At 37.3% G+C, this 56603-nt stretch overlaps 1 protein-coding gene and 4 pseudogenes across 1 annotated transcript; 3 read left to right on the plus strand and 2 right to left on the minus strand.

Moving 5' to 3' along the window:
• Positions 1 to 2278: 2278 nt before the first annotated feature.
• On the minus strand, positions 2279 to 4328 carry LOC109699370 (vomeronasal type-1 receptor 4-like). Its single transcript, XM_020184023.2, has 3 exons — positions 3455 to 4328; positions 3021 to 3073; positions 2279 to 2353 (listed from the first exon to the last, which is right to left on the minus strand). The coding sequence occupies exons 1-3, from the start codon at positions 4326 to 4328 to the stop codon at positions 2279 to 2281; spliced, it is 1002 nt and encodes a 333-aa protein (XP_020039612.2).
• A 27790-nt stretch (positions 4329 to 32118) lies between these two features.
• LOC109699369 (vomeronasal type-1 receptor 4-like) lies at positions 32119 to 33040 on the plus strand (annotated as a pseudogene).
• Positions 33041 to 33211: 171 nt separating this feature from the next.
• Positions 33212 to 35085, plus strand: LOC109699368 (mineralization regulator ANKH pseudogene; annotated as a pseudogene).
• Positions 35086 to 47527: 12442 nt separating this feature from the next.
• On the minus strand, positions 47528 to 49323 carry LOC109699367 (vomeronasal type-1 receptor 4-like; annotated as a pseudogene).
• Positions 49324 to 51378: 2055 nt separating this feature from the next.
• On the plus strand, positions 51379 to 52404 carry LOC109699366 (large ribosomal subunit protein eL27-like; annotated as a pseudogene).
• Positions 52405 to 56603: the final 4199 nt, after the last annotated feature.

Raw genomic sequence — 56603 nt, forward strand, 5'->3', positions numbered from 1 at the left:
AACTTTAGGAGGGAGATGTCTCTACCACACATCAAGCAGGTGCTAGGGAAGGGGCCCCTTGCACTTACTCGTTTGCATAGTGGTGAGGTGGAGAGGAGTCAGAGCAGGAGAGGTCTTAGCGACACATCCAACAAGAACAACCACAAAAAAGCCAGGCACAGTATCTCCAGAATCAATTAACACACATTACCTCCATGAAAAAGAGAACTCAAATCACTACCCACATATAAAAGAAATTGATCTAAAATGGATGGCCAACTAAAAACTTTGTATGTATAAAATGATATTTTAAACAGTGAAGGGGAACATCTCTCAGATCACATAATGGGAAAAGGGTCTGTTTTTCAAATATTTGATGTTTGGCTGAAGGGAATTGATCATCAGAGCTCACATGCTCTTCAAGTGATGCAGTGCTGAGCTACATTTCCAGCACTAGGTCAGTAATTCCTATAAGAACAAAAAACTCGAGGACTGTTAGGGGGAAAAATTCAAGATATGGGCGGGGTCACATGCTCTCTGAATAAGAATCTAATAGCATAGTAAATGAAAGCGAGAATTTCAAAACTGGACTCTGAAAATGAAAAGCAAATACACGCAAAAGAAACAATAAACAGAGTAAAAGGATAGCTGCAGAATGGAAGAAAGTCTACATCAAATCTTCATCCAACATTGGATTAACATTCACATGATATAAAGAACTCAAAGTAAAATTAAACACCAAAAGAACAAATAATGGAATTAATATTTTTCAAATGAAGAAGTACAACAGGCCAATAAACACATTTTCTCAGCATCATTAGCAGTTATACAATGAAAATTAAAACTACATTGAAATTTCTCCTTACCTCATTCACAATGGCTAGTACTAAAAAAAATAACAATTATATACTGGTGATGATACAACAGGAAGGAATTTTTATTCACTGGTGGTGGGAATGTAATTTAACTCAGGTACCATGAAAATCAGTATGGAAGTTCCTCAAAAAACATGAAAATAGAAGCTCCCAGGCATACCACTTCTAGGTATCCATCCCAAAACAATCAAGTGATCTTACTAGCAACATGCCAGCATACCCATATTTATTTATTTATTTATTATTCATTTATTCACATGTGCATACATACCTATATTTAGTGTGACACTGTTCACAATAGCCAAATTTTATGGAATCAGCCTAGGTGCCCATCAGGGAATAAATGGATAAAGAAAATGTGGGAAATCCACACCGTTGAGTTTTCCTCAGCCTTTAGGAAGAATAAAACTATGTCATTTGCTGGAAAATGGATGGAAGAACTAGAGATAACATGTTAAACAAAATAAGCCAGTCTGGCCAAAAAAAAATTTCCATGTTTTCTCTCATTTCTGAAAGGTAGGAAGAAAAAAACACAAACCAAGTTCATAAAAGTAAAAGGAGGACTACTAGGGAGGTGAGATGGAAAGAAGAAAGAGAGGGAATAGAAGGGATAAGATGGAGAAAAGGAAGAGGTGAATTTAACCAAAGTAAGGAAATGCCATGACAAAACCCCTTTGTACAATTTAATTTATGCTAAAAATAAAAAGAAAATATTAAGTTTAGAGAAGACATGTGAAATGATATTGTATTCAATAAGAACTTTTTCCTGGTGTGAAATTCACACTGTTTTTGGAAGACTGGAAATATTTGCTAAGCTAAAGTAATGTAAGCTTGTGTAAACATCTGAAGAGTGATTCAGAAGTCAACTGTTGTACATATGCCAAGAGAAACCCTACATGCAGGAATGATCATCAGTGGCACATGCCTGTAACCCTACTTACTAGAGAAGTAGATATCAGGAGAATTGAGCCTCCAGGCTAGAACTGGAAAAAACTCAAGACCCAATCTGAAAAACAGCCAAAGTAATGAAAGGCTTGGGCTGATTCCAGTGGTAGAGTGCCTGCCTAACAAGAGTAAGACCTCAAGTTCAAACCCAGAATGTGTATAAGCCAACAACAACAACAAATCCTACGTGTATCACCAAAGCATAAGGTAGAATTTACATACCAAGAGGATGGATGATGGCCCCCGACTGAACATCACTCACATGTGTATCAATGGTACATGTTATCAATGACAAAATTAATTACTGGATATCCAAACATTGGATAAATGTAAATGAATTACAAACATACGGAAGTTTTTAAGAGTCAGACACTGAGGATTGGATGCTGTGTGACTCCACATGTGTACACTAGAGTGATGCATACAGTTAAATTTTGCATTTTGCATTGTGGTCACTCTTGGGGATGGTGATGGGAGGGTCATGAGGAGGTATGGGTGAGTGCATGCAGGGTGTTCTCAGTTTGTGAAATCTCATTGAGCAGTGCACTCATGACCTGTGCATAAATTGTTTTAAACACATATTAGAAATTGAAAATTCATTGAAACAATGTAAGTAGATTTGTATACACTGATATATTGTTCAAGGAGGAGGCTAAAAAGAGTGACTCCTTTAGAAAAAAATTATAATTTCAAAGTTGAATTCTAAGTCATGCTAAATATATATCACCATTTAAAATGGGAAACTAGAAATATGAAAATCAATAACATGGAAGAAATCAATATAGAAGGAATAAGAAAATAGAACCATCATAAAGATTCATGACTGTTGGTAAATTGTTCCTAAATATGTCCATTACTACATTAACCTGAAAGGCTAACTACTTACATAAAGTCAACTGTGTAATGTAAGTTTATATATTTTTTCCAGGAAAAATAGGCAAGCTACAGAATTGAACTGAATTAATAGGATTCCAATCAATGTATTTTAACCACATAACCAACTAGAATGGAAAGATAAAGGTCAAATAAAAGAAATTTTATATTAAAGCAGATTGCCACTGTTTTAATAAGCAGTATTTTACATCTGAAATTTGCATTTCATTTTTTAAAATGTTTAATATTGCTTCATGGATAAACAACATAACTGAGATATGAAAACACACACACACACACACACACACACATATATATATATATATATATATATATATATATACATACATTATAATATAACATACAAAAGTGTATGTTAGTAGGTACGTGGGAGGACATAGGTATATGCCACCTGCTTTTAATTTGTGACTGTTTTCCCACACTAAAGAGTGTGTAGTAAATCAGGCACCGATGGCTCATGCATGTAACCCTAGCCACTCAGGAGTCAGAGATCAGGAGGATTGAAGATCAGGTTTGAAGAAAGGTTGGGCAAATAGTTCATGAGAACCTATTTCAGAAAAATCTAACACTAAATAGGGATGGCAGAGTGGCACCTGCCCAGAGCATGAGGCCCTGAGTTCAAACTCTACTACCACCAAACAAAAGTGTGTGGTGATGAATAGGTAATGGAAGTTGATACAAAAACAAATGATTTACAAGCTCCTGATGGGATTAGAAAGTTTCCCTATTCCTTATCCAATCAGAGCAAAGTCTGGATAAAATGGAGTCACCACTCATGAGCAGGAAAGGGCTCACTGTTGAGAAAAAGACATTGATTATTGCAGATGCATTTATCAGGAACCAGCTGGGATTATAACTAAGACTCACACAAAAATTAATGATACAAGAAAGCATATAAAAATAGACAAAGGTGCTCACCAGGAGAAGGATGGTTTTGGTAGCTCTGGACTCAGGGGAGGATCTGGGGGAGATGCTGGCCCTATGAACATGTTGCATTTTCTGCTTATGTCTGTACAGGATGAAAACCATGGAGCCACTGGCACAGAGCATGAGCCCCAGACAAAGGACATCACGAAATGTCAGGATTGCTGAATACAGTATGTCATGGTATTTATCATGACGAACAGAAGAACAGTATCCATAACTTTTTAGGCTGGTGCTGTTATAATTGCTTCTTTTTGCAGTCATGAACATAAGATGAAGGATGCTTATAAGGAGGGACAGGATCCAGCTCAAGAATATGAAGAATCCAATGTTTTTGGAAGCTTTAACCTTAAATTCTGCCCACATGGAGTCCCTGGGGCTGATGGTGATGGCCTGGAAGACACTCAGGAAACAGGTGCTGCAAATAGACACACCTCTGCCCACTCTGTGGGTATAGAAAAGTAGTTTGCATCCAATATCATCGGGAAAAACTTTCAGACCAAAAGCTGTCATTGTCTGGGGAATTCCTTTGCACCCAAGAGCTAAGATGTTGGCAACAGTCAAGTGCTTAAGAATCATGTCTGTGGACCTTAGCCTGAGCCCAGTGTAAGAGAGGAACAAATAATGGTAGAGAAGACAGAAATTTCCCAGAATTCCAACAAAAGTCTGTATTGTGAAGATCATTCCTATAACCACATCACTGGCTTCCATCCTATGAGTTCCTGCTCTCTGAGCCAGAGGGTCCTGCATGGAAAGATGCATGGACTGTATGTACTCAATCAACTAAACTCAAAATCATCCATTCACAGTTTAACCCCACTAGAAATATTTCCCCAATGTTCGTGTATTTCTAAGAGTATCCCAAGTATTGTATTATAATCTCAGAGATCATTTATAATAAAAAATAGCTGTGAGGAAGGCAACACATGATGGCTTCTTCATTCTTAATAATCTATCTGGCAGGCCATACTATGACTTTAATCATAATGGAGAGAACTTGTTTTGGAAGAGAAGATATATGTGTTGTCAAAATTGTAACTGTGATTAGGGGTGTTTGGGATGCAGGATGGCATGAAATGAAAGACTGCATTTTATGTTAGGATCACAAGTCCACTGACACTTATTAGAAGAATTACTCAATCATCCCATGTAATTCCCTACTCTGATGACAAAAAGAACCAGCAGTGGACAAATGAGTAAAGAAGTGAAACAAATTTAGTTCCAATTTCTGATAATACTCTTATGTGTTGATACTTGAGTTAAAACATCTGTTATCAATGAAGGAAGATTAGTGAATGATATAATGATAGCAGCCATATATGCAACCTGTCATGTGCATAGCATGAAGTCTTGGGCATTTGAAAAACTTAAGTTAGATTTGGGGATGTCACTCAACTGTATATATAACAGACTTAATATTTAATATCAGATTTAGTTTCACAGCAAAACATAAGAAAAGGTAAAGAGCTTCCTCCACTATGAAATTGCCATACCAAAGTGGTATATTTATTAGAATGAGGACAATTTTAAATAGGTGAAAACAAGATAATACTCATCTGAGAAGGAGAATTGCAAACTCTCAATTGCTATGTTAACTTGTATTTAAATATTCCTCACCAGCCTGTAAGAGACAAAGAGCCTAATCATAATCACAGACTAGTGATGAATTCAGGATTCCTACAATAATTTTCATCATTATTTGCATCATATGGTCAGAGTTGGAGAAAACTTTATACACATGTAAGCAGCATTCAGTTACAGGTTCTGCATACAATGACATGTTCCTGAGAAGGTGGAGTGGCTCAGGTGGTAAAGTGCCTGCCTAGCAATCTCGAGGTCTACTGTTAGAACCACAATACCCATACCCTAAAAAACTACATGTTCCTGTACACTTTTCCTACTGTTTAAACAGGAAAGGAGAGATCATAGGCAATCCTGCAGGAATACTGAGTAACGTAGGTTTCCTGTAACAGTGTTGAGCTCCATGAGTTTGTCTGCTTTATGTGTGGCTTTGCCATTCACCTAGATATAATCAAGAATCAGGGTTTTTTTTTTTCTGTATAATTACTTACCTAGACTCTTGGATGGGTTTTCCTGTATGGACTCTGCTTCTCACACTGCACATGAAATGACTCATTGGCTCCGTCTCTTTGCAGGAATGGCAGTCTCACTGCAACGGTATCTTTGAAAAGATCATGAGCTGCATGGTGGCAGCCAGTTCCTGAGTTATGTGTCTGTGATTCTGTGACCTCACCTCCCCTCAGACCTGCAATTATCATTTCACCTGTAGAGCTAATGGGCATGCAGGATTGGGGAATATAAACTTTTCGGAAAGTTTTTTTCCCATCTGATAATTATCAAAGAACAATGACTAGTTTCTTGTTGGTGTGTGTTATGAAATTATTGGAGAGTTTTAATAGGCTCCAACTTATCCATTATTCCTGGAGGTAAAGGGGCTTTCCAAAAGGGAGCCGTAAATACTGAGTTCTGACACAGCAGTGAGCCATGGATGTTCCACTCTGTTCCTTACTTCCCTTAGAGATTATCTAATTCCAAATGTTGTTTTTTCCTACTGATCATCTCAGTGGAAAGCACAATCATTTGACTTTGTAGAAGATAAGTGGAATTAGGCCAAATGCCTGGAAAGGCTTTGCCAAGAGGAGTAAAAAGAAAACAAGATGCTAAAGATTCACCTGGAAACCCATAGACTCATCTTCAAATATAAGTCAAATAAATTGGACTTGCTCACACAATGCAGTGCCAATTGATATTGAAATTTGTAGAAAAATATACTTTGTCAATAATTATCAGCAGTAGTACAAGGAGGGAGGCACAGAACAATATCCATAAAAAGAAACAGGAGTGTTTTAAATACAAACTGTCACAGTGAAAACAACAGGATCAGATGGTGGCAGGTAAAATTTACCATTTCTGCAACTGTCACATACATGATGCTACTTGCATTTACTCAAGAGCCTCAACTGGTGACTATGAATGGGAGAGTCCTTTCCGTTTCTTCTACTTCCTACTGTTCTTCAAAATTTAGCAAGAATTTAGATATTTCTGTGAGCCTCACTGCTTATTGAAGACTTGTGATAGAAAAAGGAAAATCTGGGGACATTGACACTGCAAAGGTGTGAAATAAAAGTGGAAGAAAGAGTACAAGGAGAAAAGGGGTTATAGGGACAAGACATTGATGCAGATCCTAGGATGGTGAGGCCAAAGAAAGCAAGAGAAGTGAGAGGATAGAGGAAGGGGAAATGCAACCTTTTGTTCACTACCTTATAGGAGAACAAATCTCTGCTCAATTCTATCAGACATTTTAATATAAACTAACAAAATGCTCATCCAGCTGTTTGATAAAATAAAAAGGGAAGGGATACCACCAAACTCATTCTGTGAAGCCAGTGCTCCACTAATGCCAAAACTGTAGAGCACAACAAACAGAGAGAAAAATTATAGAACAATTTCCTTGATAAACATACCTGAAAAATTTCTTAGTAAAATACATGCACACCTAATTCAACAAAACATTAAAAACCTCATTGGCCATGATCATGTGGGTTTCATTCCAGGGATGCTAGAAATGTTCAACATGTCCACATCAATAAGGTATTTCCACACGTAAGTAGATCAGGGATGAAACTGACATGATAAAGTGAATGGATGCACAAAAGTCCATTGTCAGAATTCAGTAACCCTTCACGAAAAAAGCTCAGAAGAAACTAGGTCTAGAATGAACATACCTCAGTGGAATAAAGGCTACATACCACAAACCTATAGGCAACGTCATACTAAATGGGTAAAAAACTGATATCATTTCCTGTAAAATGGAAAACAAGACAAGGTTAATCACTCTCCTCACCTTTATTCAATATAGTGATTAAATTCTTAGCCTGAGAATAAGGCAAATAAAATGGATACAAATAGGAAAGAAAGAAATCAAACTGTTCTATTTGCAGATAATATGATCCTATACTTAAAAGGCCCTAAATACTCAACCAGAAAATTACTAGAGCTGATAAGCCCTTTTACCATACTAGTAGGACACAAAATTAATGTCTGAAATCAGCACCTGTTCTCTACACCAACAGCAAATTTTTTAAGAAAGAAATCATGGTAATTATTCCACTTGCAATAGTCTCAAAAACAAAAACACCAAGGAGTAAACAAAATGAAGGAGTGAAACAGCTCTACAATGAAATCTAAGGAACACAGAATGAGGAAATTGAGAAGACAGTAGAAGATGGAAAGACCTTTCTTTTTCAAGGAATGGCAGAATTAATATTGTGAAAATGACATATTACTAAATGTGATCTACAAATTTAATTCAATTTCCATAAAAATTAAAATAAAATTCCTTAGAGAACTAGAAATAAGAATCTTAAAATTCATATGGAAACACAGAAGATAACAAATAGACAAAGTATTCCTGAGCAAGAGTAGCAATGCTGGAGGTATCACTATACCTGACTTCAAATTAGACTACAGAGCCACTGTAAAAGAAAACTAGAATAGAATTGGCAGAAAACATGCACGTGAACTAGAATAGAGAACCCAAAACTAAGGCCACACAACTACTACAGACTGATTTTTGGCAAAGATGCCAAAAACTTATGTTAGCAAAAAGAGAGCCTATTCAACAAATGGATAAGACAACTGGATAGTCATATGTAGAGGCCTGAAACCAGGTCCCCATACCCCACCTTATAAAAAATTTTGAAATGGATTTCATAGTTTAAGACCTGAAATTCTGAAATGACTAGATGAAACCATCAGGAAAATACTTCAAGACCTAATTATTAGGCAAAATCTTTGTGAATAGAACTCTAATAACTCATGAAATGAGAGCAAGAATTGACAAACAGGTTAGTATCAAATTTAAAAGCTGAATGCCAAAGAAAACATTATGAGTGAAAAGACAGCCTAAAGAATGGGAATTTGAAAACTTTAACACCAAAGAACAAATAATGCAATGAATTAATGGACAAATGAATTGAACAGACAGTTCTCAAAACAACTACAACTGGCCAAAAAATACATGAAAAACTGTTGGACATCTTAGCCAGAGTGGAAAGACAGATCAAAAATACTTCAGTACAACTCTTACGATGGTGGATTAGAGACATCCATCACTATCCTACAATTCCATGAATCTGAAACAAAATCATCATGCTCATGGCTTTTGGAGAGGATGTTGAGATAAGTCAAGAGAGGGCAACAGTAAACAGTAGAGACAAATCAGATGAAACTGGGATATAGTCAAGCTTGGATTTATAAGAGAAACAGTGAAATTTCCCATAGAACAATAGTACAGTAGGGAAACGGGGAGAATCCATATCCCCAGCAAGGGTACAAGCAAAAGAGAAAAGGCAAGCCTCCAAAAGACCTTCAGGTGCATGCCAGCTGGCACTCACCAAGATAAAATCCAAGATAATAGCAGCTCCACACCAAGAAGACACAAGTGAATGATCCCAATCAAATTCTTATGTCCCTCACTACCAAGATGGAGGGAAATCATTCCAGGGGATGCAATAGTCAAACTTCTTCTCTGGGAGAGTGGTAGACTCTGTTCACTTTCCCTTTCCTTTTTTCTTTTTTTAATACTTACTTCCAAATTCAGAAAACTTTTCCCCTTCACTTCCTAAGTGAACAACCATTTTAAAAACTAATGTGGAAATAGGAAACTGGGTGGGTCTTTGTGGCAGGTTGATCAATATAATCTACCTGTAGGGAAGTGCCACATGGAACCCAGATGAAGAGCAAACGTCTAAACCCCACAACAAATGCAGCAGGGGTGTGGGTGACAACCCCTGCAGTGTCCACTGAGGTTGAACTGTAATGCAGCTCTGACCTCATGTAAGAGGAGAGACACCAGCTGTCTCTCAATAGAGACTTGGATGCCAAGGCAGAGCATAGTTAGGCTAGAGAAAACAGGAGAAATTAGAGACCACCGTGACATGCCCATCTAGTGCAAACTGCATTATCTTGACTGCTTTGCACATTTCCATAGTTATGGACAGATTGGTAGACAGCCACTACTGCTCAGAATTTATTGTCCATAATAAACTAACACTTTCTCACCAGGCAGGAATCTGTTATGGGCTGACCCTCTGTTCCAAGAATCAGCAATGATGTTTATAGCTAAACACTGTCCTGATTTCAACCCATCAGGGAAGGTATGAAAGATCCAGCTTGTAAGGAGACACCATTACTTTTACTTCTTAAAGGTTCAGAGGAAAAAACAAAAGTAAACAAAAATGTTGTAACAAAGGAAACTGAAAAGTTAAGGTTGTATGGTAAAAATTCACACTCCATCCAGAAGGGACAAATATTGACTGTTTTCTTATGGCTACTGTTGTGTTGCACTATTGTACTTGTGGTTTTGTTCTTTATCTTTTAATTTTTTTTGCTTGACCATTTTACCTTCTGCTGCCATCATTTTATCCTGTACTTTCTTAACCATCATTCTACTATTTCCTATTCTTCTCCCCATATTCTTTTCCTCTCTTTTCAGTTTGCTTGCTCTCTCCTTTTCTTCATCCCTCCTTCTTTTTATTATTGAATTACTAATACTTCTGGAGGTACTCATTTTCAACTTCCCAGAATATCCTATAAATTTCCCTATTTCTTTCCTTTCTAACCTTATTGGGGATATAGTTCATATTTCTAATTGTTTTTGCACTATAGTTAAACAACAGTGTTTTTGAGTTGTTGTGACTGATATATTTTTACTTACTTGAGTTATAGTAGGGATTGTGACCCAAGTAAGAATTTTCCAATCAAAAATAAACAACAAAAAAGAAACAAATAATACAATCCATCCCAAAAAAGGTGCAAATCAAAATGAGTTAACACAAGAAATATGAAAAGGCAAGGCAATATGTTTTATCCACAAGTTTGTAACTCTCCCATAACTGAATCTAGAGATAATAAAATGGCTGAAAAGCTAGAGAAACATCTTCAAAAAGTATAGTTTTAAAACTGATCAATGACTTCAAATCAAATTGAGGGAATCTCCTGAATGAAGAAAGCAAGTGAATTCAAGATCTCCATAAGAAAATCAGGAGCAAACTAGGCACCTGTGGCTCACACCTATAATCTTAACTACTCAGGAGGCAGCGAGCAAGAAGATCACCTGGGGTGGTTCAAAGCAACCCCAGGCAAATAGTTCTTGAGACCTTTTCTTGAAATAACCCATCACAAAAAAGGGCTGGTAGAGTGGCTCAAGGTATAGGCCCTGAGTTCAACTCCAGTATTGCAAAAAAAGAAAAAAAAATCAGGATCCAAGATGGGAAGTTTAGCCAAATGTTGAGATTCTGAAAAAATGAAACAGAAATGCTGAAAATGAAAAATCCAATAAGGTAAACACCAACACTGTTGGCGTATATATGAAAACAATATGTTCTACAGGGTAAAAACAGTTTTATCTCTCAATTTATTCACTTAAACTTTAATATTTCTGTTGTTGTTGGCATCAACTGTACTGGGAAGTATTATCATTTGACTAGACCATGCAGGACAAAGAATATTCGGAATGAAGGCAATGGTGAGGAAATATTACATTCAGATAGCAAACAAAAAAGAAAATAAACAAGCATGAATACAATTTTCAGGAACTCTCAGACATGATCAAGAGACCAAACCTTAGAATCCAGGAAATAGAAGAAGGAGCTGAGATACAAGATAAATACATAAGAAAACTACTCACTAAAATTATAGAAGAGGGCTGGTAGAGTTGCTCAAGTGGTAAGAGTACCTGCCTAACAAGCAGGAAGACATGAGTTCAAACCTCACTGCCGCCAAATAAAAATAAAATAAAATAATAGAAAAAAACTTCTCAAAGGATGATATAGACATCCAAGTACAGGAGAGCTATAGAACCTGAATTAGACTGGACCAGAAAAGAATACCTCCAAATATTTTGTTGTATGTTAAGTCTAGAGAACAGAGGAGGGATTTTGAGAGAACCAAGAGAAAAAGGTCAACTTATTTACAAAGGCAAAAAATCATCAGAATTATATCAGACATCTCAACAGAAAAGCTAAAAACCAGGAAAACATAGAATGAAATGTTTCAAACCCCGAGAGTAAATAACTGCCAATCACTAATACTATATTGAACTAAGTTAGCCTTTAAAATTGAAGGAGAATTAAAGACTTTCCAAGATAAAGCAAAAACTAAAACAATTCATGGTCACAAAGCCAGAACTGCAGAGACATTTCAAGGAATCCTTCATACAAAGGAAGAGGAAAGATAGTCACACCATGAGAGTTCAGGAAAGAATAAATTTTGTGAGAGAAAAAGATGAACACATGAGAATTAGGAAAGTGTCAATTATATCCAACTCAATAAACCAACAACCTCTAATGTGTAATGAGAGTGAATAAAATGAATGATTAATAATATGATCAAACTGGAAAAACCCAACAAAATTATAGGAACCAAAAAAGTCTTTCAATAATAACCTTAAATGTAAATGGTCTTAACTCTCCAATTAAAAGACACAATGGCAAGTTTGGATTGAGACACAAGATCCAACTACTTCTTGTGTAAGAAACATGTCCCCTTGGCAAAAAAAAGAGAGAGAAAGGATGAAGAACAGTAGAGCAAGCACAGAAAACTGAAAACAAGGAGATGTCATTATATTAATGTAGAACAAATTAGACTTCAAGTCAAAATTAGTAGTACTTGATAAAGAGGTACATTAGTAATTAGTATTAGTAATGAGATAAATCATCAAGAAATATGATTGTTAATTTATTTTTTAATTTTTTATTCATTTATTCACATGTGCATACACATTTTTTGGGCCATTTCTCCTCCCTGCCCCTCTCCCTCTTCCTCCCCATCCCCCGCTTCCAGGCAGAACCTGTTCTGCCCTTATCTCTAATTTTGTTGAAGAGAACACATAAGCAATAATAAGAAAGACAAAGCATTTTTGCTAGCTGCGATAAGGATAGCTATACAGACAGATTCCTACTACACCAAAAATTTGTGTACCCAATTTTGTGAGACATAAAAGGATAGATAGATCTACAAAAGATAAGAGTGGGTTACTTCAATACACCACACATGGGTAGATATGTCGCCTAAACAATAGAACTAATGAATAAAAAAAAAATCTCAGCCTTTAACCTCCCCATACACCAAATGGACATAAAACACATCTACAGAATACCACATCCAACCAGAGTGGAACACATATTCTTCTTAATATCCCTCAGAACTTTTTCCAAAATACATCAAATTCTAGGCCAGAAAACAATTTTTAACAAATACAAGTGAATTGAAATAATTTATTATATCCATTTGGATTAAAATGGAATCAAATTAAATATCAGTATCAAGAGAAACTACACAAATACATGAAGAATGAACAATATGCTTTTGAATGATTGGTGGGTCATTTAAGGAATCAGAGAGAAAAAAGTTAAATTCCTAAAAATGAAAATATATTATACCAGAATGTATATGGTACAGCTAAGGCTGTTCTAGGGACGTTTTTAACTATGAATGCCAAAATTTTTAAAAATCAAAGCAATCTTAAATAACCTAATGATGCATCTTAAAATTTTAGAGAAATAAAGATTTAAAAAGGACATAAATAGAATCAAGGATAACAATCACATAATCATTTCAAAACATCCGGGAAATCCTTTGACAAAACCCAACTTCCATTAATTACAAAATCTCGAGGAAACTAGGACTTGAAGGAACCTATACCAACTCAATAAAGCCTACATATGACAAACCAATAGCCAATATTATTCTAAATGGAGGAAAACTGAAAGTATTTCCTCTAAAATCAGGAATGAGCAAAGGGTACATTCCATGCACTCTTTATCTATAGTGTTTGTATTCTTAGAGCAATAATGCATGAGAAATAATAAAACTGCTACAAATAGGAAAGGAAGAAGTCAAAATATTCCTATTTGCAGATGATATGAACCTACAATAAAAGACCCCAAAGTCTGTGCCAGAAAAGTTTTAGATCGCCAGTTCCCAGGTTATTGACCTTTAATTCTGTGACCTCTCCTCCCCTCACACCTGCAATTATCATTTCACCTGTAGTAGCAATGGGTGTGCAGGCTTGGGGAGTCCAAACTTTTTTGAAAGTTTTTGCCCCAGGTGACAATTGTCAAACAACATTAACAAGTTTCTTGTTAGAGTGTGTTATGAAATTATTGTAGTTTCATTGGCTCTAACTTATTCGTTATTTTTGGAGAAAACAGCCTTTCCCAGAAGGGAGCTGGAAATACTGATGTGTAACATGTGAAGGATGGGTAGTGAACCATGTATGTTCCATTGTATTTCTTACTTCCCTGAGAAATTTTCTAACTCCAAACGTTGTTGTTTCCTACTGATGATCTTAGAAAGAAGCACAGTTGTTTAAATTAGTAGAAAATAAGTGGAATGAGGCCAAATGCCTGGAAAGTCTTTGCAAAGAGACATGAGTAAAAAAAATAAGATGTTAATGGTTGACCTGGAAACCCTTTGACTCATCTGCAAAAACAAGTCAATTTATTTGGGCTTGGTTACACAATGCAGAACCAATTGATATTGAAAACTGGTAGAAAAATATACTTTGTCTATAATGTTTGGCAGTAGTAATAGGAGGGAAGCACAGAATAATAACCATAAAGGAAATAGGAGTGTTTTTAAAATGATCCCTCACAAATGTAAATATAAGGATTAGATGGTAGAGCATGAAATTTACTATTTCTGCAACTGTCACATACATTGTGGCCACTTGCATTTGCCCAAGAGCCCCTTTCATTACTTCTAATCCCTCCAAATCTTTAACATCTAGCAAGGATTTAAATACTTCTGTGATTTTCCCCACTTAGCAAAAGGCCTTCAGAAAAGTGGAAGTTTGGGAGCATTGAAACTGCAAAGGAGTGAAAGAAAAGTGGAAGAAAGAGAACATGGAGAAAAGGGGGTATAGGAACAAGACATTGGTGCAGATCCTAAGATGCTGAGGGAAAAGAGAGCAAGAGAAGAGAAAGGAAAGTGGGAGAAAAAAGGCAAAAGTTTGTGAAATATCCAAAAGGAGATAGCCTCTGCTCAATTTGACCTGACATTTAAATAAAAACTAACAGAATGTTCTCCAAACAATTCAGTAAAATAGAAAGAGAAGTAATGCTACCAAACACATTCTATGAAGTCTGTGCTACATTTACACCAAAACCAGAGGCTACAACATTAAATGAACATTATAGACCAATTTCCTTGATCAGCATACTGAAAAATTCTAACAACATACTTGCAAACATAACTCACCAACACATTAAAAAGCTCCTTGACCATGGTCAAGTGGGCTTCATGCCAGGAATGCTAAGAATGATCAGCATATGCAAATCAATAAAGGTGTGACCACACATAGAAGAATCAGGGACAAAACTCTCAAGATCATCTCAATGGATGCAGAAAAGTCTATGGACAGAATTCAACAACATCCCTATACAATCAAAACACAGAAGAAACTAAGAAATAGAAGGAACATACCTCAACGTAATAAAGGATAAATACCACAAACCTATAGCCAACATTGTGCCAAGTGAGGAAAACCTGAAATCATTTCCTATAAAGAGAGGAAGAAGACAAGGTTAACTACTCTCATCACTCTTATTCAATATAGAGCTTAAATTCTTAACCAGAGCAAGTAGAATAAGGCAAGTGAAGAAATAAAAGGGATACAAATAGAAAAGGAAGAAGTCAAATTCTCTCTATTGGTAGATAATATGATCCTATATTAAAAGTCCCTAAATGCTCAACCAGAAAATCATCAGATTTTCAACAAAGCAGTAATATTTTTTAAAAAAACAGTATGCAAAAACAGGGGCAGGGCAAAAAAGCCAATCTCTTAGTGCTGAACTGTCAGGGGGTGGCAAGGAACTGAACTCTCAGCAAGGAACTCTTAGTGATGCACCATAAAGCAACAAAGGCTTAGAACAGAGGCAGATCAACAAGCCTACCACCTAGAGGAGCTGCCAGCACACAGCAGAGATGAGGAGAGGCATAAAGGCTGAGAGAGGGAGCAGAGTAAGATACAAACCTCACAAAACAGGGCAGGAGGTGGATCCTGGAGCTGATCTCTGGAACAGAGAGCATCATTCAAAACTGAACTGTTGCACCTTGCTGAGGGAGGAACTGACCAAACACAGCTGCAACTGAAAAACAACACAGCTTCCACCTGCTGAAAACAGCTCTGACCACCATGCATGATTTGGCAGTCTTACCTCACCTCACAACTACAACTAATCTTGTGAACAGAAGGTCCAAATACCACTCACAAGCCAGTCACCTGGTGACACCACATCAGAGCTTCAGCTTGAATGCCAATACCAAGATTGAACACCTAAGGAATAACTCCAGAACTTTTATTAATTGACTGAATTTGCTGTGGTTCCTGAACCTGGTGGGGTTTCTTTCTTTTCTTTTCTTTTTCTATCTTTCTTTCTTTCTTTCTTCTTGTATTATTAACCCCATCATCACTATTCACTTATCCCTATACTTATCCTCTTCACACTCTCTCCTTCTCCTGTACTACAATCCATTGTTCTCCTTCCCAAATACACTTTCTTCTCCCTCTCATCCACTCTTTCCCCTTCTTCACCTCCCTCTTCCATCCTCCCCCAACCTGTCACCACACTACCTCTCCCTCCTACACACTCAACACCTGCTGACTAGTCTACTGTACCAACAACACACAATCCCAGCCCCCTGCAATCCCTGACATAAGCACCCTCCACTACAACAGAAATACACCCAATCACACACAAAGGTCACAAAACTCAGCAGCTCCCATATGTCTTAACCCACCCACTCCTTTTTATGCCTCCCCTTTTTTAGTGCCTCCTTTACCAATTCCCCAAAATTTATAACTAACCTAATAGCCATTAACCCCCTAACTGCAGATGTTTATGCATATTATCAAGAGGTTTTCTATAGAATTTGCTAAAAACTGATCTGGCATTGAACCTGTGCACTTGTCAGTGCTAGATTATACCTCCAGACCATGGTCATATAGAGCACATCAACCTAGCTAACAACCAACTCAGGCACAACACAATAATTAAATCAGGGAAAGAAATCAGGAAATCAAATCCAACTAGCCTACCAAAAACATAGTGGCATGCACCAAGAGGAGAGATGGGAAGAAGAAGAACAAATGAAAACCATTCTCCTCAAAAAAATAATTCAATACAGGATTCAGTGGGAAATGAAAATGGATACCCAGTTCCTGACCTCAACACAACAATGATAAATGTAACAAGGAACTCAGCAATGCCCACAAAAAAACCCTCAAAGAAGAAATATCTGAGAAATTCATGGAGAAGATATTAGACATAGTTAACCAGAATGTAAAAGATACACTCAAGAAATTTCAAGACACCAACAATAAAGAACATGAGATGACACAGAAACAAATAAAGGAACTCAGAGAGGACCACAACTAACACCAAAGTGAAACAAAGGACACTATAAAAAGAGAGATATGTGAATTAAAGTGAACAACACAAATTATAAAGGAAGAGTTGAACAAAGACATGGGAAACCTTGGAAGAAAGAATCAAACAAAAATCCTGGAAATAAAAAGTCCCTATAGTCAAACAAAAAATACAGTAGAAGGCCACTCCAGCAGACTAGAACAAGTGGAAGACAGAATTTCATGGCTTGAAGATAAAATAGAAATTAAAGAAAAGAACAGAAGAAATCTTAGTCAAACAACTCAAGAGCTGTGAAGGGACTATGCAAGAATTCAATAACTCCATCAAAAGACCAAGCCTGAGAATCATGGGCACTGAAGAAGGAGAAGAGGTGCAAACCAAAGGGATACATAACATACTCAATAAAATAATAACAGAAAATTTCCCAAATCTAAAGAAAATTTTGCTCATTCAAGTACAGGAAGCCTCTAGAACACCTCTTGTGAGCTTGTCCTATAAACCTAACTGAGGGCTACGGGAGATGCAGGAAAAGACAACAGACAGAAGACCAAACATTCACAAAACTGGGGCCAGGTAGGCTGGGCACTTGGATGGAAATACACCAGCCCCCTCCACCTCCAGTGAGTTTATTATATACAGTGGCAACATGAGGTGAAGAGTCAGTTCTCAGGTGAGGGGAACAGGAGGTACCTGTGACAGCTTCTCTCTGAACGTAAACATGAAAGGAAAAAACAGCTATACTGCATCATGCTACTTCTGCAGCTGAGGCTGTGCCAACTCAAGCATGCAATTTATTGGGTATAACTATGCTTGCTCCCTTCTGCAGTTTGGGACTGTGCCAAACTCAAACTTGCTGCTTATTCGATACACCTGTCCACTTCCCACAGACACCAAACAGACTTGACCAAAATAGAAGCTCCCCATGGCATGTGATCATTAAAACAACCAGCATAGAAAACAGGGAAAGAATACTGAAGGCTGTAAGAGATAAAAAACAAATAACGTATACTAGTAAATCCATAAAAATCACAGCAGTTTCTCAACAGAAACCTTAAAAGCAAGAAAGGCATGGTATGTGGAATTTCTGGCAGTGAGTGAAAATAACTTCAACCCCAGGATACTCTACCCAGCAAACTATCATTCAAAATTGATGGAGCAATAAAAATCTTCCACAATAAGCAGAAACTAAAACAGTATGACCACCAAGCCACCACTACAGAAGATTCTACAAGGAATTCTGCACACAGAAGATGAAAGCAAACAAAATCATGAGAGATTGGAAGCATCAAACCACAGGTGAAGAAAAGACAAGCAATCAAAGAGTTGCATTGATTCACCTGCAAATAATCAAATCCTTAAACAACAAAAACAACTAAATGGCAGAAATCACCACATACTTATCAATATTAACAATGAATGTTAATGGACTCAACTCCCCCATCAAAAGACACCATTTGACAAACTGGATTAAAAAGGAAGATCCACCAATCTGTTTTTACAAAAGACCCATCTCATTGATAGAAATAAACACTAGCTTAGGGTGAAAGGCTGGAAGATTTATTCAGTCAGTGGCCCTAAAAACAGGCCAAAGTAGCAATACTTATATCAGACAAAGTAGACTTCAAACTTACATTGGTCAAATGAGATAAAGGAACTTCATACTAATAACAGGTGCAATACATCAGAAGGAAATAATAATTATCAACCTATATGCACCCAATTTCAATGCACCCATTTCATCAAACATACACTAAAGGTCTTAAAGCACATATAGACTGCAACACGCGGTAGGGTGAGACTTTAATATCCCTCTATCACCAATAGATAGGGCATCCAAACAAAAACTCAACCAAAGAAATACTATAACTAAAGGGCAACATAAATCAAATGGATCTAATTGATGTCTACAGAATATTTCATCAGACAGCAACACAATATACATTCTTTTCAGCAACCCATGGAAATTTCTCCAAAATAGATCATATTAGCACACAAAGCAAGCCTCAGCAAATATAAGAAAATAGAAATAACCCCCTCATTATATCTGATCACAATGCATTAAAACTAGAAATCAACAAAAAAATAACAGAAGAAAACACATAAATAATTGGAGGCAGAATAATACATTGCTCAATGATCAGTGGGTCATAGTAGAAATAAGAGAGGAAATCACAAGGTTCCTGGAAGCTAATGAAAATCAAAACGCAACCTACCAGAACCTATGGGACACAGCAAAGGCAGTCCTAAGAGGAAAGTTTATAGCCATGACTGCATATAGTAAAAAAGATCTCAAACAAATGACCTAATGCTACATCTCAAACTCCTAGAAAAACAAAAGCAAGCAAAACCCAAAACAAGCAGAAGGAGATAAATAATAAAAATATGTGCCAAAATTGATGAAACAGAGACCAAAAAAATAAATAAATAAAAAGAATCAATGAAACAAAGAGCAGTTTCTTTAAAAAATAAACAAGATTGACAAGCCCCTGGAAAAGTTGACTAAAATCAGGAAGGAAAAGACCCAAATTAGCAAAATCAGAAATGAAAAAGGAGAGATAACAACAAACACCACAGAAATCCAGGCAATCATCAGAGACTACTTTGAGAACCTATATTCCACTAAATTGAAGAATCTTGAAGAAATGGACAAATTTCTAGATACTTATGATCATCCAAAACCAATAAGATATTAACCACCAAAACAGATCTATAACATGTAATGAAATTGAAGCAGCAATCAAGAGTCTCCCAAAAAAGAAAAGTCCAGGACCTGACAGATTCTCAGCTGAATTCTACCAGACCTTCAAAGAATAACTAATACCAACATTCCTTAAACTTTTCCATGAAATAGAAAGGGAACGAACACTGCCCAATTCATTCTATGAATCCAGTATTACACTCCACCCAAAACTGGACAAGGACATATCCAAAAAGGAGAACTATAGGCCAATCTCCTTAATGAACACTGATGCAAAAATCCTCAATAAAATAATGGCAAACTGAATCCAGAAACATATACTAAAGATCATTCACCATGACCAAGTCAACTTCATCCCAGGGATGGTCAATATATGCAAATCAACAAATGAAATACAGCACATTAATAGAAGCAAAGACAAAAACCACGTGATAATGTCATTAGATGCAGAAAAATCCTTTCATAAGATTCAACACCACTTCATGATAAAAGCTCTAAGAAAATAAGGGAAAAAAGGAATCTATCTCAACATTTTGAAGGCTATATGTGAGAAACCTATACCAACATGATACTTAATGGTGAAAAACTGAAACCATTACCCCTAAACTCAGGAATGAGACAAGGGTGCCCACTCCCCCCACTCCTATTCAACATAGTCATGGAATTCCTAAACAAAGCAATAAAGCAAGAAAAAGAAATAGAAGAAATACAAATAGGTAAAGAAACAGTCAAAATATCCCCATTTTCAAACAACATGATCCTATACCTCAGAGACCCAAAAAACTCCACCCAAAAACTTCTAGACACCATAAACAGCTTCAGCAATGTAGCAGGATACAAAATCAACTTACAAAAATCAGTAGCTTTTCTATACACCAACAATGAACAAATTGAGAAAGAGTATAGGAAAACAATTCCTTTTACAATAGCCTCAAAAAAAATTAAGTACCAAGGAGTAAACTTAATGAAGGATATAAATGACTTCTATAAGGAGAACTACAAACCATTGAAGAAAGATATGGAGGACACCTTCAGAAGATGGAAAGATCGCCAATGCTCATGGATTGGTAGAATCAACGTAGTAAAAATGGCTATGCTACCAAAAGCAATCTTTATGTTTAATGCAATATCTATCAAAATTCCAATGACATTCTACCTTAAAGTTCACTTAGAAACACAAAAGACCATGAATAGCCAAGGCAATATTGAGTAAAAGAGCAATGCTGGAGGTATCACAATACCCAACTTCGAACTATATTACAGAGCCATAGCAATAAAAACTGCATGATAATGGCACAAAAACACATATGAAGACCAGTGCAACAGAATAGAGGACCTATATATGAATTCATACTGCTATTCCCACCTTATTTTTGACAAGGCACCAAAAACATATGATGGAGAAAAGACAGCTTCTTCAACAAATGTTGCCGGGGAGAGTGGCTTTATCCCTGCAGAAAATTGAAATTAGATACCTGCCTGTCACCCTGTACTAGTATCAACTCAAAGTGGATGAAGGATCTTAATATCAGACCAGAAACCTTGCAGTTAGTACAGAGCAGGTAATACCCTGGAAACAATAAGTACAGGCAAGTACTTCCTCAGTAGAACTCCAGCAGCCCAGCAACTAAGAGAAAAGGATGGACAAATGGGACTACATGAAATTAAAAAGCTTCTTCACAACAAAAGGAATGATTTCTAAATTGAAGAGACCACCCACAAAGTGGGAGGAAATATTTGCTAACTATCCATCAGACAAAGGACTGATAACCAGAATACACAAAGAACTCTAAAAACAACTCCCCCAAAATCAATGAACTGATAAAGAAGTGGGCAACTAAATTAACAGAATTTTTTTAAGGAAGAAATCCCAATGGCCAAAAAACATGGAAAAATGCTCACCATCCCTGGCCATAAAGGAAATGCAAATCAAAACCACAATAAGATTCCACCTCACATCTGTTGGAATAGCTACCATCAAAACCACCACCAACAAATGCTGGCAAGGATATGGGGAAAAGGAACCCTCAAACAATGCTGGTGGGAACATAAGCTATTACAACCACTTTGGAAAATAATTAAACATAGATCTGCCATATGATCCAGCAATCCCACTCCTAGGGATATAACCAAAGGAATGCGACTCAGGTTATTACAAAGCACCTGCACATCCTTGTTTATTGCAGCACTGTTTACAATAGTCAAGCAATGGAGACAGCCAAGATGCCCCACAACCAACATATGGATCAAGAAAATGTGGTATTTATACACAATGGAATTTTACTCAGCCACAAAGAACAATGAAATTTTGTCATTCGCAAGTAAATGGATGGAATTAGAGAAATCACCTTAAGCAAAGTTAGCAAGGCTCAGAAGGCCAAAAATCGTATGTTCTCCCTCATATGTGGATTACAGACCTAAAACAAATGCAGCAATATTATTGGACATGGGTCACACACTAAGAGAACACACACAGGAGAAATAGGGAAAGGGAAAGAAACCTAAAACTTGAATGTGGTTGATGTACTCACTGTAATCTTAAACTTGCAGAGGCCATGATGGGAAGGGGACTGGAAAGTAGTGAATACATGTGGCAGAGATGAACCAATGTGGGGCTGCAATATACAAGTGCATGGAAGCAATGCTGGGAATCTCTCTGCATAGCTATCTTTATCCCGAACTAGCAAAAACACTATGTCTTTCTTATTATCTCTTCTGTTTTATCTTCAACAAAATCAGAGCAGAGGGAAGAACAGGTTTTGTCCAGAAGTGTGTGTGTGTGGGGGGGGTTACCCAAACAATGTATATACATGTGAGTAAATGTAAAAATGATACAAATAAAAGGTGAAAAAGAGAAACACTGAAATTTAGAAGTATAAGAGAAAGTGATGTTTCCTGTACAGCAATAAGTACAACAGTAGGGAAGGGGGAGAAATCCTCTTCTCCCACCATGGTTATAGTAAAAGGGAAGACCTGCATGTGTGCACCAGCTGGCACTCTAGGAAAATAAAATTCAAGACAAGATATCCAAATACCTTGGTGCAAGGAGATACAAGTGAAAGATGCCATTCAGCTTCCTAGCTCCCCTATTGGCAAAGTGAATGGGAATCACGTGGAGGTTGCAATAGTCTCCCAGGAGCAGTAGTAGAGTTCATTTGCTTTTTTTTCTTGTCCTTTCTTTTTTCTTAAAAAAAGATATATATTTGGAAATACATACATATATATTTGGAAATACATATATATTCACAAACTCAGAAGAATGTCCCCTTTCACTACCTAAGTGAATGACCACTTTAAGAACCACTGTGAGCAAAGAAAATGGGTGAGGCTTAGTCTCAGATTTACCAAGACAATCTACCTCTGTGGGAAGTGCCAGATGGAGCCCATGTGGAGAGTCAAGGACTCAAATACACAAATGATAGCAGTAGGGCTGTCAGTGAGACACCTTCAGTGGGGTCTGAGAGAAGCTGCACACAAACTCTGAACTCCTATGAGAAGAGAGAAACTATATGTCTCTGAATAGAGGCCCCAATGCTAAAAACAGAGAACTGTTAATGCTAGAAAAAACAGGAGCAATTGGAGTCATGTGCCTTCCCCAACTAACTAGTGTAAATTGAATTTCTTGACTTTTTTGCACACTTCCATTGGACTTGAGAGATCATTGTGTATGAGCCACTACTCAGGAATTTATTTCCCATGATTAACCAACATTGACTCACCAGACAGGAATAATTTGTGCTGACACTCATTGCAAGCATCTAGGACCATGTTTACAACTAAACACTCCTGAATTCAACCATCAGGGAGGCAGGAGAGGCTCAGTTGTAAGAAGACTCCACTACTCATACTTGTTTCAAGTTCAGAGAGGAAAGCAAAATCAAGCAAACAAAAAAAAACTGACTCTGAAAAAAGAAACTGAAAAGACAAGAATGAGTAGTAGAAATTGCCACTCTTTCCCTCAAGAAGTAAGAAATATTGTCTGCATTTTATGTTTTAAATTATCGCCTTTCTTGTACCTACTGTTGTGTTGGACTGATGTAGCTCTTGCTTTGTTCTTTATCTTTTTATTTTACCTCTTTTGATCATCTTGGCTTTTGTAATCATTTTGTCCTTTTCTCACTCACCATCATTCTAATATGTCCTGTATCTTAACCTTTTTGTCCTGTCTTTACTATTTTGCTTGCTGTCTCCCTTCACTGTCTCCATCCTCCTTCTTTTTACTATTAAATTATAAATATTTCTAGATTTAATGATTTTCAAATTTCTTTAGTATCCTACTTTCTTTCCTCTCTAACTTTATTGGGGTTATGATTGATGTTTCCAATTGTTTTGTATTATTTTGCTTCTTCAAGCAACTGTGTCTTAAAATTGTTGGACCTGGTGCCACTTTCTTTCCTTTGAATTATAGTAGGGATTTTGACCCAAGTAAGTGATTCCAACTAAACTAACAACTAAGACAAGACAAAGCCACCCATCCAAACAGATACACAAACCACAATGAAGAAAAACAAGAAATATGAAAAAGCAAGACAATATGTCTCCTCCAAAAGTTTATAAATCCTTAATTATTGAATCAAAAGTTACTGAAAGAGCTGAAATGCTAGGCAAAAAATTCAAAAGTATACTTTTTAAAAATGATCGATGATCTCAAATAGCATTCAAGCAATCAGCTGAATGAAGTAAGGAATTTAAGATCTGATTAAAAAAATCAGGAACAGGATGAGATGTTTAGCCAAAAATGTTGAAAATGAAAAAAAATCAATAAACTAAGTGATAATATATGATGGGAATATGTAGGTGCATGTACATGTGTGTATATTTCCATTTTATGTACAGAAACAATATGTTGTTCAGTGTAAAGACATACAGTTTACTTTACATTTTATTCACTTATTTTAATTTTTCTCTTGTTGTTGACATTTGAACCAGGCCTCAAACACTCTATGCGGACGTTGTACCACTGAGATACATACCCAGCCCCATCTGCCAATTTTTTAAAGCTAAATAAATAAAAATAAGTGTGTCTTCATGAGATTTGACACAGGAAAGTTGCCGGATTTTTTGGTTCCTTTTCCTTCAGCATCAGTATTGTAACATGCAGGAGTAGTCAGCCATTGGGCATTTTTCTGATAATATGAAGAAAATTTGTCTACAGCATAAGAGAACAAAGGCATTTGTAAAGAGAACATCAGTGACAAGTGGAGCAAGGAAGTGCAGCATCCTATGGCATAGTTTGGAGTCATATCACTTCTGCCGTTAACATCTTGGTAATGAGCAAATGAGGTCGCCATTTTGTTCAAGGTAGTTTGACTTCTATTTTTGTCTATGCAACCCAGAAATATACTGCAGGTCCTATGAATACAAAGATAGCAAAAATATTATATATAAATAAAATTTTATCATTATTTATTATATATTATTTATCTTTTTATTTATTGATAAATTTTTAATGGGGATGCACATGTCTGGATCCCTACATTGTACAACTCTGATATTTTTCATGAAGTCATTAGGAATGAATAAAGATGTCCTAATCAATGCTACTATAGTTCTAGTACTTATGAACTACTTGTATCTTTAGAGAAGTTCAATATTTTCCTTTCTATTTACAGTGGTCATTTTGTGCTTGGTCCAATTCAACAATTGTTTAATTTTTACTAGGATATATTTGTTACATGGGAGGCAGGATTCAGAGTGACAATTCCAAATAGCTTATATTATACATTGGTTAGGTCACCCTCATGTCTTTCCCCCACAATCCCCTTTTTGCCCTACCTAAAGCAGTTGCAAGATGTTTCTTGTTCTCTTTCATATAAGTATATGAAGTCCATCAACTATATATCGTTACCTTAATTTCCTCCATTCACCCACCCCCTCCCACTAGTAACCTCCCCACACACACTCTGTACCTATGAATACTCCTGTCTTTTGTTATTGATATTTAAGTTGATATCCAGAGGGGTTTCTCAACGTATCCCCACTGTGGGTATATTTTACTTTGGTCCATTCAAACCCTTCCATTACTCTCCCTTACCCCTTTACCATCCTCTCCCTGCATTTTTCAATAGCTTTCAATACAAATCTTTATATCCTCTACTGTCACAGATGTTATGTTTTATGATATTACTGATGCTCTATCACTCTCTTTTCCTTTCCCTCTTTCTCTGTAGAATAGTTCCATAATTACAAATATGTTCTACATATGAATTTGTATATGATCAGGTTTGTTTTCATGTATGTTTATCTACTGGATCTATCTTCAAATATGACAGAAAACATGCAGCCTTCGTCTTTCTGAGCCTAGCTTACTTCACTTAACATGATATCTTCCAATTGCATCCATTTACCTTCAAGCCACATGTCATTATTCCTTATGACTGAGTAAAACTCTTTTGTGTGTGTGTGTGTGTGTGTGTGTGTGTACACATATTACATTTTCTTGATCCATTCATCAATTGTAGGGCATGTGGGTTACTTCCAAAGCTATTGCTAATAGTGCTGTGATGAACATCAGTGTACAGGTGTCTCTACTGTATCCTGTCTTATGTTCTGTTGGGTAGATGCCCAGGAGTGGTATCACTGGATCATACTGCAGTTCTATCTTTAGCTTTTTGAGGAATCTCCATACTACTTTCCATGGTAGTTGTACTAATTTGCATTCCCACCAACAGTGTATAAGGGCTCCTGTTTCATTGCATCTTCATCAGCATTTATTGTTATTATCCTTGATTATGGCCATTCTAACTGGAGTGAGATGGAATCTAAGTGTTGCTTTGATTTGCAGGTTTTTATAACCAGGGAAGTCATATACTTCTTCATACATTTACTGACTATTTGTACCTGTTCCTTTGAGAATTCCCTGCTTAATTCATGTGCCCATTTCTTCATTAGGATGTTGATTCTTTGGGGGTTGAGGTTTTTTCCTTAAGTTTCCTATAGATTCTGGATATTAGTTCTTTATCAGAAGAGTAACTAGCAAAGATTTTCTCCCATTCTGTGTGCTGTCTCTTGAGTCTAGTGACTGTTTCTTTTGCTGTGCAGAAGCTCTTTAGTTTGATGCAGTCATATTTGTTCATTCTTTCTCTTAAATACTGAGTCTTTTGAGTTCTACTTAGGAAATAGTTCCCTATACCTATATGTTCCAGCATGCTTCCTACTACTTCCAGGAGTTGTTTCAAAGTTTCATGATCCTCTCAACAAATGCAGAAAAAGCCTTTGATGAAATTCCAAGCTCTTTCATGATAAAAGCACTGAAAAAAAACTAGGAGTAGAAGGAATGTTCCTCAACATAATAAAGGCTATCTATGACACACGTACAGCCAACATTACACTAAATGGAGAACAACTGAAACCATTCTCACTAAAGTCAAGAACAAGACAGGAATGTCTGCTTTCTCCACTCTGATTCAATATAGTTTCAGAATTCCTAGCCCAAGCAATAAGACAAAAACAAGAAATAAAAGGGATTCAAATATGAAAATAAGTCAAACTATCCCTATTTTCAGATGACATGATCTTACACCTAAAAAAATCCTAAAAATCCTACCAAAACACTATTAGAAATTATAAACTCTTTCAGCAAAGTACCAGGATACAAAATTAACATACAAAAATCAGTAGCCTTCCAATATACAAACAACAAACAGATTAAGAAAGAAATCGAGAAAACAATTCCATTTACAATAGCCTCAAAAAATAAACTACCTTGGAATAAATTTAACAAAGGAACCCAAAGACCTTTTTAATGAAAACTATAAACCACTAAAGAGAGAAATCGAAGAAGACATCAGAAGATGGAAAGATCTCCCATGCTCATGGATCAATAGAATCAGCATTGTGAAAATGGCCATACTACCAACAGCAATCTACATGTTCAATGCAATCCCTATCAAACTTCCAGTGACATTATGCACAGAAATAGAAAAATCATTCCTGAAATACATGTGAAAACACAAAATTCCTCAAATAGCCAAGGCAATTCTGAGCAAAAAGTCCAATGCTGGAGGCATCACAATACCAGACTTCAAACTATACTATAGACAATACCATAACAATAAAAACAGCATGGAATTGGCACAAAAACAGACATGAAGACCAATGGATCAGAATAGAAGATCACACATAAACCCATGCATCTACAGCCAACCGATCTTTGACAAAGGAGCCCAAAACACATGATGGAGAAAAGACAGCCTCTTCAACAAATGCTGCTGGGAAAACTGGATATCCACATTTGGAAGACTGAAACTAGATCCCTGTATCAAAATCAACACAAAGTGGATCACAGTCCTTAATATAATTTTGTTTTAAGTTGCTGTTGTATCTTCCAGTTTTTAGCTACTCAGGAGGCAGAGATCAGAAGGATTGTGGTTCAAAGCCAGTCCAGGCAAATAGTTCATGAGACCCTATTTCAAAAAGGCCCATCACAAAAAAAGGCTGGTGGTGTGTCTCAATGTATAGACCCAGTACCATAAAAAAGTCATTTTGAAAATATCAATTTTTGCCATGCCTTGAAAAAGGAAGTTCTTTCCATCTTCCACTGCCCTCTCAACTTCCTTCTTCAGTGTTTTATAGACCTCAATGTAGAGATCTTTCACTCCTTCATTATGTTTATTTTTAGGTATTTTTATGCTATTGCTAAGGGAATAATATTCCTGGTTTCTTTCTCAGGAAGTTTGTTTTGGGGTAAACAAAAGTTACTCGTTACTGCATACTGATTCTCATCCTACTATCTGCAGAAAGTGCTTATCAGATCTAATGATTTTCTGATTGAGCATTTAGGGACTTTTTATATAGGATTATATTATCTGCCAATAGAGAGAATATGACTTCTTCCTTTCCTATTTGTATATTTTATTTCTTCCTCTTGCCTTATTGCTCTGGCTAAGAAATTAGAACCATACGGAAAAAGAGTGAAGAGAGTGGTCACCCTCATCTTGTTCCTCATTTTAAAGGAAAATAAATTGTTCCCAATTTAGTACAATGTTGGCTACAGGTCTGTGGCATATAGCCTTTACAATGTTGAGGTACGTTCCTTCTATGCCTACTTTCTTCTAGGATTTGATCATGAAGGGATGTTGAATTCTATCAAAGGATTTTTCTGGATCACTTGAGATGATCTGGAGAGTTTTGTCCCTGATTCTATTTATGTGTGGGCACACCTACACTGATGTACATATGGTGAACATTCCTGGCATCCTGGAATGAAACCAACTTGATCATGGCCAAAGAGTTTGTGAATGTGCTGTGGAACTGCATTTGTAAGTATTTTATTAAGAATTTTTGTAGGTATATTCATCAAAGAAATTGGTTGATAATTTTCTTTTATGTTGTTGTGTGTCCTCAGGTTTTGGTATAAGACTAGCTTCATAGAATGAGTTTGGTAGCCTTCCTTCCCTTTTTATTTTATGGAAAAGTGTGAGGATCATTATGGTAGTTCTTTTTTGAATGTCTGGTAGAATTGAGCAAAGACTTGGTCTTTTACTGGACACTTCACAAAGTTTTGCCTTTTTTCTCCTTCTCTCACATCTCTTGTTTTATTTTTTTCTCAGCATCCTAGGATCTACACCAATAGTTTGTCCCTAAATGCTCTTCTGTGTCTTCTTCCTTCCACTCTTTTCTTTTTTTCATACCTTTGCAGTGTCGATGCCCCCAAATTTCCATTTTCTTTTATCAAAGGGCTTGCACAGAGAAATGAAGCTCACAGAAATATTTATTTATTTATTTATTTATTTATTTATTTGTTTGTTTATCTTGTGACACTGGGATTTGAAGTCAGGGCCTCACACTTGTTAGGCCATCACTCTACCACTTGATCCACTCTGCGAGCCAATCACAGAAGGCTTTAAGTCCTTCCTAAATGTTGAAGAGTTGGAGGGATTAAAAGTAATGGAATGGGCTCTCCCACTCATAGTCACCACTTGAGACTCTTGAAGTAATGCAAGTAGCACTGGTATATGTGACAGTTACAGAAATGGTAAGTTTAGGTTGCCATGCCATGTAATTTTGATATTTTCATTTGTGAGGAATCATATTACAAACACTCCTGTTTCTTTTATGGACACTGTCTCCTCCTGTTACTACTGCTGATCAATATTGGTAAAGTATATTTTTCTACGAGTTTTCAATATCAATTGGCAACTACATTGTGTAAGCAAGTCCAAATTAATTGACGTGTGTTTCCAGATGAGTCTAGGGGTTTCTAGGTGAATCATTAGCATCTTGTTTTCTTTTTTTGTGTCTTTTTGCAAAGCCTTCCCAGGCATTTAGCCTCACTCCGCTTATCTTCTACTAATTGAAATGATGTTGCTGCCCAGTGATGTGATCAGTACACAATAACATTTGAGATAGATAATCACTCAGGGAAGTGAAGAATACAATGAGACATACTTGGGTCACTGCCAGTTCTTCATATGCCACACCTCAGTATTTCCAGCTCTCTTCTGTGGAAGTCTGTTTGCCTCCAGAAATAATGGGTAAGTTAGAGCCTATTAAAAGTCTACAGTAATTGCATATGACATGCTAACAAGGAACTTGTCATTGTTCTTTGATAATTGTCACCTGGGGAAAAAACTTTCTGAAAAGTTTGGAATCCTCAGGCCTGCACACCCATTATTACTACAGGTGAAATGGTAATTGCATGTCTGAGGGGAGGGAAAGTCACAGAATCTCCAGGCCATTACTCAGGAACTGGATGCTTCCCTCCAGTATATAACCTGGTCATAGAGACCACTGCACTGAGATCACCATTCTGTCAACCCAAAGGAGCATGTGAGCATTCCATATGCCATCTGAGAGGCAGAGTCATATTAGACAACCCATTTCAAGAGTCTGGGTAAGTATAGAAAAATTGGTTCTTGGTTGTAACTGGGTGAATGACAAAACCACACAGAAGGCAGAGAAACTTCTGATGCTCAGCACTGTTACAGGAATCCTATATTAGATTTCCAGGATTCCTACAGGTGTGCCTATAATCTCTCTGTTCCCATTTAGAGAAGGAAAATCAACAGGGACATGTAGTTCTATGCAAAACCTGTAACTGAACACTCCCTACATGTGCATAAAGTTTTCTCTATCTGAGAATATGATGCAAGTAATGATGAAAGTAACCATATGAATCCTATGACTATGGTCTTTTAAAGGTTGATAAGAAATATTTATATGCATGCATGCTAACATAGTAATTGTGAGTTTGCAATACCACTTCTCAGAAGAGCATCATCTTGTTTTTACCAATTTTAAAATCATTCTCATTCCAACAAATATACCACTCTGGTATGGAAATTTGATAGTGGAGATGGATCTGTACTTTCTGCTCTACTTTGCTCAACCTAAATTTGATTTCAAAATTAAGTCTGTTATATATACAATTGTGTGACATCCACAAATCTACTACTTTGATTTTTCAAATGCATGTGATGCCATACCATATACATGCCAACTTGCATATATGGCTCCTATTGTAATGTCATTCACCAATCTTGCTTTATTGCTAACGAATAGCTTAACTCAGGTATTAACGCATAAGTGTATTAGCTGAAATTGGAAATAATTTAGTTTCACTAATATACTCATGTATCATTTGCTGGTTATTTTTGCCTTCAGACTACAGAATTACATAGGATTATTGACTAATTCTTATGGTCAGTAGCAGGGGACTTGTGTTTCTGACATAAAACCACATCTTTTATTCATTAACTTTCCTAAAATCAAGTCATTATTGTTTCATTGCAGGTTCCTTTAGGATAATATTGACTATAGTGCATTTACCTGTATTAAAACAACATGATGTTCTCTCATAATTGATATTATTTTATAGACTATTAATCATATCAATAAGTATTTATAGCTGGAAATTTATCACAACAAAAATTATATACAGAATAACAAGAATGTATACAAATAAAACTAGAGAAGTGGATGGCTGAATAACCTACTTAACAAATTTTAAGTAAGCAAGTTGCACCAATGTACTCGGTTACAACCCAGTACATCTAGTCCCAACTTACCCCTAATCACAGTAACAGTTTGGACAATACTTAAACCCTCTCTGCAAAGGTAAGTTGTCCTCATCATTACAATTAAAGTCATAGTAAGGCCTTCCCCATAGATTGTGAAGAACAAAGAAGTTATTATGCCTACTGCCTTCATTGCAGGGATTTATACATTATAAATGCTCTATGACCTTATCATTCAACCCTTGGAAACATCTTAGCAAAGGACATTGAGTAAATATTTCTAGTGAGCCTAGCTGAATGGAGGATGTTGGGTTCAGTGGACTCAGTACATGCAGCTTGTGCCTGTGTTCCCATGCAGGGTCCCCTGGTTCAAACAACAAGGAACTCACAGGATGGAAGTCAGTGCTGTGACTGTGGGAATGCTCTTCCTGTTACAGACAGTGGTTGGGATTCTGGGAAATTCCTGTCTTCTCTATCATTACCTGTTTCTTTCTTACACTGGGTCCAGACTAAGATCCATACATGTGACACTGAAGCACTTGATTGTAGCCAACATCTTAACTCTCGGGTGTAAAGGAGTTCCCCAGACAATGACAGCTTTTGGGTTGAAAAATTTCCTCAGTGATATTGGATGTAAACTGCTTTTCTATGTCCATAGAGTGAGTAGGAGTGTGTCCATCAGCAGCACCTGTTTCCTGAGTGTCTTCCAGGCCATCACCATCAGCCCCAGGGACTCCATGTGGGCAGAATTTAAAGTGAAAGCTCCCAGATACATTGGCTTCTCCCTATATCTGAGCTGGTTCCTGTATCTCCTTGTAAACATTATTTTTCCCATGTTCATAACTGGAAAGGGGAAAAATGAAACCCTTACCAGCCTGAAAAGTTTTGGAGAGTGTTCTTCTGTTCATCATGACAAATTCAGGGACATACTACATTCAGTAATCCTGATTTCCTGATGCCCTTTTTCTGGGGCTCATGCTCTGGGCCAGTGTTTCCATGGTTTTCATCCTGTACAGACATAAGGAGAGAATGCAGCACATTCACAGGACCAGCATCTCCCCCAGATACTCCCCTGAGTCCAGAGCTACCAAAACCATCCTTCTCCTGGTGAGCACCTTTGTCTATTTTTATTTAATTTCTTGCATTCTTAATTTTTGTATGAGTGTTGCTTACACACCCAGCTGGTTCCTGATGAACATATCTGCCATAATCAATAGCTGTTTCCCAACAATGAGCCCCTTCCTGCTCATGAGCAGAGACTCCAGTATATCCAGACTCTGCTTTCCCTGGGTAAGGAGTAGGTATATGCCCTAGTCACGTGAGGAGCTTGTAAATCATTTCTTTTGTCAAAAATTCAGTTGTCTGTCGACCAGCACACACTGTTAATGTGGAAAACAGTCTCACAAAAAAAGAAGACGGGTTTTCCTCTGTGCAGCAGCAGCACCTCATGAGCGCAATTGTTTATTTCTGGGCCCCAGAACGCTTATGATGGAGGCACTGTCAGCAGAAACTTCTACTGCTGCCCCCACAGCCGTCCCTCCATGTGTGGGAGGGCAAAAGGGATAGACTTGAGTTTGCAAATCTCTGGATAGAGCAGCCGTGCTTGGAGAGAGTGCCAAGGCCAAAAGGAGGAGCCACTGCTGCCTCCACCTCTAGGCCCTGCCAAGGCTCTGTCCTGTCCATCCATCCATTGGTCTGTCCACCCACCCTTGCTTGCCACTCTCCATTCTGCTGAGTACTCTCCTGGTGGCAGATGGGTGTGGGGTCAGCCCCAGGTGGGAACTAAGGTGAAATTCCCAGTTCTCATGCACAACTGGCCCCTGATTTAGTTCCTGGTGGCCTCTGGGCGTCACCAACATAGCCAACAAGCAGGCTTTGAACCGGGGCATCGCTGCTGTCAAGGAAGATGCCATTGAGATGCTTGCTAGCTACGGGCATGGAGTATTCCTTGATGATGTTCTTCACGGGTCCCATGAGTGACTTCAAAAATGTGGGCCTGGTGTTTGTGAACAGCAAAGGACACAGGACAGGACCAAAGCATGGTACATGGTGGTGGTAGGCGTCATAGCTGCTGTCTTGCACATCTTGATAGCTTATAGTGACTTAGTAACATTATCAATCAACTGCACCATGTGGACAAGTCCAAGACCATGGGGAGTAAACCAAGAAGGGCCTTCCTGTATGTCGCTGCCTTCCCTTTTATGGATGCCATGACATAAACCTATGCTGGCCTTCTCTTTAAACACAAATATAGTTTCCTGGTGGAATGTGCCTCAAGCTCAGACATCATAGCTCAGGTTGCTTTTGTAGCCATTTTGCTTCACAGTCACCTGGAATGCTGAGAGCCACTGCTCATCCCCATCCTGTCCCTGTACATGGGCATGCTCGTGCACTGTACCACCCTGTGCCAGGGCTACAACAGGAACATCCACGACATCATCTCCAACAGAAGTGGGCCAGAGCTAGGGGGAGATGCAACAACAAGAAAGATGCTGAGTTTCTTTGGCTCTGATGCTGGCCACACAGAGAATCAGCAGGCCCATTGTCAACCTCTTTGTCTCCCCGGACCTTGGTGGCAGCTCTGTGGCTACAGAGGGAGTGGCAATTTTGACAGCCACATGCCCTGTGGATCACATGCCATACGGTTGGTTGATGGAAATCCCTGCTGTTTATCCTGCTTTTGACAGGAATAACCCCAGCAATAAACTGGTGAGCACAAGCAACACTGACACTGCAGCCCACAGTCTGCATTCATCTACATGGCCCTGTCGCTGACACTGTTTTGTGATGTATTGAACCCCCAACATCTCTGAGAAGATTCTGATAGACATTGGCGTGAACTTCGCCTTTGCAGAACTTTGCGTCATTCCTCTGTGTATCTTCGCCTTCTTCCCACTTCCAGTCACCGTGAGGGCCAGTTTCACTGGGTGGCTGATGACACTGAAGAAAACCTTTGCCTGGCACCCAGCACAGAACTGCAGATCATCGGCCTCATCACAGCCTCATAGTCCTGCCCTACCTGGGGTTTCACGGAGCCACCGTGGGTGTGGGCTCCCTCCTCGTAAGGCTCATGGGAGAATCACTGTGGTCACTATCACTGCTTGCTACCTCTATCAGAGACATAAAAAGAAGATGGAGAATGAGTCAGCCACTGAGGGGGAAGACTTTGCATGACCAATATGCCTCCATCAGAGGAGGTAACTGACATCGTGGAAACGAGAGAGGAGAATAAGGCGCAGGACACCACCAGGCACTGCAGGGACAGCTGAGACAACACTTCACATCATCTCCTCTCTCTGCCATCACCTTTTGTTCCTGTAGGGTTTTTTTTGTAATGAAAGAGGTCTTGATTTAAAGGTTTCATGTAAATTCTCTAGCACACTGGGTATGCTCACACTGATGGGAAACCTAACAAAAGGTCATTACTGTTACTTTGTAAACACAAACCATGACTTTGTACCCTGCTTCATGAAAAACCCAAAAGACATAGCTGCCTCTTGGTTGAAGTTTCTATTCCTCCCAAGGACCATCTCCACTTGGAACCAAAGGACTATGACTGTGCCATTGCCTCTCAGGCTGCAGAATCTTTCTTGTCCTTTTTTACTTCTTAAGATCAGCAGGTTAAAGCACAGCCTCATTTGACTTGCTTCCCCGTACCATGACTATTCACCGAGACACAAGCTGGTGGTCAGTTCCCCTCTCACACCATGTGGCTACCAACTGTCTACCACAAGCACACAGAAAGTAGGCAACAGGCTGCAGCCCAGAGTCACCGTCCACCCAGCTTTGTGACCAAGCTGGGCTGGTGTAGGAAATAATCTCCTGCAGAAGGGTTTGTGATGTCACTTGAGTAGCAAACCGACCAGATCAACAACAGCATCTCACTTGGTGCTTTCCTAGCTTTCAGTGCTCCCCACCATGTATATATGTGAGCTAACTTTTTAAAGTTGTCACAGAAGCATATCTCCAAATATCAGCTCAGCATCCTCCCCATGACTTTCCCCAAAGGCATGCTTTTCACTTGCCTTTCCAGAAGATGCCACTAGAGCGAGTTAAGTGCTGCATTCTAACTTGCCATTTACTTTTTAGTGAACAGAGGTTTTAAGTCATAATCTAGCATACCAATACCAGGTTGCTGTCTCGTAAACTTCTGAAGTAGATTTAGTACCTGTTCTGCCATTCCTAGTCACAACTCTGGGATATAGGTAATTCAGAGTATACTTTGGTACTTCCTTCTCACACACCATAAAGCATGACATTTTATAAACACTTACCGAAGCCACTATGCCATATTCCCTGAGATAACACATTGGAAATCCATTTAGTGAAGTTTTGGAAAGCATATTTTTTCCTTTAAAAAATTATGGATGCAGTTCACTAAATTCTTTTTTAATTCATTTTTTAATCTTCACTGTCTTTCTCTTTTTTATTTTATCATTTTTACATTTACTCACATGTGTATATATTGTTTGGGCCCACTCCCACCCCCACCCCCCCTGCACTTCTAGGCAGAAGCTATTCCACCTTCTTGTTCTCCAACTTTGTTGAAGAGAAAATATAAGAGATAATAAAAATATAGTATTTTTTTCTACTTTGAGAAAAAGATAGCTATACAGAGAGATTCTTAGTGTTGTTATCATGCATATGTGTATTACAACCCACATTGGTTCATCTCTACCAGACCTCTTCACTACTTCCTAGTCGCCATCCCATAAGTGGCCTCTACCAGTTTAAGATTACTGTATTTGCTTCTATACAGTGTACGCATCAGTCACATTCAAGTTTTAGGTTCCTTTCCCTTGGTGGTCTCCCCTTAGTGTGTGACTTATGCCTAATAAGAATTCTGCATTTGCTTTAGGTCTATAATTTGCATGAGGGAGAAAATGCAATTTTTGGCTTTCTGAGACTGGCTAACTTTGCTTAAGATGATGTTCTCCAGTTCCATCCATTTCCTTGCAAATGATAAAATTTTGCTCCTCTTTGTGGCTGAATAAAATTCCACTGTGTAGAAACACCCCATTTTCTTAATCTATTGGTCAGTAGTGGGGCCAAACAACAGTTTGGCTATTGTGAATAGTGCTGCAATAAACATGGGTGTGCAGGTGCTTTTGTAATAACCTGGGTCGCATTCCTTTGGGTATATCCCTAGAAGTGGGATTCCTGGATCATATGGCAGATCTGTGTTTAGTTTTTAAGAAGCCTCCATATTGTTTTCCAAAGTGGTTGTAGTAGTTTACATTCCCACCAGCAGTGTAAGACAGTTCCTTTTTTTCCCCACATCCTCACCAACATTTGTTGTTGGTGGTGTTTTTGATGATAGCTATTCTAAAAGAGGTAAGGAGGAATCTTAGTGTGATTTTGATTTGCATTTCCTTTATGGCTAGGGATGGTGAACATTTTTTCATGTGTTTTGGGTCCATTTCAACTTATTCCTTTGAAAAAGTCCTGTTTAGCTCAGTTGCCCATTTCTTTATTGGTTCATTAATTTTGGGGGAGTTTAGTTTTTTGAGCTCCCTGTGTATTCTGGTTATCAGTCCCTTTTCTGATGTGTATTAGTCAAAAAAACTAGACTGAAAGAACCAAAACAAATATTTTAAAGATATAAATACATGATGTATATGTTACATAATTTATTTTAGGCTGTATTTCCTATTTTCAATAAAACCTCTCTAATACAATATGGCTACTGCTTGTGTATTCCATATGTCTGCAGCTGAATCTTATTGTACCAATGACCACTATATCTTATTTGCAGCAGCTTTACAAATTCCCTTATTTTTTTCATGAATGTGAGAGACAGTGAATGATGACAGAACTATTTTTCATTATAGGTAACCCTGAAATAATTGGGTCCACTGATGTAGACATATTTTGGGACAATTTACCAAACAATCATGTATTCTTTGTGACACTTGTATTTTCTTATACCTTTTATGTTGATTTCTTCCATGTTATTTATTTTCATAATTCTAAATCTCTCCCATTTTCTTCGGTGTTATGTATTTGGTTTTCATAGATTTCAGCTGTGAAATTATATTTTCTAAAGTAGTCACACTGTAAATTGATTAGCCTCCTCCTTGATAATATGAGGTCATTGTGTACAAATATACTTAAACTGCGTCAATGCATTGTCAATTTCTAATGTGTATTTTTAAAAACAATTTTATGCACAGGTTACTAATGCACTCCGCTTTTACAAACTGAGCACACCTCCGCATGCAGCTCCGGTGCTAAAACCAGAATATTTGCAGCCTCACAGATATGTCCTCCTCACACCCCTACCATTACTATCCACAAGAGTGACCAAAATGTGAACTGAAGACTCCATACAACACCTTAATCTCTTGTGAACTATACACAAATGTAGGCACACTGCATGAAATCTTTAATTTTTACTTTAAAAATCTGTATGTTTGTAACTTATCTGTAGTTTTAGATGCTTTTGTGATAGAATCCCATGGCATGGACACCCAGCAATTATTTCATCACTTTTTTCTTTGTGCACATGGAAGTGGCTTTCAGTTTGGTGCCATCAATACTCATTTTGCGTATAAATTCTACAAAATGCTTTGATGATACATATATGGATTTGTTGTTGATGTTGCAGATACTGGGGTTTGAACTCAGGGCTTTGGTCTTACTAGTCAAGGCAATCTACCACTTCAGTCATTACCCTAGCCATTCTTGCTTTACTCATTTTTTCAGATAGGGTCTTGCATTTTTGCCCAAGTCTAGCCTGAATTCTCCCAATTTCTGCCTCCTCAATAGGTGGGATTCCAGGCATGTACCACCATACCCAGCCCTATATGTAGGGTTTTCCATTGGACAACTGTGTAACAGAAGAGATGCTAGGTCCTTATTTCTCATGTTTACAGAAGTTTACACCACCTCAATTTTAGAAAATATTTCCTCTCTTCCAATGAATTGTATGAATACCAGGTGAAGAAGTACCTCTTAATTTTACTATATCATTCAGCAAATTCTCTCCATTTTTTCATTTATTTGATGAGGATAAATGATACAATGGGATTTCATCATGCTGTTTCCTTAGATGTATTTAGGGTACTTTGGTTACACTTGCCCCTTTTATGTCTCTTTCCTATTTCTCTATTTCCTTCTTTTCTTTTTTTTTCTTGTTTGTTTGGATTTTTTTATTCATATGTGCATACAATGCTTGGGTCATTTCTCCCCCCTTCTCCCACCCCCTCCCTTACCCCGCCCCCAGCCCCTCCCTCTCCTCCCCACCCCCTCCCTACCCAGCAGAAATTATTTTGCCCTTATCTCTAATTTTGTTGAAGAGAGAGTATAAGCAATAATAGGAAGGACTAAGGGTTTTTGCTAGTTGAGATAAGGATAGCTATACAGGGAGTTGACTCACATTGATTTCCTGTGCATGTGTGTTACCTTCTAGGTTAATTCTTCTTGATCTAACCTTTTCTCTAGTTCCTGGTCCCATTCTCCTATTGGCCTTAGTTGCTTTAAGGTATCTGCTTTAGTTTCTCTGCTTTGAGGGCAACAAATGTTATCTAGTTTTTTAGGTGTCTTACCTATCCTCATACCTCCATTGTGTGCTCTCCCTTTATCATGTGATCAAAGTCCAATCCCCTTGTTGTGTTTGCCCTTGATCTAATGTCTGCATATGAGGGAGAACATACGATTTTGGTCTTTTGGGCCAGGCTAACCTCACTCAGAATGATGTTCTCCAGTTCCATCCATTTACCAGTGAATGACAACATTTCATTCTATTTCATGGCTGCATAAAATTCCACTGTGTATAAATACCACATTTTCTTAATCCATCATCAGTAGTGGGGCATCTTGGCTGTTTCCATAACTTGGCTGTTGTGAATAGTGCTGCAATAAACATGGGTGTGCAGGTGCTTCTGGAGTAACCTGTGTCACAGTCTTTTGGGCATATCCCGAAGAGTGGTATTGCTGGATCATATGGTAGATCAATGTTTACTTTTTTAAGTAGTCTCCAAATTTTTCCCCGAGTGGTTGTACTAGTTTACATTCCCACCAGCAGTGTAAGAGGGTTCCTTTTTCCCCCACATCCTTGCCAATACCTGTTGTTGGTGGTGTTGCTAATGATGGCTATTCTAACATGGGTGAGGTGGAATCTTAGTGTAATTTAATTTGCATTTCCTTTATTGCTAGGGATGGTGAGCATTTTTTCATGTGCTTTTTGGCCATTTGAATTTCTTATTTTGAGAAACTTCTGTTTAGTTCACTTGCACATTTCCTTATTGGTTCATTAATTTTTGGGAGAATTTAGGTTTTTTAATTCCCTATATATTCTGGTTATCAGTCCTTTGTCTGATGTGTAGCTGGCAAATATTTTCTCCCATTCTGTGGGTGGTCTTTTCAGTTTAGAGACCATTTCTTTTGTTGAGCAGAAGCTTTTTTGTTTTATGAAGTCCGATTTATCTATGCTATTTCTTAGTTGCTGTGCTGCTGGGGTTCCATTCAGAAAGTTCTTATCTACACCTATTAATTCCAGAGTATTTCCTACTCTTTCCTATACCAACTTTAGAGTTTGGGGTCTGATATTAAGATCCTTGATCCATTTTGAGTTAATCTTGGTATAGGGTGATATACATGGATCTAGTTTCAGCTTTTTGCAGACTGCTAACCAGTTTTCCCAGCAGTTTTTGTTGAAGAGGCTATCTTTTCTCCATCATATATTTTTAGCACCTTTGTCAAAGACAAGTTGTTTATAGTTGTGTGGCTTCATATCTGGGTCCTCTATTCTGTTCCACTCTTCTTCATGTCTGTTTTTGTGCCAGTACCATGCTGTTTTTATTGTTAGTGCTTTGTAATATAGTTTGAAGTCAGGTATCATGATACCTCCAGCATTGTTCTTTTGACTGAGTATTGCCTTGGCTATTCATGGCCTCTTGTGTTTCCATATAAATTTAATGGTAGATTTTTCAATCTCTTTAATGAATGTCATTGGAATTTTGATGGGAATTGCAATAAACATGTACACTACTTTTGGGAGTAGAGACATTTTTACTATGTTGATTCTACCAATTCATGAGCATGGGAGATCTCTCCACTTTCTATAGTCTTCCTCAATATCTTTCTTCAGAAGTGTATAGTTTTCTTTGTAGAGGTCATTCACATCCTTTGTTAGGTTTACACCTAGGTATTTGATTTTTCTTGAGGCTATTGTAAATGGAATTGTCTACATATATTCTTTCTCAGTTTGTTCATTATTAGTGTATAGAAATGCTAATGATTTTTCTATGTTGGTTTTATATCCTGCTACCTTGCTATAGCTATTGATGGTGTCTAGGAGCTTTTGAGTAGAGTTTTTTGGGTCTTTAAGCTTTAGGATCATTTCATCTGCAAATAGAGATATTTTGACAGTTTCTTTACCTATTTGTATTCCTTTTATTCCTTCTTCTTGCCTAATTGCTCTGGCTAGGAATTCTAGTACTATGTTGAATAGGAGTGGAGATAGTGGGTATTCTTGTCTGGTTCCTGATTTTAGAGGGAATGGTTTCAGTTTTTCTCTGTTAAGTATAATGCTGGCTTTAGGTCTGTCATATACAGCTTTTATCATGAGGTACTTTCCTTCTATTCCTAGTTTTCTTAGGTGATTTCCTGGAGTTCCATGGTGTTTATTATTATCTCCCCTTTTGCATTCCTGATTCTACCAATTTTGGGTTTTTTTCTCTCCTTTTAGTCAGTTTTGCCAGGGGTCTGTTGATCTTGTTTATTTTTTCAAAGAACCAACTTTTATTTCATTAGTTCCTTGTATTTTTTTTTTTTGTTTCTATTTCATTGATTTCAGCTCTTACTTTTATTATTTCTCTATTTGTTTTGGGATTTGCTTGTTTCTTGTTTTTCTAGGAGTTTGAGATGTATCATTAGGTCATTGATTTGGGATCTTTCAATCTTTTTAATATATGCACTCATGGCTATAAACTTTCCTCTCAGGACTGCGTTTACTATGTCACATAGGTCCCGGTAGGTTGTGTTTTCATTTTCATTGACTTCCAGGAACTTTTTAATTTCCTCTTTTATTTCACCAATGACCCATTGTTCATTAAGCAATGAGTTATTCAGTTTCCAGCTGTTTGCATGTTTTTGTCTTTACTTTTGTTGTTGAGTTCTAGTTTTATTGCATTGTGATCAGATAGAATGCATGGTATAATTTCTATTTTCTTATATTTGCTGAGGCTTGCTTTGTACCCTAGGATATTATCTATGATTTATTTTGGAGAAGATTCCGTGGGCTGCTGAGAAGAATGTATATTGTGTAGAAGTTGGATGAAATGTTCTGTAGACATCAAGTAGGTCCATTGATCTATTGTATATTTTAGATCTAGGATTTCTTTATTGGTTGTTTGGATGACTGATCTATTGATGACAATGGGGTGTTAAAGTCTCCCATGACCACTGTGTTGGAGTTAATATATGCTTTTAGGTCCTTCAGGGTATGTTTTATGAAACTGGGTGCATTGACATTGGGTGCATATAGGTTGATAATTGTTATTTTCTTTTGGTCTATTTCCCCTTTAATTAGTATGGAATGTCCTTCTTTGTCTTGTCTGATCAATGTAGGTTTGAAGTCTACTTTGTCAGAGATAAGTGTTGCTACTCCTGCCTGTTTTCGGGGGCCATTGGCTTGGTAAATCTTCCAGCCTTTCATCCTAAACCTATGCTTATTTCTATTGGTGAGATGGGTCTCCTGTAAGCAACAAATTGTTGGATCTTCCTTTTTAATCCATTTCATCAAACGGTGCCTTTTGATGGGGGAATTAAGTCCATTGTGTTAGTACTGATAGGTATGTGGTGATTCCTGTCATTTAGTTGTCTTAGTTGTTTGAAGGTTTGATTGTGTGTACCAAAGTTGAGGTTACTCTCTACTTTCTTGCTTTTTCTTTTCCTGTAGTTTGGTGCTGCCTGTCCTTTCATGGTTATGTTGGCTTTCACTTTCTGTGTGCAGAATCCCTTGAAGAATCTTTTGTAGTGGTGGCTTTGTGGTCACATATTGTTTTAGTTTCTGCTTATCATGGAAGACTTTTATTGCTCCATCTATTTTGAATGATCGTTTTGCTGGGCAGAGTACCCTGGGGTTGAAGTTATTTTCATTCAGTGCCCGGAAGATCTCACCCCAATCTCTTCTTGCTTTTAATATTTCTGTTGAGAAGTCTCTGTGATTTTGATGGGTTTACCTTTGAATGTTATTTGTTTTTTCTCTCTTACAGCCTTCAGTATTCTTTCTCAGGTCTCTGTATTTGTTGTTTTAATGATAATATGCTGTGGGGTAGATCTATTTTGGTCTGGTCATTTGGTGTTCTGGAGGCCTCTTGCATCTGTACGGGAATAGGTTTCTCTAGTTTGGGAAATTTTCTGTTATTATTTTGTTGAATATATTACGCATTCCTTTTGCTTGCACCTCTTCTCTTTCTTCAATGCCCATGATTCTCAGGTTTGTTCTTTAGATGGAGTCAGTGAGTTCTTGCATTTTGTTTTCACAGGTCTTGAGTTGTTTAACTAATAGTTCTTTGGTTCCTTCTCCTTTTCCTTCCCCATTCATCTCTCTTGCAGTGCTTTTACTTTCAAGACCTTGATTCTTTTGTTTTCTTTTGTTTTTAACTCCCAGCTTGCAAAAATGAGAAAAAGGATGAAATAGTTGTCTTTGTGACACTGACTTATTTTGCTTAACATGATGATCTCCAGTTCTGTACATTTTTCAACAAATGATGTAATTTCATTATTCCTAATTGCTGAGGAAAAGTCAAATGTGTAGTTTGAACAATTTTCTTTGTATGTTATTTGTTGATGGGCACCTAGGCTGATTCCATAATTGGTATTGTGAACATCATAATAAACATGGGTACAATGGCATGTCTATAGTAAGCTGACTTTTATTCTTTTGGATATATAGTACCAGAAGTGGTACGATTCCACAAGATGGAATTGTATTTTGAATTTTTTGAGGAACTTCCATATTGATTTCCATAATGGCTAGACGAATTTACATTCATACCAGTAGTGAATAAAAGTTCCTTTCCCTTTTCATCTACAACACCACTGAATGTTATTTGTTTGCTTAACAATAGGCATTCTGAATGATTAAAGTATATGCTCAGTGTAGTTCTGATTTGCAGTTCCATTTACCTACCCTCATGATAAACTTCTAAATAATGGCCAAAAACGATACAGAACACAAATAATTGTCAAATAGTGAATGGATAAAAATTTTGGGATACATCCTTACAATGAGATGCTATTCAGAACAAAAAGAAGCAACTGCTGATATACAAAACATATGCAAAAATCAATTTATGTCATGTGAACAAAGACCATCTCAAAGGCTATGTACTAGATAACTCTATTTATGTGGCTGTATGGAAAATAACAAAATTAGAGAGACAGAGAACAGACCAATAGTTGCCCAGGCTGTGCTGGCCAAAATGTACATATAAGGAAATTTTAGAGGGTGACAGAAATTGTGACATAGTAAAAACAACTCTGGGCAGGTAACCACTAAGACACTGGAATATGATGCCTCATGAGTGACTGTTTATCTGAGGGCTTTGTGGCATGCCAGATATGAAAATATGAAAATATGATCTACCTGCATCCCCTACTGTTTTCTTTTGCCTTCCCTTGCTTTCCTGGCCACCTTCACTCCCTGAGCACAAAAATGATGTTTCTGTTTCAGGTTCATGTAGGTATAGGAAAGTGTTGGCTGTCTCTAATACACCACCTTAAGTCCATCCACATCATTTATTTTTCACAATAATCATATAGGATTTAATTATTAATTTTATATATAAATACAATAATTAAATTATTTCCCATAACTTGTAGTTTCGGTAAAAAAAAGTCAGTACTGTTTATGAAGTGGTAACATTGCACACAATTTAATAACTCCTCTGATAAACCATTAAAACTTCCAACATGTCAAAAGGTTATTTTGACCAAATTTACCTCATGATTCAGACTAGTTCAATGGAAAAATACAATCATAAAGCAACAGGGTAATGCTAACACAGAGTATCGTGTTTATTTAATCTTACACCTAGTAAAGCTGAATCCTCTACACAGACCAGTCAATATCGTATCAATTTTTCCTCATCAGGATTTTGGAAGGCAGCTATGCTCACCACTATACCACCAAAACTGCACGTTCGTCAGGATTTTGGGAATATGCCCTTCATGTTCTAGATATCACATATACCTGCTTGAATAGCTAAATAACCATTGTGAATGGCTATCAATTTTGTACTTCTTTTTCACCTCTTATGAGCACAAAGTCAGTGGCTGGGGATCTAGAAGCATCAGTATCAAGGGTCTGATGGTGGGATAACACTCAGACAGAAGAGTAGTGTGCTGCATCCATAAATGATACTTGGATAAAACAGCAATATAAACTATAAGGACAGGATTGATGAAATAAAACAAAATGAAGGTGCTTATTAGCAGTAATATAGAGTAGCTTTTGCCTCATGAGAGAATCAGATGTTAGGATATGAATACATTTTTCAAATCAAACCAAAAATAAGTGTGGGATATTCAAATTCCTTAGTAAAATGAGAGGGGTCTTGGGAGCAACTGCTCAATTTGGTTTCAGTTCATGACAAATTAGACTTGGAAAAGGGAACATGAATTCTGAAAGGTCCCTCTACTACTGCCACTTCTCTAAGAGGGTAGATACAGGAAGGATGAGGTCTAAAGGAGTATTCACACCTGGTACATCCTCTGGAGACAGGAGAGGACAGTCTGAGAGTGGATGGAGGAGAGTGGCAATGGCATGTCCTCAGGGTTAGGTTATAGACAACCTTAAGAGGTAGGAGGAGCCAGAATTTGTAGGGGACCCATGATCTCTAAAGTATTGGAAGAATAGCAAGAACGTTGAATATGACAGGATGGAAAAATTCTGAAGGACCTGTGGTGGAGTTCAATAGGCCAGGGGAACCTGTCTGCAGATACAGTAGTACAACGAGAAGGAGCGTGCAACAGGTGTTATGAGGTATAAGTCTTGAGAGAGTGCCAGAGCTCCCTGGAAATAAGGACCCTCTGAATATTTGAAAATTACACCATAGTTCTCTTTTTTGTGGTGTACTTATCTGGTTTGGATATCGGTGTAATACTAGCTTCACAGAAAGAGTTTGACTCTATGGAACTCAGAAAAAGAGGGAAAGGAAAAGAGAATGATAGAGTATCAATAATATCCTAAAACATAACATATGTGAAGGTAGAGCATCTAAAGATGTGTATTGAAACCTGTTGAATAATGAGAGGTCAGATAAAGGGTAAGAAAGAGTAATGGAAGGGGTTGAACAGACCAAAGTAAAGTACACCCACAGTGGGGATACACTGAGAAGCCCTTTTGAACATCAACTTAAATATTAATAATGTAAGGCAGAACTATAAAATAGGTACAGTGGTGGGGGTGTACTGAGAGAAGGAGGGTGAATGGAGATTAAGGTGAAGGTATGTGATTGATGGACTTCATATACTTATGAAATAGAACAAAGAAACCCCTTGTAATTGCCGGGAGGAGGCTGAGGAGAAGAGATAATGGGGATGATCTGACCAATGTTCAATGTAAGCTTAATTAGAATTGTCATTATGAATACCCCCCCATATAATGACTATATCCTAATTTGAGAAAAAACAGAGAAAGTCTAGTAACACTCCTTCCTTTTCTATTTTATGAAATAATCTGAAAAGTATTTCTAGGAGTTATTATTTAGGGGTCTGGTAGAATTTAGCAGTCAATCCATCTAGTCCCAGGCTCTTCTTTGTTCAGAGGCTATAACTGATTCAAATTCATGGCCCATTATAGATGTTTTTAAGTAATTTATATTCTTTTGGTCCAAATTTGGTAGGTCATATGTGTCTAGCAATTTATCCATTTCTTCTAAATTTTCCAAACTGTTGGATGAAATATAATCAAAATATTTCCAATGATCCTCTGAATTTGACTTATCTATTGTAATGCCTCCTTTTCACCTCTAATTTTTATATTCTCTTACTATATTCATTTATTTATTTAATTTGGCTTAGGGTGTATTCAATTTTGCTAACGTATTCAAAGAACCAGCTCCTTATTCATTTTTGTATTTTCTTTTAGCCCCCATTTCATTGATTTCTGATTTTTATGATTTCTCTTTCTACTAACATTAAATTTGTTTTGTTCTTTTCTTTCTAAGAGTTTATGGTGCATTAGGATATGTACTTGAGATCTTATTTTTTAATGTAGAAATAAATTTTCATGAGAATAAACTTCCATTTGTAACTGACTTTGCTGCATCCCACAAGGTCTGGTCATTTGCACTTTTGTTTCCTTTGATTCTAGGAATTTTAAACAATTCCTTGCTGCTCTGCAATGACCCACTGATCATTCAAAAGCATATTGTCCCATGTTTTTCTACAGTTCCTGGCTCTTATCCTGCTATTGGTGTTTATTTTCATCCTATTATGATCTAATAAGATACAAGAAGCTTTTTCTATTTTATTTATTTCTTGAGCCATAATTTTTTTGAAAATGTCTTTTTTATTTTTTCATTTATTGTGATGGGTGGAGGTACACTGTGGCATTTACACAGGTTCTTATAATGTATAAAATATGTCATACATGAATTCACCTCCTCTACTCTTTTCCTTCATCCCCCACCCCCCAGTTCCTGGAGTAGTATCAACAGGTATCATTTTTGCATTTACATACATGTATACACATTTTTTGCATTGTATTCACTCTCCTATCCCCTTTCCCCAACATACAGCTTTTGCCCTTCTGAGTCTGGCTGACTCCACTTAAGATGATGTTCTCCAGTATTTGGTTTTTTTTTTTTTTTTTTTTGTATTGTTAAGACTTTCTGTATGGCCTATTTTGGAGGAAGATCCATGGGATGCTGAAAATGTCTATTCTGCATCTTTGGGGGGAAGTATACTGTGGATGTCTGTTATGTGCTTTTGCTCTGATGCAACTTAACTCTAAAGTTTCTTTTTTGATTTTTTTTTTTTCTGGTACAGGTAGGTAGATACACAGACAGAATGGGCATAGCAGCCACCCACTTTTATCTTATTTGGACTTAATAGGTATAATTGTGCTTCTTTTATTAATTTTGGTGCACCAATCTGTGAGGCATATAAATTTATAATGGTTATACCTTCTTGATGGATTGTTATTAACATGTAGTGATTTTCATGACCTCTTCTGACTGTATCTTGAAGTCTATTTGTGAAATTTGAGTACCGTTGTTACCACTTGCTTTTGGTTTCTATTGCTGGGTACATCACCTTCCATACTTTCACTTTCAGTCTGTGTGTCTATTTGCCAGTGTAGTGTGTTTCTTGCAGATTAAAATAGTGTCTTTTTAATATAATCAGACATTATGCATCTTTTCATTTGAGAGTTAAGTCCATCTATGCTTAGGGTTATTATTGAGAGGTGTTTGCTCATTCTTGAATTTCACTGGGTTTTTCATTCCTGGTTGGTAAGAGGGCTGTGTATTCTGTTCTTTCTCCCCTGTGCCTGTTAATATTTGCTGGTTTACTGAACTTAGCATGCTTATTTCCTCCTTCGCATTTGTTTGTATTTCGACGGAAATTTCTTTCCTGATTTCTCATGTTTGTGACTGTCTTTCTTCCTCATCTCTGTGTAGGAATCCTTTAAGCATTTTCTGTAATGCTAGTTTAATCATAATTAACTGTTTTAGTTTGTGCTTATGACGGAAGATGATTTTAAAGGATATCTTTGCTACATATAGTAACCTTGATTAAGCAATGAAAATTCTCATGTCACATTATTTCTACTCAATTTATTTCCACGGTTCCATCAAACATTTCAAAGGGAAAAATTCTACCAGAAAAGTCATCAGGATAATGATAACAGTATGGTTTATTTGGTTGCTTGTCTGCCTTCTGAGTGAAGCTGAAAGCCTCTCGTGATTCAGTTGGTATCATACAAACCTGTCATCATTTTTCTGTGGCTATACCTTTCATATTCTAGATATTCACATATCCTTATTTGAAAACTTAAGTAGCCACTGTAGAGAGATCCACCAGCAACTTTGGTTTGTGCTTTTTGTGTGTGTGTTTATCTTTACCAATAATGTACAAATATGAAGGGACTGAGAGTGGGATAACATGCTGCCAGAAAAGTAGTAGCATGCTGCATCGAGAGGCAAGAGCTGAAAAAAGCAGTGTTATAAACTCTAAGAACAGAATTAATGAAATAAAACAAAATGAAGGTATTTGCTAGAAGCAGGATGTTCTGAGTGGCTTTTGCCCGAGGGGAGAATCTGTGGAAGTGTCTGAGGGTATGAATGTGTCTTACTCACTGGTGGTGTCTGTGAAGCAGAAGAACAATGTAGACGCTGGCCCCAGCCGTGAGTCCTAAGGACACAATATCTGGGAATATTAATAGAATTGTGCCTCTAGCAGCTGTTTCTTCAGAACTTTTAGAAGAGCATAGCCCATACTCCAGTATCTTGGAAGAACTGTGAATATGTTGATGACCCTCAATATTTATAGGAATAAAGATGTTTATCAGCAAGTTGGAGATCCAACAGAGAAAGAACGCAGAAGAAACTGATGTCTTTCCAAGCTTGGTCTTTGAGCCACATTCATACAACAGCTCTGGAGCTGACAGTGACTGCCTGAAAAATGCTTGAGAGGCAAGTAATGCAAAGACAAAGACCTCAGCCCACTCTGAGTATACAGAAGGCAAATTTACACCCAGTGTTTTCCAGGATGTGTGTTTCCAGATGGTACTTATCTGGGGACTCCCTTTAAAGTGAACCAAGATGTTAGCCACAGCCATATTGGTGATGATCAGGTGTGTGGACTTCAGTGCATGTCCAGTACAGGATGTGCGGGCAATAAACTGAGAAAAGAAATGTATTCCCCAGGACCCCAATCCCAGTCTGGGCCAGGAAAAGCAGCCCAAGCATAAAATCACCAAAAGTCATTCTCATGGGAAAAAAATTGTCCAGAAGGATCTGAAGACCATGGACTTAGAACTCAGTGTGAATTTTTTCCACTACTACAGTTCTGATATGGACTCTTGGTCCCTCACAAATGCTCCTTTCTGGTACTCCTTTGTGGGAGGGAATGTTCCAAACTGCCACTTGGATCAGCCAACCTGTCATGTTTTTAGGCTTATTTAGCCAGGACAAATGGTTCATTATTTAGTTTCTTTTCCAAATCTTCTACTTCCATGTCCAAGACATAATCCACCTATCACAATTATTACCTATCATATCAAGTTTTTCATTACTAAGTGAGGTGGTACATGCTTATGATCCCAGCACTTCAGAAGCAGAGGCAGGAGAATCACAAATTCAAGATCAGACAGGGCTACATGGAGAGTTCAAAGCCAGCCTGTGATATATAGTAAGACCATCTCATCAAATACCAAAAACAAAAATTAAAAAAAAAAAGAAAAGAAAACACTCCAATAGAATACGAAAGTCCATCTGATTGAATGGAAGGCATTCTTTACTCTTGGATAGTATACTTAAGTGTTATAAAAACATCAGTTCTCAATAAGTTAATTTAAAAATTTAAAGATGCAGTAAATATACCAATAAAATTTTTCAGTCAACCAGACAAGTTGATACTAAAAATTAAATGGAAAATAACATAAGAATATGAGCTAGGAAGAGTGTAAAAAAGTTATGTCATATGAAACAGCAAAGCCTCTATAATTAAAAGTGTTAAACCTGTGCACAGATAGAGCAGAAGAATACATGGAATAGATAGGAAACAAAAATTCTAGAATTGTTATAGCCATATAACATCTAGAAGAAAATTCAGCATAGAGAAAGACTTTCTATCCCTCTAAACTAAAAGGCAATAAAACATTAGTAAGGTTAACTACAAAAGAGTGAAAAAAAATTTACATGGCCAAAACACTGTAAGCAGAATGAAAGAGAAAAGATAATTTCTGCTTCTATTATAGCTAAAAATATCCTACTGAACCAATACAATGGACAATAAATTTAAAATGGCAACCTCTACAGTTTATTGATTTCACTAATTAGTAAACAAAAGTGGGCAGATCCTGGATCCTGGAGGGCTGTGAAAATCCCAGCTTGTAAACTATATGAAGAGCAAATCCTCCAGTTTTGAAAATGACTCTGAACCTGGGGGCCACTGTGGTGGGCACCATCCAAAATCGCAAATGTCAACAAAAATCTCCACAGTCCTATTGGTCAAAAGGACCAGGGAACTTAGTCCAGATAATGACGAAGGCTGCAAAGTAAGGACAAATCTGTGAAAACAGAGAGCTACAAAGTCCCAGAAAACTTAGGCACAACTTTTGTCCAAGGCTATAACTGGGCAGATGTGAAGTAATCTACCTATTTAAACTTAAAGAAACTGAACCAAGATTTAGAATATGGACTTTGAGCTTATCAAATTAAGTGTATGCAAAAGAAAAGTATAGTATACACTTTTAGGATCCTGTTATGGAAATGAGGCATAATTAGTCTCTCAACACCAAATTAGAAAACATATACATAAACAATATATATCCCACAATTAAAACAAAAATCTATGGAAAGTAAACCCAAGAAAGTCTAGATATAAGAAATAACAGACTATGATTTCAAATCAGATTTTGTCTATGAATCAAAAGGGAAAAACAAATACAGAGAAATAAGAACTACAGGGGAAGATTTCAGGGTTGAGTAATACAACATCCAAAATTAAAAGTGACTGAATATGACAAAAGTATCATTGGATTTTGACATAGATCAGTAGAAATGAACAATCTGAAAGACAAAACACTGAACAAACTAAAGTGGAAGGCACCTGTGAGATAGGATCAACGAACCTGAAACATTTTCTGCTGTGGGTCTACTGGTTGCTGTCAAAATGGGCAAGTTCATGAAACCCGGAAAAGTGGTGCTGGTCCTAGCCTGACATTACTCTGGACGCGAAACGGTCATTGTGAAGAACACTGACAACGGCACCTCAGACCACCCCTACAAGCTATGCTCTGGTCGCTGGAATTGACCACTAAACCCACAAAGTGACAGCTGTAATGGGCAAGAAGAAAATTGCCAGGAGGTCAAAGATCAAGTCTTTTGTGAAAGTTTATAACTACAATCACCTTATGCCCACAAGGAACTCTGTGGATATCCCCTTGGACAAAACTGTTGCCAACAAGGATGTCTTCAGAGACCCAGCTCTTAAATGCAAAGCCAGATGGGAGGCCAAGGTTGAGTTCCAGGAGAGATACAAGACCAGCAAGAACAAGTGGTTCTTCCAGAGCTTTGGTTTTAGATGGGTTTTTTTGTTCCCATTAATAAAAAAACTGAAACACATGGATTATACTACAGATAGAGTTGTAAAAACTGTATTAGGTGTTTTCATCTAGAGAGCATCCTCCATTTGGCTCTATGAACGACAGGAGTCAAGGTAACAATGGAGAGAGACGGTATTCTGAAGGGAGAAAGAGGGGAAGAGGAATTATGAAACAGGTGACAGGACAACTGAAAAGCATGGAGAAACAGGTGACAGAGGAAAATAGGAAACAATCTGCAGTTGCAACCCCAGCTCCTCCATAATAAGAAGAAGCTGAAGCCACACCACAAGTGGTACAGTGCCTGCCTAGCAAGCACAGTGCTCCAAGTTCAAACCTAGTACCAAAAAAAAAAAAGCTCTGTGAATTATTGGCTTAGAAGAAAAAGAGGTGCAAACTGAAGAAATAAAAAGGATACAAATAGGAAAGAAGACAAATTATTCCTGCTTGCTGATGATATGATCCTTTATTTAAATACACTAAAGACTCAGTCCAAAAACTCCTAGTTCTACAAAGTAGCATGATATGAAATAAACATACCAAAAGCATTAGCTTTTCTATATACCAAGAGCAAACAGGAAAGAATGAAAGAAATCAGGAAAATAGCCCATCCCTAAAAGCCTCAAAAAATAAAATACCTAGCAATAAATTTTTTAGTAACTAAAAGGTGAAATATCTCTATAATGAAAATGATAAGACACTGAAGAAAGAAACAGAAGACACTAGAAAATGGAAAGACCTTCTATGTACATGTATAAACAGAATTAACATTGATATTATGAAAATGGCAACCAAAAGCAATCTACAGATTGAATGCAATCTCCATCAAAATTCTAATGTTGTTATTCACAGAAATAGAAAAAAACTATGAAAGACCCCAGATAGCCAAATCAAATCTGAAGGGGAAAAAAGAACAATGCTAGAGGTATCACTTATACCTGACCAGAAAACAAACTACAGAACTATCATAACAAAAACAGTATGTTACTGGCACAAAAATACACAAGTAAACCAATGAAATAGAACAGCAAACTCAGAAATAAGCCCACACAGCCACATCCATCTTATCTTTGACTAAGTGTCCAAAAATACATGTTAGAGAAAAGATAGTTTCATGAACAAATCATGTAGGGAAAACCGGATATCCACATATAGAACACTGAAATTAGTTCCCTATCTCTCACTCAATACAAAGATCAATTCAAAATAAACCAAAGACCTGAAACCTTAAAACAGGAAAACATAAGGATACAGGCATAGGCAACAAATCTCTAAACAGTATTCCAGTAATTCAGGAAATAAGAACAAGAACTGACAAATAGAATTATAAGTAAAAGAAAATTACCAGATTGAAGTGAGGGAATATATATGGCAGAAAATCTCTGCAAGCTGTTCATCAGAGAAGGGATTAACATCTACAATAAATAACTCAAAAAATTGAACACCAAAGGAACAGTCCTCAAAAATACAAATGGCCTATAAACAAATGCAGATATATTCCACACTCTGCAACTCAAAATGACATTGAGATTCCATCTCACCCTAGTCAGAATGACAATCATCAAACAAATAAACCACAATAAATACTGGTGAGAGTGCAGGGAACAAGGAATCCTTATACACTGTTAGTGGGAATGCAAATTAGGCAGTCACTATGTAAATCAGATGGAAGTTCCTGAAAAAAAACAAACTATAACTACCATATAAGTCCTGCTATGCCACTCGAATATGTATCCCCAAATAATGTTATTACAGAGATATCTACAAAATCAAGCTTATATGGCACTATTCAAAATACCGAAGCTATGGAACCAGCCTAGATGCCCATCAACCAGGGAATGGATGAGGAAAATGTGACAGATTTACACAATGGAGTATTGTTCTGTCATAAAGATAACAATTAGGACATCTGCAGGAATAGGATGAAACTGGAAATCATGTTAAGCAAAATAAGCCAGCATCAAAAAGACAACTATCATACACAGTCTTTCCTATGTGGAATCTAGACTTAAAAATGGAAAGAAAATGACATGAATGTGAAAGGGGGTCTCTTAGGGGGTAGAGCAGCCAGGAAGGGGGAGAGCAGAAGGAAAGAGTGATGGGTATAAACATGATTAAAGTACATCATATGTAGGTATGAAAACAGAATAATGAAACCCATTAAAATTTATAAAAAGGGTGAGGGGATAACAAAGTGTAATACAGGGGGGTGAATATAATTAAATTACATTATATGACGTATGGAAATCACAATGAAACCCCTTTGTACTATTAGTATATAGTAAAAATACTAGAAGAACTAGAAAGCATCAAGAAACAGAAATCAGAGAGATACATACATATACTCTGATACACTGCACTCCGAGGATTTGCAGCCAGGAACCATGGTGGTAGTAACTATGTTGATGGTTGGGAACTGTAGGCCTTACCACCCATCCCAAGGTGAAAGAACTGGAGAAGTCAACACCCAGAATATAAATTCTCCCTAAATCCCCAGCTCTAACCAGATCTAAGTCTGCTGCAGAGAGGATACCAGAGGGACTGATGGAAAACAGATAGACATGGGGAGTGGATCTGCTCTTGAAGGGCAGAGTGGCCTGCCTGGGGGTTTCTGAGCTCACTGATATCTGATGATATTCTCCAGAGCTCAAGGCACAAAAGCTAAAGGCCTATAGGTTTTAAGGCTCACAAGGAGATTAAGGCCAGTAAAACACACAAACCATGAGGAAAACCTAGGATGAAGAAAACCCCAGAGAGGATAGGTCTCCAAATCTGAGAATGATCCTAGGCTAGGTACTATATTGTGCAGACAAGAATTCCCTAGGGACCTGCTAATGATACAATAGCTGGGTGTCCAAAACATCAAACAACGTGCCCCCTGCATATCACAAGGAAGGGGAAGATTTCAGTTTGAGCCAAGTAAGGTATCAATAACCAAAATCCTCTAGAACCCAACTGAACCCAGAATTATTATACTGTTTGTTATAACATTCAGTTTTAAAGTAAAACTTTTAATTATTTGAATGTGTAATAACAAATGGCTTAGAATCTTTGCCTGATCTCACATCTCACACTATGAGATCATTGCTATTACTACATTTATTTCTGTGAGTCTGCTTTACACTTACCTACTTACTTGATTCTTTGAATGTCCATATTTTTTTCTAGTTAAATCCACACAGCTCAGTTGTAGAGAGTTTGCCTAGCAAGCAAAAGTAAGTCCCAAAAGAAGTTAAGAAAGCAGATGGGCCTGAGCATTAGAGGTCTAGGATGTAGCAGAAAATGTGGCAGGAGACAGATGAGACCTACTTGGGATAAGTCTGACTGCCACCCACACATTTGGAATTTGTGATCTATTCATGTTTTCCTGATAATGTTTCTCCTTCAGTAAAACATGAATCAAAACACACCCATTTGTTTGTGAAGAGACTTTTCACTAGGGTTAACAGTGTGGGCTCTGAAGAACAGTGAGTTCCAAGGACAGAACTGCTGAGATCCTGAAAAACAAAAGCAAAATATCAAAACAAAATCCCTGTCACACTGATCTTTCCCAACACCAATACCTCCATTTACCCAGTACTGAAGATTGTGGAAGCATCAGACTCTAGAACATGAGCAAAAATAGTACAACCTAGTAACCAATCAAATCATGGCTGGGTGAATTACTCTTTCCTTCTGAGCCAAATCTTGGATCCTAAGGTCCTGATATATCAGTTCTTAACCCCAACCTGGTCCAGGCTGATAAAAAAAAGTTCACTATTTGCCCCTAGGCTAGTCACTGCTCTAATGGTTGTAAACAGTGTGCTCACTTAATCCCCAAATAACCCAATGTGCAAATATGGGTTTTCATTCAGCAGATGACAACAATGAAACACAGGCTCACTGCATAAACCAAAGTTACACAATTCTGTCTCAATCACTTTGTTTTACAACAGAGGAAAAGCTTTTGCAACCCAAGATGTCTGCTGGGTTTGCTTTCTGCGCAGTTTAGTGTTGCATGGTTTCTCTTCATGAAAAAAAAAAAAAACAATGACAGCAGACAATCATGAGAAAAAGAAAAAAACAATGTTGAGAATTGTGTCACAAAAACCAGCATCAGTTGGAAGTAAATATGAAAATGAAAATTCAGGTCAAATATTGGTGCTGTAGGCACAGGCAGATTGCTACTTGGAACCAGTGACATTGGAGAAAACTTCTGCTTGCAAAAGAGCTAGAAACATCCCCGTGTCTCACAGGGGACTGATGTAAAGACAATAAAAGGGGAGGAGAATAGAACAGGAGATGCCTTGTAACAAAAAGAAAGGGAAGGGCTGGCAGAGTGGCTCGAGTGGTACAGCATCTGCTTAGCAAGTGTGAGTTCAAACCCCAATACCACCAAAAAAAAAAAAAAATGGAGACATATCGAGAGGTAAACATGATTAGAACAGAAATGCAGATTTTAAAAAAGAATATAGAAAGAAGGCATCAACTGCTGTATTTCTACCCAGTTTCTCAGTTTAGTGGTTCAAAGCCCATTCATAGAGAATACCAGCAGATAGAATTTATTAATGTTTTTCTATACATTGGGCTTTGAGTCTAAGTACAGGACTGATATGC

This window comes from Castor canadensis, chromosome 16, assembly GCF_047511655.1.
Source record: "Castor canadensis chromosome 16, mCasCan1.hap1v2, whole genome shotgun sequence".
Taxonomy (NCBI): Eukaryota; Metazoa; Chordata; class Mammalia; order Rodentia; family Castoridae; genus Castor; species Castor canadensis.

What these genes read in the sequence shown, in the direction of transcription:
- LOC109699370 (XM_020184023.2), bottom strand. Translation starts at nt 4,328, where the DNA reads ATGGAAGCCAGTGATGTGGTTATAGGAATGATCTTCACAATACAGACT. An exon ending in GCTCATGAGTGGTGACTCCA is followed by an intron (nt 3,074 to 3,454) that starts TTTTATCCAGAC and finishes GGTGGCATATAC; the next exon opens with CTATGTCCTCCCACGTACCT. An exon ending in TTTGTATGTTATATTATAAT is followed by an intron (nt 2,354 to 3,020) that starts GTATGTATATAT and finishes ATTTATGCACAG; the next exon opens with GTCATGAGTGCACTGCTCAA.